Source organism: Ammospiza caudacuta, chromosome 3 (genome assembly GCF_027887145.1).
Source record: "Ammospiza caudacuta isolate bAmmCau1 chromosome 3, bAmmCau1.pri, whole genome shotgun sequence".
Classification (NCBI taxonomy): domain Eukaryota; kingdom Metazoa; phylum Chordata; class Aves; order Passeriformes; family Passerellidae; genus Ammospiza; species Ammospiza caudacuta.
Genome location: NC_080595.1, coordinates 80,709,817 through 80,781,905, shown reverse-complemented (window position 1 = coordinate 80,781,905; position 72,089 = coordinate 80,709,817).

Sequence of the window (72,089 nt, the reverse complement as noted above, 5' to 3'; positions counted from 1 at the left end):
ATAATTAGGATGACATTTGGAGCTGCTGTATTTCAATACAAGAGCAAGAGACACTGTGCAGCTTGACAAGAGATTATGATGTCAAGTCAATTGCTGCAGCAATATCAATATTTATTCCCTCATTCCTTGTCTCTTGTTTTATTTTTGTTCCTCTTTTTCTATTAGGCATAAAATAATATCTGAAACCTATTCTGTTGTGCAGGATTTTTTTTTTTTTGTTGTAGACATCCTTGTTTTTCCCTAGTTAATTTTAATCTTAAATCCTCTGTTTTCTCAGGTATATAGTAGTTAACTCTTTCAGTAGTGCAGTTACTTTCATGGAAAGAATTTGCAATTGATCTAGTACAACATTCCAAATGAATTCTGCATCTTATTTCATCAGAGAGTGATCTCAGAACTGTATCGTGTTTTGAGCTTTAATTGCTTCACTATGGTGAATACATATCAATTGTGTGTATCCATTGTATTCACCAGTAGTGAAGCAATCAAAACTTTTAAAAAGTGTAATTATTTTAAAGGTACTGAATTCATTAGAAATGCTGTACTTGATCCATCTGGTTACATTCTTTAATTAAGAAATATTTGCCTGCACCATGTAGCATTACCTGAGATTCCTGATAGTTTGTTTTTGTGGAAAGCAACAGTGCTCTGGTTAGCAGCGCAATGCCATTGCCCCCATGAAAATACACTCTCCCTCAAACCATGACAGCAGCTCATGCATGTTTTCCTTTTATAGAGTAGTAGAGAAGATTTACCCTGGAGTGGAGTCAGATTAACAGGTATATCCTAATGAGCATTTCAGCATTGTTTGTGTGTAATAATATCATAACAGCAAAGCACAGCAACACAGATGCTAGAGTTCAGAGGCAACAGTAAAGTAATTATGCATAATTGTTATTAGTTTAGACTGATTAATTTTCTTTTATATGCGCCTGCTTTTGTTGTAGAAAAGATAAGTGTATTTATGTTCAGCAATGCTTTTTTTCTGAGAATATTACAGTTGCTTAGAGATATATGTCTGCCTCTGTATAAGCAGATTATCTCCTACTAAAGCACAATGTCATTGATAGGATAATTTTTTTAAAGGATCAGAAAATCAGCCTCCCAATTTAAGGGTCTGTTGAAGTTTAATGCACTAGCCCTTGCTTGAGAGTTCTGTTTACTTCTCTATAAAACTACCAGGAATGCTTTTTGATGTATGATCTGGTTAACTTCGCATGACATCGCTAGAGGGCAGTGTCCCCTCCAGCCTTGATTTGTGTTCCTGCACGTTTCTAAGACATTTAATTGTGATTCATAATCCTTCAGCTTCTATTAAGGAGGCATAATATTAAAATAAAATTAATTTACATTTACTAATAAACATAAGGTAAATATCAAAGGGATAATGTTATTTCCTCTAGTTACTCTATGTTTTTTCCGGGTATTTATTTTTGCCCCATTCTAAAGTAACCTTGATGTCTACGGCACTTTTTATCAATTAGGTCAAGTTTTGAAATATTTGAACTTCCCTGAAATGAATTATTCTAATTGCATGGTTTTTATTTTTTGTTTCACTTTTGTTACAATTTATTAGCTGTTTACATGGGGGTCCAGATAATTGCTGAAAATTGTATTTTTTAATAATAACTTATTTATGCATAAGACAGAGAGAAAGAGAAGGGACAGGGAAAGAGAAGACAGTGGGGCTTTAAAGACTTACACTTCACTGTGATTTATTCCAGAGGAACTGGTGCTAGTAAAAAGACACACTCAAACAAGTGTTTACAAATTTAGTCCAGTGAGGCTGGTCTTTCATTATGCTCATTAGAAAGAAACACATCTGGAATGGTTAAAAATGGTCTTGAATGCAGGCAAATTTGTGCAGTCAGAATATGCTAGCTTTCTCCAATGCCTCTGGCAAATCAGGCACTTCCACAGTCTTATTGTGTACTGGGATTGCAATTCACTCATTCATGACAGACTTGAGGCAAGCCAGCTCACCCATTTTAGATAAATTGCTTAGGATGTGTCCCGTTAACCTGTGAAGACACCTGTCTTTCTCTATCAACAGTTATATTAAATGCACCATGAAATCTTTCACAAATTTAAGAGGTAGTCAGGAAAAAAAGAGTCCAAACCTTTAAATTAAAATCCTCTCCATTCATTAAAATTGAGTACAGAGGCAGTTTAGACTAGGTTTGAGCTAAGATTTATTAGTACTTCCCCTAAATGATCCCATTAGTTTCAAATTAGCCTTTCAGTATGTGGTAGCGAATGTTTATGTGTTTCTTTAGCAGAGGAGTACCTCTGGTGTTCATGATTTGTTCAAGTTCCACCAGAGAATAGACACAACAAAAATAATTCTGAGTTACTGGTCTTTTTACTTTGAACATGGATGTTTCTCTTTTTTCTTGTGCCAAGTAGAATGTCACTACTCCTCTCTGTAAAGTTGTGTGTGCTACCATAACTGCAGTGTCATCACAGCTGTTTGAAGGAGCTCTGACACCATAAGCATTTTGGCAATAGTCTAAATCATTATATTATTTCAATCTAAACAATGAGAGCCACTTCAGGAAACATTCACTTTTAGTATTGTGCCTTTCATTCAGTGTAAATTGAAAACCAAAGTGAAGCTTTCAGTTTGTGAAATAGAATAGCGTTTCCCCCAAAAATTACAGTGAGAACTGCAGTTGTTCATTTGCAGGAGCATCTGCCTCAGCCATTCACAAAACAGAACTGCACAGTCTCTGTTTGAAAGATACCAATTCTTCCAAGAGTGAGCAGTCACAACTGTATTAACATAGTCAATATACCTAAAGAAATTAGAATACACTCTTCTTTGGTAAGGAAGGTAAATTTATGACTTATGAATATTTTGTGAATATATGCGGGTAGTTATCTGTGTTTGAAAGTTTAGGTTTAATATTTCCATAAATCTTTGCAAATAGTAATGATTTATATGCAAACAAAGCATTGCATGTGCCCAAACCTTCAAACTGGATTGCCTAGTGGCAAAAATCCATAAGTTTTATTAAAGTTCCTGAATAAAATATGGGCTCACTTTCAAAGGTTATATGCATCAGTGTTTTTTATGGCATAGTATTTGCTCAATAGTTTTGTAATTTAAATATTATTAAGGTGCACCAGTATAGAAGAAGCCAAGTTAAAAAGTCAAAGATTGTCTTACCTTCTGGACAAGTTAAAAGGATTTTCACTATTTTATTGAAACTCTGATTTGTTGGTTTTTTTTATAAATACAAAGTTGCTTTCATTATTTTTATTTTCTACAGGTTGTTGATATCTCCCTGTTTATATCCAATTTTTAGTTCTTTTTTCATTTCATTCTGAGTTACTTTTGCTCCATGTTGTTTTTCCCTCTGCAATTTTCTAGACACATTTCATTTACATTTTGCAATTTATTTTATGAAATTAAATGCAAACACAACAAACTAAGGCTTGTCTTTTTTATCTCCTTTTTATAATTAATTATAGTTGAATATAACTAGTAGTGAAATGAATGTGTTTCTGTTTATTTTTCTGTATTATAAGAAAAGATATCTAGAGACTGATTTAGAACAAAAACTGTAAAAAAAAAAAACGAAGATTAAAATCCTGGGTCATTATTGCAGTATTTATGTTATCAGTCAATAGAGAAATATCTATGCACTATTAATGATGGAGGATTTAAATATTTTTTACACCCAGTGACAGAATTATTTTGCTTTTTAGGTTCCTTCAACTATATACATTACTGGAAAAAGAGCTTTAGGAGCATAAAACTGTGTTCTGGGAGTGCTGAATAACCCATTAAAACAATCCACATTTCTGCTCTTACCTTTGTTTATGTAGAGTACTCCTACCTCTTGTACACTGAAGATAACAATTATTTTACAGGGACAAATTTCTATTTTCTCTGTTAATGGAAGCAGCAGGCTCAGGCCTACTTGCAGGCTGGAAAGGGCACAGGGGAAAGAATGGATTTTAGTACAATTTTTGTAGCAAGTGAAGTGAAATTATGCACAGGTAGTATTTTAAAACTTCCTTTAACATTAAAGAATCAGTGATTTTTATAAAAAAAATATTCTTAGTTGTTTTAAAGTACTTATTTTTTCCTCTCTTGGTGGTATAGTATTTTAGAATCTCTCTAAACATGTACTGCTGGCTCTTTTGTTCTTTTAGGTTTCTTCCTTATAAACCATTTTCTTGAACATCAACTCCTACCCTTTTGGAGAGATCTGTAAAATGTCAAGAACTTATTTTCTAAGGGCTTTCTCCATGGCATGTCATTATTGCATCCAAAGGGTTTTTTTAGTTGATTAATTTATTTTTTTTCCCATTTACATAACATTGTGTTGACTTGAGAGCAGATAAACAAACACATTGCAGAAGCAATTTGAAAAAGAATTGAGTGGGAAGCGTAGAGCATTTTGCATTACTGAAAATGTGTTGAAGTACCAGGAGGTGGCTTTGGGGGGAAAAAAAAGACTATTTGGAATGTTTGCAGTTTTTTAACTAAAACTTTTATTTTTTCATTTTTTGTTTAGGTTACAATGGGCAACTATCATTGTCTAAAATCTCATGCTACTCAGCCTCTGCACACAGCACAGAGAGACATCTTCTTCTATTGCAAACTATTAAGCCAAATAGTACTAATAGAAAGGTTATCTCTGTCAGAAATATGGAAGGCAAAAGCAAATTAAAAAATGGAATATTAAGGACAATATATTTATCCCTGTTTAACAGAATCATTGTGTGCTTTGAGAGTCTGTTCTGCAGCTTGAAGTTCCCAAATACAGTACAGCATCAATTACATTCCAACTCATGTGAGTACCTGTGACAATTTTAATGAGTAAGACATTGTCAGAATATTTTCATAACTAGAAGTGGGTGTACACAAAATCATGAGCTATTTACCCATATGTAGCTTCCTGTACTTTGTGCTTCTCTTCTAGTCAAGATAAAGCTGTATTGAGCACATATGGGAGTCTGCGATACCTGAGCTACAGGTGCTTCCTCCACACAGACTTTTACTAATTTTCCAAAAGAACAAAAAATCCCTTCTGATTCTTTCTGCTGAAACTTTTCATTTAATTACTTCTTTAGAATCAAGCAGCACAATATGGCAGCATTGAATCACAAAGATGGAGATAAAATTCTATTGTATTTGATCATGAATGTTCAAAAAACAGACCACATTTTCAAATAAAAATATGCAGTCCTTATGTTACATTTATCCCTTAAATTTCAGAAGAAATTGCTATACCTCTGCTTTTTAATTCAGAATATTTAAGTGCCAGGTTAATATACTACTCATGTGATCCATTTTTCTAAGTAAAGGATGATAAATCTGTTGGTGAGGTAATTTTTGCAAGTAATTGGAAAGAATATGGTTTATAAATATATGCTCCTAAGCACATTCTTGTTGAACCAAAGTCACAACACTTTTACTTTGTACAATAAAACTAAGAACTGTGTTATCAGAAAAGTTCAGCTGTAGAGGCAAGTATTTTCTTACACAGTTGTTGAGTCAGAATTGCAGTTTAAAAACCAAAAAAAACCATCAAAGCCTGCTGACTAAAGGCAATATCCTTTTCACTCTTTGGCATAAACCAAGACTTATTTCAAAAAATTACTCCAGGAACAAACTTAGCTTTCTGATTTGAGCTGTATTTAAGAACTAACCTCAACTTTGGGAAAGAATGACAAAGTGAGGTTTGTGTTGATTTTTTGCAGAACATCTTATGTTTCACTGCTTAGCGTGTTTGGGTAAAGTCACAGGACATTTGCTCCACGTTCTGGTTTGTCTTCATGCTCCATAACATAGATTCTATCACTATAGGAAAAAATCTATAATCACATGGTAGAGCATTATAGAGTATTTGATCAGTTATGAAAGCCAACAATTAAATTGCCGTGCTCTTCTTAATATATGCACTGTAATATTTTTTTCTGAAACCAGTTATTCTAATCCAGGTCCAGAGAATTCTCTATTTTGCCTTGAACACAAAAATACCAGGTGTATCTTCAGGTTTACTGTCAAGCAATTAAATGCTTTAATTTTCGTTATAGCTTAAAAGAACCCACTAGATTTTGTAAAGAGATTGAGACTAAATTAGGCAGCACCATTGTATTAGCAAGTGAAGTGGAACCAGAAACATGGTATATCAGGATCTAAGCCATCATTTCTCCTTCTTTTTCAACCCTTGCAAATAAGTTGAGAATATATTTCCTTCTTTAATAAGGGTTTGTTTTTTTTTTCATCTAGAATTCAATGTGGAAAAAAGAATAAAATATTCAGGCATTTATATGGTCTTTTCTAAACTTTAATAAATGAGCAATTCTAAGCATGGGAGGTAGATTGTAAGGACAATTTTTATTAATCTACATTTTCTTATAGTTGTGGTGGTGAAGTATTACTGAAATAATGTGTTGTATTGACTGCAACCTTTCTATAATTTCTACAACTGCAGCTGGATGAGTAGATTCTAGTTGTGCTTCAGTTTCTCTACCTTGAATTTGGTGATTTACTCTGGATCACAAGCTCTGTTCATTATGAAATTAAAGATTAACCTCAGAACTGAATTTAGGGTACTAGAACAGGGTTCCCAGGGAAGTGGCCAGGGCATGAACTCTGTTAGAGTTCAAGAAGTGTTTTGAAAATGCTCTCAGGCACGTGGTTTGATTCTTGGAGCTGTCCAGTGCAGCACCAGGAGCTGGATGTTGATGACCCTTGTGAAACCTTTCCAAAATTTCAAACATTTCTGCATACCGAAAAATCTTTTAGAATATCTTTCCACATTTGGCTTCAAAACTTAAAAATATTTATCTTGATATATGTGCTGTTTAAAGAATTTATTCTGGGAAGTCATAAGTAGCATCATATTCTTGGAATTGGTTTATATAATCTAAAATGTTTGAACAGAATTTTAACCAATAAATTTTTCAGGAATAAGGTACCCCTAAGTTCATTAAGTCCCTGGAGAAGCAAAGGAGACTCATCTCTGACATTTCACATACAGAACATTGCCATCTCCTAGTCTATAGGCAAGTAAGAAATCATGACTGAGTTTGCTCACACCAATTTATATTGCTTGTTTTACTGTAATCCCTTATTTTTCCTACTACTTGAATATCTTTAAATAAGTCTTCACAGTGCATTCAAAAGCAATTAACTTCAAAGGAAGTAAAGAAAGAAGACACTAAGAAAGAAGTTGTAAATTTTAAGCTCCTATATATTCAAGTGTGTTTCCTCATAGAAGTGTACTTAGCTACAACACAATTTTTGATGGACCATCAGCAATAAATGAGAATCCAGAAATTCCAGCCATATGAGGCATGTGACCCTCTGATTAGCTTCACTGGTTAGAGCTGTGAAGTGATTTCTGTGATTGATTTATTTCCAGAATAAATTGAAAAATAAGAAGTGGCATTTCCTGCTCACAACACTGCTGCTCAGGTCTCCTTTTGCAGCAGAATGGAGATTTCTGTAACCACAATGATGGTGCGTGGATTCTTCCTTATGCAGCAGCAGGAAGGAGCACAAGCAAGGTGAAACTCACTTTCATCAGAAGTTTGATCTCAAACTATGGTATTAATCATATCCAAGTGACTAAAAAAAGGCATTGTGGAAGAAATTGGATAAAATTAGGGTTTATTTACTTTTTAACTTATTTGTTGTGGCATCACATTGCATTGTCCTTACCTATACCTATGTTTTATGTTGTCTTGTACAATCCTCCATCCACACAAATTCTTCTTGTAACAAGAATTCAAATTAATTTTCATCTTCTTTCTTCTGTTGAAAAGGGGAGAATGCAAAAGACAAATGCATATACTTCACACAACTTACACACACAATAAAAAGGATTGAATTTTTTGGTTATTTCTTTACAGTTTTAACCAACAACATACAGATTTTTTTAACCCTGTAGACAGCAAAAAAATCTATATTGTTTTGCCCAGTGTCGTCAGATGCAGTGTAGGAGGCAGCATGGGCACAGACCAAGCTCCAGCCCATGAGTGAAGAATCATTTTGTGCAATGGCCACCACGGACCATTCACGTGAGGAGGAAGGCACCAAACCCCCTCTCCAGCTTCCCAAGCTTTCAGTCCTGCCTCCAGGACTTTGTAAGGGATTGAATAGGGGCATCAGCACTGCCTCAGATAAAAGCAGTTGTCAGCACACAAAGGCTTTTTCCAGGGCTATGTGTTCAATGCTCACACACAATTTCACTTTATCTTTGAAATACAACAATGAGTAAGTGACAGCTATGTTTCTGGGAATTTGCAGTAACTTAGAAGTTTCTGAGGATGTGATCACAAACACTGACTATCATGTTCTGGAAAAATCTTTTCTCCTTAGAAGTCAGCATTCTGTCTCATTTCCATTTTAGGTGCAAGTCTGTGGACAAAATGCTCCATGGGGGACCTCTGAGCTACTGCTGAAAGAGCTGGGATGCTTCACAGTAAAGCCTCCTGAAGAAATTCAGAATTACAAATTTTAAACAATAAGATAATATTGTCACAGGACTGCATTCACTAGAACATTTCTGAAAGATCATTTGGGAGCAATATGCCAAGACCTGTTTAAAAAATATAGGATCTAGAGTCCTGAAGGCAACAAAAAACCCTGCAAATTGAGTGAGTTTTATTGTTTTGTGCTGTATCATTGTTGTTCATCACTTTGCCATACTTAAAACTACAGAAGTAGTACAACAGGGTGCTCTGACACTTAGAGAACAATTAAAATGTCCATATGGCATACTTGCAGTTTATTACTGTGCTTTTGCTTAGAATAAATATATTCACTGTCTCTAGGAAACAGTCAAGGAATAAAGCAGAACATTTATTTCAAATCAAATCAGCCTCACCTTGTGTAGAACAGCACAAATACAAACTGCCCTACAACTCTGGTGTGTGGCGATAAAAGACTTGATTCTGGTTCAGAATATGCATATGAGAATTATATTGTTTTAAACTTTCCTCATATATATTTCCCTTCTATACTTTGCTCATATATATTTCCCTTCCATATAAATTTCCTGGACTTTTTTCCATCATATCTGTGCTTCTTTCTCCTCCCCATACTACTGCAATACAGGATACATAATACTCTGATTTATTAACCTACAGCTAAACTGTGGCTCAGTTTACACTGGTCTGTGAAGTAATGCTTGAATTGCCTTTAATAGATAGCTTATTACTTAGTAAATGAAATGCTGAACTTTTCAGAGTCCACAGAAGTAACTAACCTTATTAAAAAGAATTAAGCTTTAATTTGTCATAAAAACTGTTTGTATTAGTGTCATTCGAGAGTTCTTCTATCACACATTCATTCTTAATTTTATTATTATAAAATTATTCTTAATATTCTTAATATTATTTATTTTAATTTTAGTCCTTTGTGAACATTTGAGAAAATAAGACTAAATTTTAGTCTGCAGTATTAGGCAAAAACTCTTATTCTTCATTTTAATAAATTTACTTAACTGCACTATACATCAGTTCAAGGTCAGATTCAGCAGCAGCTGATTTTACTTGTACTGAATCCCTCATATAAATATCTTCGATATTGCCAGAAATCCTTCAGGATGGTGCCATTATAAATACTTAGGAGAAGTATTTATAATTTTTCAGCTTCTTGGGAAATCAGCCCTACTTTTTTTCTTAAAAACACAAGGGTTTTTTTTATTGGTTTAAAAGTATGGTTTATATTAATGGGGAAATGTGAGCTGCAGCTCACCAAGGACAAACTGCCTGTAACAGTAACCAAAGAGGCCAGGGGTGCAGATATGTTACCTCAGTTCTCCTACATTGTCCTGGGAAGACCCAACAGGTATGGATGTTCAGAACCTGTTCATTAATTTAAAAAAAAAGTTCCAAGCTGTTTGCTGTTTGTAAATTTGCTTTACAGTTCATGAAAATACTTCCTAGTGTTTTTTCCAATTTATTAACTCTATTGCCATTGCGCTAAATTTAAGAGATAAGGATTTAAAACCCAGATAAACAAATAGTTTCAATTAATTACATAACATGTTGACTGGAGACTGTTTTCAATAACCCGCAGTATTTCAGAATTACAGGCCTTTTCCTCAGTGATCAACACACAACAGGGCATCCTTTTCTTACAAATTCCCAGGCTTAGACTAATGATGCTGGGGGTTTCTCTGCTGTGACCCATCACCAGAACATAAAGGGAGCAGCACCATGCCATGGCAAAGCTGCAGTTCATCTGAGTGCCGGGGTAATTAAAAACTATGACTAATTGAATGGCCCCTCTATAGTCTTTATGGATGGTAATGAGGTCTTTGCACAGTTTGCTCTCTATCATTAAAACCTGTCCCTTTGTGGGTTGCAAACTTTGGCAATTTTCCCTCTTAGGGATTTGGTGGACTCTGGAGTAACAATGAGGAGGAAGATAAATGTGAGATTTCTTCCACAGAAAACCTCAAACAATCAACATTTGCAATGCATTTGGGAACATTGCATTTTCAAAACTGCAAAGGAGATTGCTTATATATTCTGTGGAAATGCACCTGGAGAATTTAAACTCATTTTTAACTCTACTCTGGAATTCACTATGTCCACATGGTGCAGCTCTACAGAATGATATAAATGCCTTGTATGTAAGATCTCATTCATTGCATGGTTTCTTGAGTTTTGAAAATAGCTTCTATAGACAAAAAGAACAACAGCTCTTTCATTTCTATGGTTGTTTCTAGAACAATTCCTTTTCAACACCCATTCCATTGTTGTGGTCATCTGGACTAGGACAGACACTTACTAACATGGATCATAGCTCCCTCTCAAACTGAGTGGCCGAGTTTATGTGAGATATGTGAGGACACAAGTGCAGGGCAGGGAGGGATAAATGTAGTTGGGATGCATCCCAGGACAAATCCATGGCATGGAAGAAGTTTGTACCAAATACTCCTGGCTGGAAAATGTCCAGGTCCCATTGTAGAGACTTAGCATCATGGGCCACATCACTTCTAGAGAAACCAATCAACACAGGGCCGCTGTCACCTTTTCTGGTTGTCAGGACATATTGGATCAAAATTTCTTCACTTCTATTGCCAGAAAGTAAAGACGTAATTTTACTCTGTGCCCTCAGAGTCCTCATCTTTGTTGGATTTAAAACTGGTTATTACATCTTTTGAGACAACCAATTTTATTTAAACAAAAGAAATTTACTGTCAAAGAAAACAAAATGGGAATGAACCATAGCCAAGAAATTGTGAAGGATCCTAAACAAAATACTTTGCTGAGTTTCAATTATACCTTCTGTTTTGTAGGTACATCTTAAATGGTTATTTGATCTAAAGTCATGGCAAAATTATTTAAAAAGTTGTAAATCTTTTACCCAGATTAGAAAATGCCTTCCTGTGGGAAATTAATCAGACAAAGTAACATTTAAAAAAGAAGAGAAGAAGAAGAAAGGAAGAAAACACTTCAAACTTTTCAGCTTTAATTAATTCTTCATTTTCTCTTCAGAAAAGTATTGTAAAAATTTGCTAAAAACTATCATGGGTTGACACTGGCAGGGTGCCAGGCAGCCATGAAATCTGCTCACTCACTCCCCACGGCAGCTGGAGAAGAAGAAAAATTAACAGAGGATTTCTGAGTTGAAATAAGGACCAGGGAGAGATCACTTGTTAAGTACCATCACAGACAAAACAGGCTCAACTTAGAGATATAAAGTGAATTTTTAACTAAAAAAATCAGAGCAGGATAATGAGAAGTAAAAGAATCCCTTAAAAAGCACATTCCCCTCATCCCTCTCTCCTTCCCAGCAGTGCAAGGAGACAGGGAATGGGAGTTATGGTCAGTTCATCACCCAGGCTTCTCCTGCTGCTTGGGGAGAGGAGTTGTTCCCATGCTGCAGTGAGAGGTGCATCCCACAGGAGACACTTCTCCATGAACTTCTCCAGCATGGATCCACTCTCACAAGCAGCAATCCTACCACACCTGCTGCAGTGTGAGCTCCCCCCACGGGCACGCAGCGCTCCCAAAACTGCTGCAGCGTGGGTCACTCCTCCACGGGCTGCAGTCCCCCAAGGACAGGCTGCTCCAGCCTGGGAGCAGGGACCCCTCTCTGCACCGGGTCTGGATCACAGCCTCCTGCAGGCCTCCACCTGCTCTGGCATGGGAAACTCCCCCAGGGGCTGTGGGGGATCTCTGCATCCCCCTGGATCCCCATGGGCTGTGGGTGGATCTCTGCATCCCCCTGGATCCCCAGGGGCTGTGGGTGGATCTCTGCATCCCCCTGGATCCCCAGGGGCTGTGGGTGAATCTCTGCATCCCCTGTGGACCCCTGTGGGCTGCAGGGGCACAGCTGCTTCACCATGGTCTCACCATGGCCTCCAGAGGAATCTCAGCTCTTGCACCTGGAGCAGCTCTTCCCTCTCCTTCTCCATTGACCTTTGTGTCTGCAGATTTATTAATCTCACATGTTTTCTCTCTTCTCTTCTCTGACTGGAAATAAAACTACAACACAACTTCTGTTTTGATTTTATCTTAAATATGTTATCACAGAGGCATTACCACCATTTCCAGTTGATCCAGCCTTGGCCAGCAGCACATCCATTGATGGATCCACCAGGGATTGGCTGTACCAGATGTGATGGAAGCTTGGAAGCCACCTCTGTGCTCCCCCTGCTACCAAAACTAGGTCATGCAAATAAAAAAAAAAAAAAAAAGACAAGACAAAACAAAACAAAAATGTAACCAGGGCACACAGAGAAAAGAAGGGTAAAGGTTCATGACAAGATGAGATCACACATGGAAAATTAAAGACTGGAAAAAATGATAGTTTTTCAAACTTATATATTGCTTAAAGCTAACATTGAAAAAGACCTTTATGTGGAAGTGATTATACAACCAAATCTCAACACTACTGCTATATATATGAAATGATCTATGACATTAGTATATATATTTAAATTATATGCTTAGAAAATATGCAACAGAATTAATTCAAGATTGCATTAGAAACCATACTTTCTGTAATTCCCTGAATATAGGATTTGCAGTGATGAGATAATCAGGTCAGAAGAGGGTCAACTTGCTGTGTCTATTTAATCCTAAAAGCAAGGTATTTGAAAGCAAAAGTGAACAAAACAAGCCAAGAAGCAACAGAGGGAATAAAGCCTCTATAAATTTTTATTTCAAATAAAAACAGTGATAATTCCAGACCAGTTAGGGTAAGATTGTTATTTCAGTGAAACAATTACTTTTCCTTCAAAGGATTTAGAAAATAAAATCTTCATCTTTGAATATTCACATTAAACTGTGCTTTGTTTTTTTTCAAAATTTTGTTTTGTTCTGATGTTCTTGACTTATTTTAGAATTCTATTGTTAATTTTGCCCTTTAACAGTACAAAATATTCCATTTACTTTTCACAAAGAAAGACCCGTTGTCTCTTACTGATTTCATTTTACCATTAAATTGAATTTATTATTAAAGGTTCACTATTTAAAACATTAATTTTACTTATTATAATTAAAACATCAATATTTTTTATGCTCAAGCCATTGACAACATTTATGTGTCAAAATATGGAATATATCTAATTAGAAACAAGCTGTACTGAACCTACCCTAACATTCCATTCAAGTGGATTTTCTGTTAGCATTGATCCCTCTTGATATACTGGTATAAACATATATTTGTAGCTGTATGTTGTATTATTTACAAAATTTTCTTTTGTCCAAAAAATTACATTTTATGCAAGCATGGACTTGGTAAGACACTTTACGCTCTATAAGCCTAGAGAAATCAGAGGAAAGGTTCCATAACATTGGGTATTTCCTGACGAAAAAGTTGGTTAAGCATCTATTTTAACAACAAAAAAGGAAAACATTCAGTTGGTTTTCTTGCACTTTGATAAAGGAAACATGGTTCTGTTTTCACTGCCACCTGTGGTGATAGTCCTCCATGTCCACAACAAAGCAGGATAATTTGAAGGAGTAGAAAGACTGAGCTTGATCTTGAATGAGGTCCTTACAAAATTATCTCTTTGCCAAATGGGAGTTTGCAGTGAAAAGGTCATCAGAGGTGACCCCTTGTGTATGATAGAGGCAGAAGCAAAATAAAATCACTTCTGCAGCTGTTAAAATCAGAGCATGGATCTACAAGGCAGCTCTGAATTTTAAAAATCTTCCTTGTACACAACCAAAGAACGAGATCTTAGTGGTGCCTTGAAATGTGATCATTATAAAATGAATTTGTAATAATTAATTTCTGTAAGTGAAATCTTAGCCAACTAAATTTTCTGATACAGTAATTGTACAAGCCATAATATAGTTCCACAGTTCTTAGTTCCATTCAAAATTATTTTCTCATTATTTATATTACCACCTCATGTGATGTCATTTGGAGGAAAAAAAGTGAGAATGTGCTTCATTTTGCTACAGATGAATTGAAAAATTAATGCAGGATTCATCTTCGCATAATCACCTAGAAGTTTTATTTCCATGGTCTGTTTAAGATTTCTCTGCAGTCATAGACAGACTTGGGCCCAAGAGGTGAAAGTATGGGTAGATGGCATGATTTCTGCAGAACAGCATTGTTCTCTTTCTTGAAAAGGAAGAGTACCCCTAGCTTAACTATTTTTGGTGAGGCCCTGTCTGATGGATGTCATCTAAGGGAAAAGAAAATTTGTAACTCAAGGACCAGTAATATAAACAACATGTCACTCTTCTTGTCCTCATAAGCAATTAACAGAGTATTCCAGACAGAGTTAAGGGTGTTTAAATATTTTTAGGAAGCCATTCATGGAACACAGTGTTCAGTTAGGAAAAAAGGACTACTTAAGTCTACCCTGAGTGTTATGATTATTGTTATTGCTATCATAAGAAAAAACTGAAATATATACAAAGAGAATTAGAAGAACTGTCCATTAAAATAATCTGACAGAGAAGATAGACAAGAAAACAAAAGGCTCTATAAAAATATCAGGATTATGAGTACATCTGAAGCTGAAAATCTTACACCCAGTGGATACCCCTTACTTGCACAGGTAAGTTTGCCACCACATTCCATCTGACTGGTGTTCTTGTTTGGATAATACATTGCAGTCATTTTTTGCTTGTTGCTTTAGAATAAAATATAGAGAATCAAGGAATTTGATGCCTTTTTTTTAATTATTTGCTCTATAACTTTGAATTTGAGTATTTTCAATAAAATTTCTCTGTCTATATGACGATTATTTAATCATGCATCTGTATTACCCATGAATTTTTAGGGTCCATTGCATAGTGTGCATAAAACATAGATATCCTTAGCTAAATGTCTAACAATTTTTTTGTTATTAATAATCTCTAGCTGGCAAATTCTCTGTTAGGGTTGAAGTCTGGAGCATAAACATTTAGCGGCTGTTTAAGAATCAGTTATCTGCTTGGCACCAGGGGCTGCTTTCCTTTTCAGAAGCACTTTGCAAGTTTTATGACTCCCTTCTGTCAATTTCTGAAACAATATGCTTGCTGACACAGACCACTTTTCATGTACTTAAGTACATTGCAGATTTTCAGGGTATTTACGTCAAGTCTCAAATCTTCGACTTTATGATCCATTCCCTATGAGCTCTGTTCTCTTTCCTGATATGTGCCATTTCCAGTTTGTTTGGTTCATTTCCAATAGTATGTTTTCAGTAATTGGCTGGCATTGTAAAATATGCCTCATGGATGTCAAATTTAACAAAATAGTAGTAGCAGGTCATGGTTAAATAATTACTTTGGATTGCAAGTCCATACACTGTCTAAGAAACCACTCCTGCTGAAGGGTAGAAATTACATCCAGGAGGATGCTTGAGCACCTTTCTTCATACAATATCTCAGGGGAGCTGTAAATTGTCTTCTTAATTAGTCACTGAGTGATGGAAAGAAATTCAGACCTAACATATATATTGAATTCAGTGCAAGTAGACCTGGGAATTAATTTGCCCAGAAAGTATTCTTTGAAGACAAAGTTCTTTGTCTAGGTGGTGTCCATTATGGTGGAGTTTGTGATTGGGTCAGTAATCAGGCAAAAAATGGAACAGGTGTCTAGAGAGTATTAAATTCAGAGGAATTTTCAAAGACTTAGGGATGGCATGGAGACATCTCAGGTTAGGCTTTGATGGCCTTTCCTGACACCTTTGGCTCAGTGGAGCAAAAAGAGAACAATGACTTGAGAGTCTGATTTCAGGGTAAGGAAGAACAGAGCTCCAACTCTCCAGTGGGAGAACATTGTCAGCAGTGACTTCAAGGCAAAGGCTGGTGTTTAAGGCTGAATAAAAAAAGGAAGATAGAGAAATCCTGCAGCACTGACTTGGTAATGTGATGTAGCTGTGAGATAAAAGCAAATGAAATTATGCTATATGCCCCTGCTGTTAGGGTCCTGATTATCTAGGAATTTAGACAGGGCAAGTTCTGCCCAGAGACCTGATATAATTTACAATGCCGTCTGCTGTGGTGGAGGAAAAAAAAAGATGTGTTTTCTCCTGGAACCTCTCCTAGGAGAAGGTTGTGCCTAGGTGTGGTGATGAGGGCTGAAGACAAAACACAGCTGGTGTAGCCAAGGGGGTGGCCCCAGCTGCCAAAATGTGAGGGTGCTGGGGGCTTCAGTCTGGCTGGGTCTGACATGTTTAACAAGCAATCCCAATCAAAGGATCAGCCTTTTTCAGCAGAAAAGTACATGTTGAAAAATAACTGCTCAACCCTGGATGTCTCACTCTCAGAGAGAGCTACAAAAACCTTGAGAAGGGAGCCTGGGAACTCAAACCCATCACTCCTGCGGATGCCAAGGCATGGCCTCGATAAAATTACAGGTTTGTGACATACCTTAATCTTTTTCTCACACCTTCTCATCCTACCTTATGCTCTGTATCTTGCTCTCTGCTATATGCTATAAAACGTCATAGAAAATAACCACCCTTGTCCCTTAATCATAGAAAATAACCACCATATCTCTCCCCTTATTTAAATCCTCCCCACTTCAAGTGTGCAATCTACATTTTTCTCTTGATAATCTAACTGATAGACTTCCTAAAAATATCAAAACCTGGCATTTATGTCTTAGGTTTGTTCCTTTTCTTTCAAATTTAAAGGAATGTTTGCCATGCCAGGAAACACATCTATTTTTGTGCCTCAATAATGTGTTTCCTTCACCTGCAAATGGTAATGTTGTTTATAGTTACAGAAAGACTCAGCTAAGTTTACACTGACATTTCAACAATTTTCTCTTAATAACTTCACATCAGCAGTAGTACAGAACCTTGGATGAGACTCCTGTCTCTCCTTCTCTCCAGGGAGGGAGGCTGACTGCCAGATTGCATGAACTCTATTTTAGAGAAAGTTCTTTTTTTGATGTCTTGTCTTAAAATAAGTCTATGTGCTAAGGTATTTCTGTATACTGCCCTTAACTGTACTTGAATCATGTAGCCTGTCTTTGATGGAGACTTCAACCAACAGATTATCTGCATAGATTACAGTACTCTCTTTTCTGCAGTCCAGAGTTTACTCATGACCTCATTAATTGCTTCTGAGAGACACATAAGGTTAAAAGTTATCAAAGTTAAACTGAGATTTTTCAGAGATAAAAAGGCCATGAAGTTGTATGCTAAGTTGTGGGCAAATTTACAGCACTCCCAGGAGAAAATGACTACTGTACAAAGAACATCAGTGCTGTCAGCAGAAAATCCATCTTACTGAGAGCATCAACAGATTTTGTGCAACTCTGACTGTTCAAACTGTTCATGCTAGTCACACAATGAAACACTATTAGACTTTCACATGCATTTGACACTACTTCTATGAAAAAAGTCTCTGTAACTATCTGACTATTAAAAAGTCATCTAAACAGAACTCAATAAATAGAAAAAAAATCTAAGGAAAAATTAGATACTTACCAAGTTTGAATTTATTCAGACCAAGAAAGACTGTATTTTTGTTTTCTGCTTTTGTCCCAGTTCATTTCTTTCAGAGTGTTAAGGGGAGTGATCATAGAAGTAAATTCTTAGGTTAAAGATAAAATAAGTCAAGAAAAAGATAGGCTGTAAATGGTCATTTATTTTTTAATCCAAATTTAGTGAGATTGTAAATTTGATTTTGAAGCTCAATGAATTTCTTTTTTTCAAGTAGAGAGCTGATAACATTGGAACATATTTTGATGTGACTCAAAAAAAGAGGGCAGTGCACAGGCTCTTGCTGCATCATTGTAAACAGAGCTAACTAAAGTAAAAAGTATTATTTAAAACAATAGGAATACTTACATCTAATGAACTCTTAGATGGTTTGGTCAGGGCATGGCTCAAAAGCAAATGAATTGAGAGAATGTGTGGAAAAAACCATCACAGACATTAGAAAGAAAGGGACTGAAAGCAAAGAAAATGCCCTTTGGTTTTCTGAACACTATAGTGACTGAGTGGAGGAATCTGGTTGAGCAAATGCATAATCAGTTCTGCACTGAGAATGCCTACTTCAGTGAAACCAGGGCTCAGACAAGCCTCTGTATTGAGATGTGATGCCTTAGGCAAGCTCCAAGCAATGATTCTACCCTCATATGATTATTCAGGTAAAAAAGAAAGTTCTAAGCAAGGCACGGTCAGAAATATGATTAGTGAAAGGAAATAAATTTGTATGCAACAATTTAAAGGAGGTCAAGGGTGCAAGAAGAAAATCTACAAGAGCAGGGTGGGGATGTGAGAAATAAAATATTGTCTTCCCTTTGAAGTCAATAATTAAGCAATACTGAAAAAAACAATTAATTAAAATAAAACATTAAGATTCCCCATTTGTAGTAACGCAGATAGTCATTAATCTTTGCAGTAGTAAAACTAGAATGGAGAACACTGGCTCTGTGACAGTAGAATGGCTATCCAAGAGCGATAACTTATTCAGATAACATCCTCTTGTCCTTAGCCAAATTTGAAAATTTTGAACTCATGTTTTACTGTGCATTCATGTTTGCCTTTAATGAAGGGCTTGTATTCTTGTCTATGCACTGGTGTATTTTTTTATAAACTTCCTATTATTCTTGTGATTGGCAGTACATTATAGAGGGAGCCTCCAGTTTCTGCCCTGGAGAAGAAGAGACTGGAATTCACACAACATTTTGTAGATAGCTAAAGTTAGGACATTTGCTCAACATGTGTTACATTGGACAGTCTGCAAAGAGACTGCGTGTTGAATTCTGTGTGCTGAATTCTGACTATTACAATGAGAATGTCTGATTTGTGACCTAATTTTATGGTTTTAGATCCTGAATAATCTCTGTGAAGGTTAGAAGGCCAAGCTGTGTGTTTGTAGAGAAGCAGCTTCTTAAGAATAAGCTTTGGTCGTTTTCTTGAGAAATAATTTCCCTCCAGTCTGTACACACAGACTTCAAAAAAGACTATACAAAACTATCCCAGTTTTGTATAGTTTCTTTATCTTCAATTAATTAGGTTTAGAAAGCTCAAATTCCCATGTCACCATTGTTATTAGGTTTCATTTTGACCTTTGTTGGATTATAAATTGAGGTGCAGAGAAAAACACTGTCACAGCATTGGAATTTGTGGAATTGAAGAACTGGAAAAATTCACTTTATATATATAGCTCTACACATATTTTAATTGTGAGTAATGGAACTGCTAAGGAAAGAGAATTGTCCAGATACTGATATTCAATTAACTTTTTTTTAAAAAAATTAAAATACAGTACTATTTTCTACATTAAACTATTTTATTAGGGTATATAAGAAATTATTTTTCAAAATGTGTCTTAGCAATAAAGATGAAAGCTTAATTTCAAGAAACAGTGAATTAAACTTTTATCAATAGTTTAGAAAATCATTTAAATGAACAATCTAAGGCAAACCATATGACAACGCAAAATCTTATTCTATGAAGTCAGAGAGATTATTTGGAAACAGACAAATAAATGAGAAGCATCTTATATAAAACTTCAATTGTGCTTTTTCTCTCTATTTATCAGCATTATCATATTTTGCCTCTTCAAATATGGAATTTGCATTTATTTTATTGTTTGAAGGAAGAAGCTGTTAAGTTTTTCAAGCTACTGTATCTTTTCAATATGGAAGTACAAGATAACATGGAATGGCTAATATATTTTCTATGCTGTGTTGGAACACAGAAATGACTGAGCTGTGTCTGACCAAGGGCCAGGTATGTCAGCTTTTGAAAGCAGTATCAAATTGTCTTTTTTTTCTGATGTAGCCTCTAGCAGCACAGGCTTCAAGATTTTTTCCATTCATGATGAAGAAGCAATGATGCTTTATTCAGTTCATTGCTTTGCTATTTTATTGTTTTCCTTCATTAAATGAAAACATTTCAAGTAATTAAATTTTCCAGTAGTGGTCATTAGTTATGTTTTAGTTCTAATTTGCTTGCCAAAGAAACAACCTATACCTTCCCAAGCCTAGCTGATTTGAGAATAATATTCTTTCACCAATTCATTGCTTTGGTTAACTAGTCTTTGTACTAATACCTCAGTGCTTCAATACTAATTTTATTTATTGATAAGAAGTAAATCATAATAAATAATAGCTCTTTTCTAGTGACCAAAAGTTATTACTTGGTACCAAAAGGCTGAGGGGTTTTTTCTCTTTCATAGACAATATGGCTGAGATCTTTCTTCCTAGCCAAAATTGACGCATTAAAACTTAGTTGCAAGTAGTTAGGTTCTGATAGCATTTATTTTTACTAAATAGATTGCTTCATTTTTTCAATGTTCTTTTAAATTTAATTTTTAAATAGTTTTAAAATTTGAAAAATCAGGACATAATCTCTTCTGTTATTTTCTATCTTTAAAACTACTTTGGTTTTACTGCATTTGATGATGTAATTACATCATGATTAAGGATGATGAAATATAAATGAAGGAAAACTCCAGGGTGTGTTATTTTGCTATATTGTGATATTGATATAATGATTCTCAGGCTTGTTTTTGAAATATTCTGAAATTGTCATTAGTAAGGCATATAACAGTTATATAAATTTATATAAAGGTTAATTAAAAACAATGTATATTATTTCCAGAAAATAATTAATCACACTATGTGAGAACTAAGCAGCTGTTTTTAATAGTGAGAGAAACAGAACAACAGCTAATAACATTCTGAAAAATTTCTGAGTCCTAAGTATATTGCTTTCAATTTTTAAGACTTTTGAGGATTTATAAAAGACAGGTGGTCTCAATAAAAAGAAAAAAAAAAGGGAGAAGTCAACACCACATTTCAGGCATTTTTAAGCTTTAGAAAGGTGGATGTCTTTCTCCTTGCAAAAGGAAGCAAGTGAACGCAAACTGGTTTTAGAGTGCATTTTTATGATGGTGACAGAACACTTCTGGATTCCTTCTTATTCTGATCCTAATATCTTCACAGCTTTAGAGACAAAACTCCTTCTTAAAATAGATACTTTGGAACATTTTGCATAAGCTGTACTATACTCTTTTACAAAAGACATATTACAAAGTGCAGAGCATTCTCAGTTGTGATAAAAGAATTGTTTTGTGTATTCCTTTTTTTAGTCAGTGCTCTTCAGATTTACTGTCTGACATTTATAGGGCTTACTATTTGCTTTGAAAATCACCCATTCAATGTTTTTTTCAAAGTCTCATTACAATAGTTAACACTTGGGCACAGTCTTCAAAATAAAATGTAGTGAGTAATGATATACAGTTTAAATGTGAATATTTGCTGAGTTTCAGGTTCTCTGTAAATCTGCTCTCTTTGTAGTCAGCAAAAGATACAATTCTTAGAATTCTCACTGTAAATACTTTGTACATATAAAACTTAAAAAAGAAAATTATATTACTATCACTTTAAGCACAATAAAAATAATCCTAAACATCTCCTGAATTCTTAGACAAGCATTGCGGAAGCAGAGAGAGAGCAAGGAGGTTTTTATGAGCCTATTGATTCAGATTTGTATATTGCTTTTTTTTTGTTCTGGTGGCAAATAAGTCTTCCATTTGACTTTGCTTAAAATGGGTAACTCACCCTCTCACCTGAGCGGGTAAAGCCATGAATACATGATGCTCTGAAGCCTGATTCTCTTTAGTGTCTTTGGCTGTTGGAACTGACATTTGTCTACTGTCATAGTCTAAAGGGACAGCATAAAATCAGGAGAACCTTTCACCTTCTGGCCACTGTGGAAGAGCCTAGATGCAGCACCATAACATTGTAGGAATATATATTCTGATAAAAGATTGAACCACTGGTGTCTGTGCCTACTCTCACAGTGACTGTGACCTGTAAAGAATGTCGTGTGTTTCATTTTCTGTAAGTCAAAATGATTTCCTTTCAAGTGAAGATGAATGAGTTGCTCAAGTGGAAGAAGGGAGTCACAGACCGTAAGGACAAGACACATCCTATTTTTAGTCTCTAACTTCAAAGACTATGTGGATGATGACTACAAACCCTTCAGACACAGCAGAGGATTGGCTACCAAGGTAAAAGAGAGACAAAACAGCAGAGTAGGCTGAGGAAATCACGTTTTGCTAGGAATTAGATTAGATGACTTCAAGAGCCGTCATTTATCATAAAAAGGCTCTTCTGATAAAACCAGTATTCTGTCAGCTTCTGAATTGTAGCTCCTTAGCTGTGTGTTTAAACATGCTTGAGTGTCTTCTTCATTAGACCCCTTGATGGTCCTGCAAAGCTGTTTCATTTTAATTAGCACACTTGTTACACTAGTGCACTTGTGCCAATCATGGCCCTGTTTTCTCTCCATTGGTTTCCTGACTGCTCAGTTCCTCTTGATCACCTATTTCTTGTTTGTTTGCAGTCTTTGTTTTCAATACAATAATATCTAAACTACTGATATAACCCCACTAACCAGCACTACTGTCAGAAGTTAAGTGATTTTTCTTCCTCCATCTCCTTATCCCCTTCCTGCTGATGACACAACACTTTTTACAGCCAGCAGTTTAAATTGGTAAAAATACCTCATGTTAAAATCTATGACATGAGTTTTTAAAGGCAGTGAGAACCTGAACATGCAGTTAGATGTGTGGTCATCTTTTAAAAATGTTGGTAGATCCTTATAAGATTAATCATGTTTCACAATACAGACTTTAGTTTCTTAATATTCAAAGTTTAATCTTTGACTTTTGCCTCTTCTGTTTATTCTCCCTACAGCCGGTGAGAGAAAATGTACATGTGTTCTGCAATATAAGTAGTTTTACTGTGGTTAGAATTAATGCTCAGAGATTTTATTTTATTTTATTTTATTTTATTTTATTTTATTTTATTTTATTTTATTTTATTTTATTTTATATTTTATTTTATATTTTATTTTATTTTATTTTATTTTATTTTATTTTATTTTATTTTATTTCTCCAAGATTTTCAAAGAGCTTTATATTTTAGCTGCAGTAGTTTTGTTAAACATAGTTTAAATCAACAGTTGACAGCACATTGCACTGCACTGAAGCCTGTTAAATGTTGGAGTCCATCACAATATATCTCATGTCACATTACATTGAACTGTGTCATCTAGGGACTAAAGTGTAAAGTGAATGTCAACTTGTCATCTATGGTACAACTTCCTAAGGGAAGCAGTGGAAGCCCAATTGTTAGAATAATTTAAAATGAGGCTGGGCAAAACACTAGAAAATTACACTGTGGGGAACTGTCTCACTCTGGTAGGAAGGAAGAAATAATAGAGGGTTTTTTTCCTGTCTTCAGCTCTTGCTAACCTACAAGACATGGCAGGTTTTGTTTTGATTGTATATCATGCACTGCTTTATAGACCTGTTCTGTCCAGTAGTTTTTGCTTCTTATATGGTGTCATGTAGAGACATCACTACCCATGACACAATTTATGGTTTTGCTGTTCTAAAAATCAGTCACAGATGTTTATCTTATTTCTCTTACTACTATCTTGTTGTCTTTACTGTGGGAACTTAACTATAAATAGTAAGCAAATAAAAAGAAGAAAAAGGAATAGAGAAAAGTATCAGGTGTCTTCAAACTTATGCGGAAATATTTTCTTCTGCAATAATCTTTCATTGACATTCAAATTAAACATAGGCATTTAATGCAAATGATAGGACACAAAGTACTTGAGATGAAGGACAAAATGGGCAAATGCAACCCATAGAGTCCTTTCAGCTTGATTTTCATGGGCACTCTGCTTATCTTCTAGAAATGGAGCAGGAAGAATCATTGTGTTACTGCTGGAAATTTTTAAGTATACCATCAAAAAGGCTTTTTCCCCCTTTTTCCTGAGATATAAAAACTTAACTGCACTTAAGCAACAGAGAAGTTCTGCTCCAGTCTCCTTGGATAGCTCTGGTGGACAATCCAACACTGGAATGCCAGGAAATGGAGAATGGAGTAAAATGAAAGAACCAACAAACCTGCATCTATTTCAGTCAGAACCCCAAGCAAAGCAATATTATATATATATATATATATATAGTGTACTACACATTCATACAGCTGAGGTGTCCTATCCCACAAAAAGTGTAACTTCATCCAAAATGTTGAAGAGATTGATTTGGTCATAGCACTTGCTAACGCCTAACATGCATGCTACGCTGGGGATGCAAACTTTGGCGAACTCCCAAGTTAGCATAGTTAAATAGTAAGAACAATGTCAATCTTCATTGTACCTGAGAAGGAAAGACAATGAAAATCAAATACAGACACCTGTTCTTGTTGAAAAATGTTTTGGAAACCAAAGAAAACAAAACAAAACAAAACAAAACAAAAAGCAGGAATCAAACATCTTCCTTTTTCCAGTCCATATACTGTCACACATCTAAGAGAAGTACTAGGATACACAATAGTGTTTGTACTACAAAAAGACCAGTAAGACTTTTGTTACATTCCAATTTTAAATTAGATGCCAGATTTCCTGCCACTGTTCCTCAGTAGTAGGAAGTGAGGTGGGTAGTTCTTGCCATTTCAATTTTTTTTTGTTAATGCTGTGTAATTTGGCTATTTTGATAGGATGCTGTTGGAACTTAAGAGTATTTTATAGAGGAATGACTAAATTTTGTTTGAAATCAAATGGAAGGTTGACTGAAAAATTATTAGGAGTGATATTTGACATAGATAGGAATAAAGACTGGTGCAGGGCAATTGTATAAACAATTTGACATATGTATATGGATAGATTACATGCTGAAGCTAGAAATGAGTGCTGATTTTGCAGGTAGGATTAATTAGAGCTTCCAGAGGGTCTCTTCCTCTTCATTTCCAATTCAATGATTACATGAAAAACTGCTAAAGAAAATTTTCTCTTCTGTTTCTGCATCAGGAAGATGCTAAGTGAACTGAGACAGTTTTAGCTTTTAAGAACTGTGAGGTCGGGAGCTGTGCTGCAGACACAGGAATGAGTGCAGGATGAAAGAAAGTGTTGAAAGTTTATTGACCTTTGCAATTGCCAAGAACAATATTTTGGGAATAGTTGCAATGAGTAAACCCACACCTCATATTGATTCAACCAAGGCTAAGAGATAAAATTCACACTCAGTTCCAGGGGTGCAAAACCTACAATCTCCTGAAACAAATGTAGCTACATTACATAAGAAAATAATAGTCCTATGACTAGAGGACACTGTGTGATGCTGTTTAGTTAATCAAAAAGAAATATTTCTTCTCCTGTCAATAACTATTTCAGAACCTAAGGAAAAGGTTAATATGTCTCATTATATTTTCCTGTTGCACAATATTTTCTGATAAGTGACTGAGTCCTCAGAAGCTTGATGTGATTAGATTAACACTAGTTTTCATTTGGAAGTGTGAAAAAGTGTAGAATGATTTGGCATTATCCAGTTAACCTCTAAGATGAAGGAATGATTATGATTGCTGTTTAGGTACATACACAGCATTCATAATTACTGAGCATGTCTATATGAGAATAATTTAAGATTGTAGCCAAGGCTGTCATCTAAGGAAAAATAAATAAATAAAAATACCTATGAAACACAGCATTTGTTAAGGAAAGGGCATTTTGCATTTGAATTAAAAGGAAAGAGCTGATAGGAAACAAGTTCACAAAAGCATAACCTGCCTGGGGATTCTATGGCAATTGACTAAGCTCAGTAGGGAGTGAAATACATTTTTGACCTGTAAAACAGAATTTCTGCCAGGTTTGAGTAAACAAGTTTCATGCTGAAAAATAAAGCAGTCACAGTCAACTGTTTTTTTAACTTAGCAACTAAAAGTTAGAAAGTTAAATTTATTTCAGTTATTGCCACGTCTTCCAGCAGATTCAGCATGTATATATTTCTACGTTAAAAAAACACAAAACAAAACCAAAAAACAAAAACAAACAAAAAAATACCACCATGAACTGGCAATGATTTTGGCCTGAAATAAAGCAGAAGCAAGAACTGGCCAGTTCCATGTTAGCTGACAACAAGATTCCATTGTCAAAAGGCCAGATAGGTTTTGATGTCAAGTCAAAAAGCAAAAAGGTAAATTAATAAACATTTCATAATGTTTGATTATTACCAGAAAAGCAAATCCTGGTATTCACTTGCAATGACTAATTGCTCAATACTTAAGCCACTGCTAAAGAATTTAATGGAATTTTTCTGGAACTTAATGGAGTGCTTTGATTTGCTGACACCCATATCTTTGTTCTGCCTCAGCTCTTGCCAAAAGCCTCCCTACACATCAAAGCTTATCTGATTCACTTCTTTTCTTGATGTCAAGACCCAAATTTGTCAAATGACTGTAAACAAAGCAATTTGCCTAAAGTTATTTGTAATTCCTGTTAAATGTACTGTTCCTCTTGTTTGTTATGAAAGATGTATCATGCCAAAATTTCAGAGTGCAGTAATAAGAAAATAAAATTTGTTCAAGATCCTAGGCAACTTATTTAGTCTTCTTGAAGAGTTTCTTTGGTTGTTGTTTTCCCCAGAAAAATGCCAAACCTAGTTTCATATGCCTATTCACATCCTCACAGTGCATTAAACCATCTTTATATTGTCTTTTTGTAGGAAAAAACCCCAGTACATTTAGATGTGAAAGGATTTATAATGACATTCCAGATAGGTGAGAATTTAAGCATATTACTTACTTTCAACAAAGGACTCATCCAATTAATTTCAACCTCTCTGGAAGACTCCCAGAAAATGTTAATGTGGTGTCAATTGTAAGGACATAGTTGTCTTTGTTCCTTATATTTTGAAATCATATAAATTGTTTCACCTAAGATACATCTACCTGTTAACGACTTTCAGCTCTTAGTTCTGGTTATTACTGCCAGTGAATACAATTATGCTTTCCATTTTTTATAGCTGTGAATTGTAAAGAGTCGGTATTATTTGTAATTACTATATCCATTATGGGGAATGAGGTCTGTTAAGCTCAATAGAACTGTCATCTGCTGTCTACAGGCAGATAGAAAAATGATTGACTAAAAACTGCATGTAGAGTCCCCAGTCCTACAGCCTGTCCTGTCTCTGACATCACATTCACTGACAGATCTTTGAAGTGATATTCCTAGGAAACCACCACACCCTCTTTTCAGCCTGAAAGATGTCAGCTGGTTCCAAGACACCCACTTACAAAATTATTAGCCATTGAGATTAATTGCTCTTGTGAGCAAAATTTTACTTTCCAAACTGAAGGTTAAGAACATATGCACTATGGTTTAACCCCAGTAGACAGGTCAGCCCCACACAGCTGTACACTTGCTCACTGTGTCTCAGTGGGATGGGGAATGGAATCATCAGGGTAAACCCAAAGATTCATGGGTTCTGATAAAGAAAATAGGTAAAACAAAGGATGTGCATACCGCCAAAACAAGATAAGGAATTAATTTACCACTTCCCACGAACAGGCAAGTGTTCAGCCATCCCCAGGAGAGCAAGATTTCATCATGGATACCAATGACTTGGGGAAACAAACTCAATCACTCTGAATGTGCCCCCTCCTTCTTGTTTCCCCATCTCTATATTGTGAGCATGGCAGCATACAGTGTGGAATATCCCTTGGGTCAATCAAAGTCAGCTGTCCTGGCTGTGCCCCCTCCCAGCCCTTTGTGCAGCCCCAGCCTTCTCGGTGATGGGGTGGGCAGAGAAGCAGAAGAGGCGTTGATGCTGAGTGAGCCCTGCTCAACAGAAATGAAAATATCCTTGTGCTATCAACACATTTTCCTCCACAAGTCCCATACTCAGTGCCATACCAGCTACTGTGAAGAAAATTAACTCCATCCCAGCCAAAGCCACTATGTTTCATCACAGGGAGTAAAGCCAACCAAATAGGTGATAGTAATAGTGTTAAAAGTGCCCTTTTTACCACAGTTGGAAGAAAATGTTTACTGAAAGAGTAAGAGGCATAAAGAACCAGAAAGAAGTAGAACACAATCAACAGAAGTGTCTGTGTATGGTGAGATTTAAATGGATACCTTTATCCATAAAGGTATATAAATAAGTTTTAAATATGTAAATAATACATAAATAAGTTTTAAAAGTAATTAGAAGGGCTATGTTTATTTCCTGCATTAAATTGGATTTTGTTGTCTGACACAATACTATCATATTTTCAGTTGTTTTGTGCTCCCCTTTAAAATATTTTTACAGATACCATTGCACAATATAGCCTGCTGAGGAACTCAAAAACATCTAATTGTAGCATGCATACAAATGTGAAAATTATACAAATTAATGAAGGCCTATATTTTTAATTGCTGTCAAAAAAATCCAGCTTTTCTGTTTTTTTAAGGGGATTTTTTTTTTTTTTTATTTGAACAGTCATAGAATCATAGATTAAAATCAGAGATACCTTGGTTTTACACCACCTGTTTTTTGGTAGTGGAGGGACCACAGAGGTGGCTTCTGTGAGAAGGCGCTGGAAGCTTCCACCACATCCAGCAGAGCCAATCCCTGGTGGCCCTGAAGGTGGACATGCTGCTGGCCAAGGGTGGGACAGTTCGAGAGGTTGGTAATGATAAAATATTTGTGATAAAATATTTACGAACAAAACCAAAACAAAGGCCACACACAGTTTTTCTTCTAGCCAGGGAAGAGGAGAGAGAGAACATGTGAAGGAAACAACATGGAGACACCAAGGTCAGGAGGGAAGGAGGGGGAGAAGCTGCTCCAGGAGCCAGAGCTGAGATTCCTCTGCAGGCTATGGTGAGACCATGGTGAGGCAGCTGTGCCCCTGCAGGCTGTGGGGATCCAGGGGGATGCAGAGATTCACCCACAGCCCCTGGGGATCCAGGGGGATGCAGAGATCCACCCACAGCCCATGGGGATCCAGGGGGATGAAGAGATCCACCCACAGCCCATGGGGATCCAGGGGGATGCAGAGATCCACCCACAGCCCCTGGGGATCCAGGGGGATGCAGAGATCCCCCACAGCCCCTGGGGGAGTTTCCCATGCCAGAGCAGGTGGAGGCCTGCAGGAGGCTGTGATCCAGACCCGGTGCAGAGAGGGGTCCCTGCTCCCAGGCTGGAGCAGCCTGTCCTTGGGGGACTGCAGCCCGTGGAGGAGTGACCCACGCTGCAGCATTTTTGGGAGCGCTGCGTGCCCGTGGGGGGAGCTCACACTGCAGCAGGTGTGGTAGGATTGCTGCTTGTGAGAGTGGATCCATGCTGGAGAAGTTCATGGAGAGCTGTCTCCTGTGGGAGGGACCCCACGGCCCCACAGGGGAAGGATTCCTCTCCTGGAGCAGCAGAAGAAAATCTCTGTGATGCACTGCCCAAACCCCCCTGCCCTGCCTCCCTGCACTGCCGGTGGGAAGGAGAGAGGGGCTGAGGGGAAGCAGTGTTTTTAAGGGCTTATTTTACTTCTCATTATCCTCCTCTGATTCTGTTAGTAATAAACTCACTTTGTACCTTTACTTTGAGCCTGTTTTGCCCTTTGAGTGTTTTCTCCTGGTCCTTAACTCACAAACCCTTTGTTAATTTTTCCTCTCCTCTGCCCAGCTGTGGCAGGGGACGGTCAGTGAGTGACACTCGTGGGTGCCTGGTGTTTGGCCAGTGTCAAACCACAACAGTAGAATGGAACATGACTTGGGTTGGAAGGGACCGTAAAGATCACCTAGTTCCAACTCCATTGCAATGGGCAGGAACACCTCTCACTGGACCACGTGTGGTCCAAAATAAAAGAGTGTTTTTTCTATTTAAAAGTTCCTTTTTCCTGCCCCAGAATGAAAAATTTGTAGAAATCTGCAATTTTGAAGGGTGGAACAGCTATCAAAATGGGACTAAGCATTATTTTCATTATCTCTATTAGGTATAATGTCACTGTCATTTTGAATCAATTGAATGATTTTTCATATGTGGAAGAGATATTAATACAGCTTTGGTATAAGTTTAAAAGTACAGCCAGCCTTCATTTATTTTCTGGAATACAGTCTGATTTTTGGAGAGAAAGACAAAAAAATAAGGCAGGAAAAATACTTGTATATACTTCTATAATGAACTACTATGTTCACCAGTGCTATTGAGTACAATGATAAAACCTTAATTCTGTAGATTTATCATGTTGACTCTTGTCCTTTTTTGTAAGAATGGTCATCTTAAAATCTTGAACGCATTTTAAATTCCATTATCCTTGAGAGATAGAAAAACCCTAATCTATTTATTTTACAGGAGAGTTTTTAGATATATTTAGACAGAATAAGATGCAAAGAGAGTCATGTTGAAATTTTTTGGAAGCATTTTAATTGAATATGTTTAAAATTAGCTATAAAAATGTAAGGATGAATGGCTTCCACATGGCTAATTTTAACAGTAAAATGTACATTTTTTATTCTGAACTAGTCACTTATACAGTAAAACCAGACAAATAGGCATCTGCAGAAGGTAAATCATTTAAGCTTCCTTTCATTTGCATTTTTTGAGAAATTCTTTTGTGATATTTCATTATTAATGAAAGTAGTCCTCAGGACTAGATCAGATTCAGAGATAGTGGATACCTAAGAATCAGTCTGAATGTTCTTCTAAATAATAACTTCCATTCCTCTTCCGACAATGACAGCAACAGAATTCTACAAATGACAATTACTCCCGGATAACTGTTTTAAAAGAAGCTTCTGTCACTCTTTGGCCTCTTTATAGAAAGGCTGGATAATTAGCTTAGGCTAAACACTAATTTTTTAATGTCTAAAATTAGGGTATATGAAGTCTACCTAGAGCTGCTTATCTATATAACATTTTCAGGGTCAGGGATTAATTATCTCAGTACTGAAACAGCAAAACTCACACTTCTGAACTGTCAAAAGCTCTATAATTAAGATGTGTTCCTTTGAAATTCTTTCCTACTAATAATATCACATGGGCTCCACCTTTTCTACCTGACAAAATTCCACTCTATTTCTTGATGAAAAGCTGCTGAAGAGAACCAGGATTCTTCCCACCAATATGCTTGAAATGACATTGTTAAGTTAATGATGAAGTTTTAAAATAAATTAATCAAATAAAAAACAAAATAAAAAAAAACATCTCTCAGGGATATCAGTGAGAATCCCTGGTCTTCCTTTGAAGATAAAACTACTTGGCTGGCTCATAAATAATGTATGGCCTCTGCAGAGAAAACTGAAAAAGTTACCAGTTCCTTCAGGAATGCAGTGCAATAGCTAGTGTGATTTAATGTATTAGATCATGTTTTCAATCTTGGAAACAGAAATATTTCTCCCTATTTGTGGGTAAAACACTGAATATGAGCATCTCATTTGGATTTTAGAATGGTGCCTCTAAGGAGTAGTATCCCTCCTGAGGTGACAGGATTTAGAGTTTTACACTTGACTCTTGAGAATGTGGCACCAAAATGTACAAAATCTTTAAGAATAGACATAACTAGACTTTCAGTACTGCACCTTTTTCCTCTTCAGATCTTTTCAAAGGCTCATATTAAAAGCCTTGTATTCAGGAATCCTATAGAACAAGTTTGAACCAGTTGTTGAATTTGTTTCCTGCATTTCACCTGTCAAGGAAAAATTACTATTCGACTCTTTTTCAAACTGTCATATTTGTATTCATAAAGGAGCTCTTTAAAATAAAGACAAAATTAATTTTGGTATTTACACATCACCTTTTTTCTTCTTCTGTGAATTTGTCCAAACTCTTTGTCTAATATCTAGTGTCTCTCATGTATCTTTCTTTTTTTATTCCTCTAAACTCCGCAGTGTTATTTTCATGTGAAATTGCATAGGTTTTATATCATGAGAAGTAAATAATCATGTCTGCTCACCTTCTCTGTGCTACTCATTTTAAAGTCTGTTACAGAATCTCAGTTTTGTCTTTTCAAGGTTATGGAGTTTCAGTCTATTGACTCATTCATCACTCCAAAGATATTCCATTATTTTGACCATTCTTGTTGCCCTTCTCTGTCTTTCTGATTCTATTGAATCTTTTAGGTAGAAGATCCAGATTGATTTTGAAATCAAGCAAGAAGCAGGCAGACAAAAGATTTATACCAAACAACCCCAATTTTCTTTATATTTCCAAGTCAATGATGATATTTAGTTTGCTTTTTTATTCATTATGTAACACTAACACAATGTTTTGATACATTTTTTGCAAACATGCCTCTATCACCTGTAAATCAAACAAAACTCACTATGGTGTTTTCTCTAAATTTCAGGCTACCATCTGTGTGAAATGAGTAAAACTCAACAACAGTGTACCTATATATGCACTTATATGTGTGCATATATATGTGAGTGTGTGTTTATATATATATCTATATATATGTGTATATATATAATATGTATATGTGTATATATAGGTATATATATACGTGTGTGTGTGTATGTATATATATTTGATATCATTATCCCTGATTGTTTTTGCAGCTAATTAACAAAACAGACATTCATGGACATGATTGATCTCACCTACTTTGTGGTAGGTAGCAAGAAGAACCCTTCTCAGGCCATACCCATTTTTCCCTGTGTAACAGAGTGTGTCTGGACAGTGTGCCTGGAGAGTCAACTCTGGAGTAAAAATCTCCTGCACTTAAACACATCTGACCACAAGTCGCACTGCAAAGTTCAGCACCAGATATGTATTCTGAATTTTTGCTTTGGTGTTGCTTTTATCTTGAAGTGTCTGGTTTGCTTCTTCTGGGCCTCAAACCCACACTTTATTGAATTTCAGCAAAGGTAGACAAAAATGTTGATTTCTGTTATTAATAATACAGCAAAATTTCATATTATTTTCTTGAGAAAGTAAAATAGTATATAGCTATGTTTGCTTGTTTATCTATAATTTTGGAGAAAAAGCAGAAAGGTGGTAGAATACTGGAAGTGACTCAATAAAAGATATTTAAAATTTCCTTTGTCATTTATAACACAATATGGTCACGTAAAGTGGAAAAAGCATTTTAAAGAAAATTCTCAGAGGCAGAAAAAATAAAAGCTAAAAAAGTTTCAAATTATAAAGTCCATTTTTTTTCCATGATAAGGGAATCTTGTGCTCTGGATGACAATCAGTTATATCTGTCCCTAAATGTGATACAGCTTACAGTTTACAATGCTCACTTGCAATAAGACACAGCAAAGTGTTAACCTTGGTCCTAAAATGCTATTAAGGCAGCATCATATGAATTAGAGAAAAATGTCAATTTTAATTAAAATGTATTGGAAAACCTGTCTCTATAGAACATAAACATATTTGACAACTTTGATTAAGGCTTTTCTGTGTGAAAATGCCAGCTTTCAGTTTCCTTTACTCTTCATGTGTGCTGCCTTTGGAGGTCAAACAAGAGAATTTAGCACTTGAGTGAAAGCACCACTGTTGCACTGTCATCTGGAAGGATGTGACAAAGTGCTATGACATTTACACACCTTTTGATTGCCAGGGATGATTAGATGCTCTGATCAGGCAGAGGAATGTGTATTGTTTCTTTGTAGGAACTGTAAAAGAGTCAGCCATCATATCCTATGTGCTTAGTAGAAAAGGTATAATAAAAGAGAAATATCAGAAACAAGGTCCAAGGCACTAACTTACTTTGCCTGCTTTTTCAATACTTAGAACCATAGGCAGAGCATGGAATAATAAGTTGATTATGAAACTGTAAAATATGTATTAAGTTTCTATAAATTTATTTAATGAAATGCCACTCAAGGAGATCAAACCTCATGGATATGTGGTAAAACTTTGTTTCAAGTTTAGCTATTTGTATGAGATTTATCTGTTGACAACTTCTCCACTTAAGGCAGCAACTCAACACCTCCTGGGTGCTCCTTTCCATGTTCACTGTAGATTACCTATTTACCTGTCCTTGTCACTAGTCAAACATAAATTATTAAAGTTATTAGACGAACAGGAATGTGGTACAAACTTCCTCTGAATCATGTTCAAGTTACCAGTGTATATCCTCAAACCATTTGGCATTTTTGTGGAAAAGTTATTTTTAAAAGCATTTGTGCCTTTGGAATAAAGGCCATGCCTAACTGGGCTGGCACCTTGGAATTTTCTGCTTCTTTATCTATAAGGAATACATTTTCTCATGGTTGACCTGAGAATTTCCAAGTGTATAAGGCTCATCTCAAAATAGAGAAGACATATTACTCCTACCTCACCCCCTCAAATGTGAAGTTAATTTATCTAACACATGACAGAAGAAATAGTATTTGCATTAATATATATGGGTGTGTTACTTCAAATGTAACAAATGTACAAGAAACTTGTATGCGTTTCTCCATCTGATGAAAGAATTACAAGTGTCAATAATATTTCTAAATACATAAATAGAACCTAGTACCTAAGAATGAATGCACTACAACTATTTTTTAGCTTTCCTTCGAATTTAGATTTTTTTTCCCAAAGACTACAAGCTGCTTTATGTGGTGGGCCTGGGTGGTACCATATGCCTCCTAAAAGAAGTTTTTGTTATTTTGCACTCATAGATATCTTACAGCAGCAGCTCTGCAATTATGTGGTGATTAGTGAGTTGTCCAGTTTTAAAAGAACTAGGTTTGCAGAAAGCAATGCACCAGTTGCACCTCTGTCAAGATGTTTTGTGCAGATGGTATAGTGTTTGCAAGAAAGTATAGGTAAATAGGAGACTGGTTATAATTAACAAAAAATTGACTAAAATCCTTAGGATTTTAAAAGAGAATGTGATGCAGCTTTTTTTTAGAAAGACAAAAGAAGAAAAGAAAGTTCTACAGCAACTGATTATAGATGAAACCTCTGAAAGAAATGTAAGTTTCAGTCTTTCTACATTTTTCCAGTTGGATCTTTTCTTTTGTAATATCTGCAATGTTAATCATTGTAGAGGTTCAAAGCTATTTCATTACAATTTGAGTGCAAAAGGTGAGATAATCTGATGTAATTTTACCAATTTCTTTGAAAGAGATATCTCTCAAGAGACATTATCTGCACCAATATAAAAAAAAATTACAACACTGATAACAGAAGCATTTTTTCCCCTTTTTATTTTGTCACAGAGTGACAGAATCATAGAATGGATTATTTTACCATAGACAATCTCTCCAACTCGATCACTCATTCACGTTATTTCCTTGTTTTTCAGATTCCAGGCCCTCATACCTGTTTATAAGGGCACCTGGGGAGGTGAGGTAGCTCAGGGGGAGTTTCAGCAGCCACCCTGAGCAGAAATCCATTTCCACTCCCCTCCATGTCAGAGGTCCCCTCCTTCTGCCTGGTGGTGGATGGATTGTGGGGCCATTGGTCTAAGGCAGAGCAGAGTGTGGCTTCACAAGCTTGAGAGAAAGAATGCAGATGGGGCAGTAGAACAGGAAATTTCAAGTATGTTGGGTTAAGATTGATAGCTCAGTGATGTATATTAGAAATAGAACTCTCTGAATGGTCAACATATAATTTAGAGGCTTGACTGAGTTTTATTTTGTTCTAATTATTAAATTTTTAAAAGTACATAGGCATTAAGACAGATGACATTCCATTGCTTCATTTCTCTACTTGAAAAAATATTTTTTTCAGTGACCATTTGGAACCTCCTTAGCTTTTTTGAGCTTTCCCACTTAAGGAAATGTTCTTTCTAATGCCTAACCATCATCACTTCATGTCAATCTTTATGGTCGGCTTGGACAAATTAGATGCTGTTAGTGTCTGAGCAATAAAAGTTCATGTCATATAAAGCCAGAATTGCTTACCTTAAGTTTGTATTCAGACAGTTTAAACACCAGCTGCTCACTGCTATGGGTGATATATAGTTTATTTCTCTTTCAATCGCAATCCCTAGTACTTCTTGGGAAGGCAGTCTAAGGAATGATGGCCATTAATATAAATAAATTCAAGCAAAGATTAGCACAGAGAATTTCTGTGCTTGTGCCAGAAAACATTGGCAAAACCCTGTGATTTAAAATACCTCCTTGACAGCTTTGATTATAATTAAATCATAGGCATATGGGAGCCGAATAACTGAATGTCATTTAAGCAAAGAGAGATTTTAGAACCAAAGAAACAGGGAAGTTCTTTCTTAATTGAAGGTCACTTTTCTTCTTTCTTTGCTGTTCTTTGCATTTTCTGTAACTGATCCAGCAATGTAATCAGTAAATTATTGCTGCTATTTTTTTATGATGTGAAAAATAAAGATTCCAATTGCTTAAAAAAGGATTTTTGTTTTCTTCATTCTCTGGAATTATAGTAAATTATATTTATTGGGAATATAGTCAGGATATCCAAGAAAATAGGACCTGCTAACCAGATTGGAATACCTTCTGGATTTATTGCTTGATCAGCAGTTTCTTCAAAGCAATCCACCTGTTACAGGTATATAGAACACAAGGATATGGTCTGATTGCCTTTGTGTATAAACTATCATTATTGATTCAGTTCTGAGGAGATTTAAAGTGTGTAGCAATGAGTAGGACAGCTGTGTTGATGACTATAAAGATTAAAAGAATCAATATCTGCTTTTAAAACATTGAAGTGTCTAAATAATGTTATTTTATTTTCTAGATTACCTTTTATCATGCTGTACAAGAAGTAAAAGTGAGCTTCAGGTGGATAATTTTGCCCCCAGTGAGATTTTCCAGTATTTTGAAATATGCTGTTTAACTAAATCCTGTTTATCAACAGCTTAAATAGCTAATTCAGCTAGACTGCAGCTTAAAAATGTTCAAATCTTTTTTTTACAAGTATTTAACACTAAAAACTCAATCCTTGATCTTGCCAAACACAGAAAACTAAGAGTAAATTTATGCCATAGATATACTTTAAATACATCATGCTTTTAATTTCCTTGAAAAATATTTGAAATAGTGGATTTTTGATCCCTAAGGACTAACCAGTGTGTTTTCTTAAATATCCACATCTGCAGAACTGCTTGGTAATTTATATGAGAAATTTTACACAATAATAGTAGAATAAACCAGAAGAGTCAGGTGAAACTTAGAATATGAGGGGAGAAAAAGTAAGTTTATCTTCAAACTAAAGGTAGGGATAAGATTAGTGGTGAGCATGGAGTGAGATGAACTGTTTAGGGAGAGTAAGGAGAACAGTGGAGCTTTGTTAGTGGTAAGTAATTTGGATACAAGAACAAATGTTTAGGGTTAGAGGGCATGCCCAAGGAAAAGAAGTTTCATTCTGGTTAGGAAGGTAATTTTGGTAGTTCTTACTTTACTACCATTATAGTTTAAAAGTTGATATTTTGATTTTTAAATCACTTTCATTTTACATGTCATACTTAAAGTATGCTTATAAATTTTTCCTCATGCCCATTCATTGATGTGAATGAAGCTAAGAACCAAATCTTCTATGCTTTGTGTGGGAGGTGAAATTGATGGATTAGGGAGTGTTTAGATGAGACAAATCTCTTACCATGATTTAGCTTTGCAATAACTACTGCAGACTTTTACCCCTATGGTAAAAAATGGATCAATAACCTTGAAGTGAGAGCAGAGCCAGAGCCAGACACTTTGGCAGTGTGAGCACCTGACAAGTCTAAAACCATTCTCTCAGTACAAAACACTTCCACATATATCCATACTGCTATAATATTATCACCAGTCCAGTGTTCACCATTCTTTCATGCTGTCCTTCAGTGTGTGACCAAACTTAAAGGATCTCACAGAACCACAGCTAATTATTTAATTTATATGAAAAAATATTTAACATCTGCTCTTTAATTGTCTTTATTCTTATTGTTGTTTGAAATAGTTGAGGCTTTTATAAACTCATTGTATTAGATTAATCTTCTTTTCATACAGGAGACACACTACTTCCCCTTGTATTGTGCTGTGCTTGACATTTACTTTCTCTGTACCACCAACTTAATTTCTGTCATTGTGCATGTCCAGATACATCATCCAAAAATCTGATATTGACCTAATAATTACTGAAGTAACACATATTGCTGTGTACATTTTTACTGAGGGTTTTTTTTTTTTGTCTGGTTTTTTTTTCATATTTAATCTTGTACTGCAAGAAGTCAAAATTAGAGCATGACAAAAAAAAGTTGTTATATGAAATGTAAACATAGATAACTGAATAAGGGTAAACTTTTAATTTATTTTTGGTGCAACCATTCTATTGGTAGGAACAAACCATAAGCATTTCTCTTTGTTTACTATTTTGAAGTCTGGCATAATGATGTTAAGGCTGGACATAAACCATACAGTGCAAATCAGGAAAAAGCATGCTTTTTTGACTCATTTATGCTTAGAGGTTGGCTCCCTTGTTTCCCTTCTGAGAAAAGCTAGTAACTGGGACACAGACCTTTATTATCAGGGATCTGCTTCATTTAATGTTTTTTGGTCATTAGATTGACCTCAGAAAATTATTTCATTGACTGTTCCTCTGAGGGTCTGCCACACTGACTCTTCAATCAAATATATGCTCCAAAGGGAACATATGAAGAGGAAAAACTAAAGACATAGTAACCCATTATATTTGAGAATAACCTTTCATGAAGCATCATTAAATCAGTAAAAGATGATAATTTTCAGTATATAAATAATTAATCCATGCCACAAGTTGTTGAAGTTTAAACTGCCTAGATTATTTTCTACTTTTTCTAGACCAAATCAATATTTCTACAAATAAGCATTTCTGAAGATGCTACATTTTTTCTTTTTATTGCAAACAAGAAATAATTATGTGAGTTTCTAATACTTGAATTGGTTCTGATGAATTTTTAAGATTTAATACATACGTGGACTCTTAATATATAATTAAACTATCTAAATATTAATATTAATGGACTATTCATTTATCCAGAGATAAAGATGATTATAGGTCAGAAGTTATCATTTGACCCAATGGTTATCCAGCTTGACATTATGATTAATGGGATTTACACACAGGGGTGGTTAATTGCTGCTTCTGATAAATCCTATTATGTTCACTTGTCACTAGGCAAGTATTGAAATAAATGGGAGACGATGTACAATTCAGATAAGGAATCTGTGATCAAAGAAACCTAGCTGAAGAAGGAAAAGCAAATACCTCTTGAGTGCCTATACCATGACCCATTTGTTATGAGAAAGGTTATAAGGTCTATATATATGTTATGACCAAATAAAATGATAAGATTTATAGAGGATGAAAGAAAAAAATAATAAAAAGGTTTTTTAAAAAATACACTCCTTTAGTTTTCCATGTTCTGGGGTAAAGATACAGGCTACTGAAGAGGAAGAGATGAATATCATTCATACAAATAAGGTTCTTGCTGAGGATTTCCTTGATTACTTTCAGGGAATAAATTATTCTTTGTGTTGATTGCTATCCAAAGGAGAGAAGAAATTACCTACCCTTTAGTAGCTATTCCTTCTCTTCAGCCTAGTAATTTTAGTAATCTAATCTGTGGGATTTAGCAACTTCTAATTAATCAGATGAATCAAATGGAATAAAATACAAAAATAACAGTAATTAAAGACAAACTTGTTTGTGAGAACATTCAGATTAGTTAGCAAAAAATTTAAAAGTGTGTTCCTAATACAGTTTTCAAACTAGAGGGTTGGTGGACTCTCCTTCTAAAGGCTAGCAGGTGTTAGTACCTGTTGAAATAGGGTTTACTCTTGGTCCCTCAAAACCTTTTCCTCCCTGACCTATAGATTATTCTCATTTTCTCTTCTGCCTTTTGATAGTTATGGCATATTTTATACAGGCAATATTTAGCACTAGCCAATCCTTGTGTTCTCTAAAAAAACTATACAATGTTATACATAGGTGCCTCAAAGCCTGATTCAAGACACGGGTGATGAGTATGAGCATATTGCTTTTCTTAATAGTCTGAGTTTAATCTGCCCAAATAATCTTATTTTACTAGTAGGTAACATCTAAAAACATATCAAAAAGAAATATTGTTACTTATATAATTCAAAAATAAATTTGGGTCAACAGGGCTTATTAAAGATCCTGATAGATTAATGTGTTATCCCTATTTTGTATGCATGGCATAAATCATAAAATTACTAGGATATGTGTAAAGCATTTGCTGTGCAGTTATAAGGAGGTTATTACTCAGACCAAAGGAGACTGCATTTTTTACATGCTTTCCTTTCCTGCTGTGTGCTGATAAGCCATGGCAGGAAATTACTGCAGGAAGGAAAGGTCTATGTAGGACAGTCAAATTCAGGATCAATTTCGCATTGGTATTAACATTTTGTGAAAAGGAAAACTCAATGGTTCTAGAGATACATTTTCAGTAAAGATATCATAAACACCACTGCAGAAGGTCCTGACAGTATAGAATACTTTGTGTAATTCTGAATTTGCATTTTCACATTACTAACTACATATTAATACATTCCACGACAGGCAAAACCTACAGGTGATAAGTCAGTTTGGACCTAGTTATGACAATCACATTTGGGATGGAGAGTACTGGCACTAAAAGAGCAAACAACAGCCACAAGGCTGCTTCACCTGTTTCATGTGGAGCCAACATCAAGTCCTCAGATGAATTTCACAGAAAACTGAAGCCTGGCAGGATGCTTCCTAATGGAAGTAGAAGGAGTGTCCCACTTCCACAAAACAGAAACAGGTAAATGTTCCTTGGTGGCGGGGGGGAAGCTTTTAGTCTGTGATCACAGAATCATAGACTGATAGAGTGCTTCGGGTTGGAAGGCACCTTAAATGTCATCAAGTTCAAACCCCTCCTGCTGTGGGCAGGGACACCTTGCCCTAGACCATGGACTCACAGCCCCATCCAGCCTGGCCTGGAACACGTCCAGAGACAGAGTATCCATGAGGGAAATCATGTCCTGGGGGTGCACTGGACCCATCATTGCCACATTGCCACTTGCTCAAGATTGTCCTGTTCCGCCCAGGCATGATGACTTCAGGCTACCAGTGAAATTATTTATGTCTTTCTTAAGAGGCCCTGTCTCCTGTGCATTTTACTAGGTTTTGAAAAGGTATGAATTTATGTACTTAAAAAAAAAATGTTTCTAAAAGAAATCACTCAGTCTGTCATAGTAGAAACAAAATTCTAGAGTTTACACTGTATACTTCTCCAGTAAAACATCATTCCTTTCTCAAATTTAGACTGCTTATATCTGTATTATATATACATCATATATATTTTATATCTATATCTATACTTTGGTTACTAATTCAGTAATTTTGCTATTAATACAATTATATGTGCCCTTGCTTTGCTTCTTGACTCTCCTAGCAGGTTTTCATCTCTACTTTGTATGCAGTTATTACATGAATAATGCAGAAGCAATTTTTTTAGCGTGATATCTTGACAAAAATGAGTTTGTTCAACTGTAGTAACAACACAGTGCTGGCAGCCAGTAATTTCATGAGAGACTTTTATTGCTACCAGGGGAAAGAGAAGTGGATAATCAGTACCCTAAGGGAAATATATTAGTACTATAATTCAATTCCTAAGTGACCTGGCAATTAATAACCAATACTGATGAGGGCCAAAGAGCAAAAGAATAAGATATGCTGTAAATTATTTCATGAACAGTCTGTTTGAGAAAGGGCACAGTTCTCAGACACCTTGTAGGCCAACAGAGAATTCTTTAATACTCCTATGTCTGTAGGTGAACCCTGCTACATGAAAAAAAAATGTAGTCTTCATCCTCTAATGATTATAAAATGATTACATAAATAATGTTAAATCATTTTTCATGGTTGAAATGTGCAAAGCTCAGCAGTTTAAGCAAAGTAGGGTTCACTAACACCTACATTTGCAAAAAGTACAGTATGCCATAGGGATAAAAATATGAAACAAGATAGATAATAATGCAATTTAATACACAATAAAGGAAAAAGACAAGAAGTAATCTCTGTCAACATAAGTACAGAATAATCTAGTGTAACAGCAAATTATTGAGAAGAGAAAAAAACTGGGTGAATTTTGGGAAAACAGATTTTCCTACAAACTTGTGCTTTATTGTTAATCTGGATTTTCCTTTTTTTCCTTTTGCTTTTTAAGCTTACTCTTAAATATCTACTCATAAGATGTAAGATTGTCTCATGACTGGGCTCATCCTGACACTTAAATATTCATATAAAATCAAGTATCAATACAGTCAAGCTGCTTATCCATTGGAAAACAGAAAAAAACAAATATAGAAAAATATTTTAAAAAACCACAGCCACAAACATCTACACAGAATCATTTAGGTTGGACAAGACCTGTAATATCAAGTTGTAGACCTAACAGTGTTGCAGGGTGAGGACTCATAAGAATGTATAAAAATGTAATTAAATAAATTATATATAAAATAGTAGAGTATAAAATAAACCTCAATGTTACAACGTCAAAACAAAAAAAAAGTTATCTTAAAAATATGAATTGATTAAGTAATGCAGATATGAAGAAAGCAAGAAGGTTAAACATTCTGAAAAAAATTTCCACATAGTTGAAATCAAGGAATTTTTAAATCATGATTATACAGAACCACAGAATTTAATGGGAAAATTATGGATTTATGCAGACACTTAGAATAAATTCCAAGCAACATAAATATCAAGAAACAGAGTTCACCTATTCCAAAGAAACGTGTCTGTACTGGGCAACATTCTGAGACAGTGGAGTTCAATTTCTCTGAAGAGCTAAGCCTCTGGCATAACTTTGGTTTAAATCACTTCCTACTCTTCAGAGCACTTCCTTGGCATGTATTGAAATTCAGTGTAGGGCAAAGACAGTTCCAATACTCAGTCTGGAAGTAACCCTTGTAGTCTGCTTTCAAAGACAGCTGAGGACTCATGCTTGTTAGTACAGATTCAGCCAAGAAGTTTATTCTGAGGGCTTACATAAAAATGAAGATGAAATTTCCCACCTTTTCCCAAAAGAATTATTTCATTTCAAAAACTTTTTTTTTGCTTGAAAATGTATGTGGTTTATATAAGTATATAGGGGTGTCTTATTGCTTCCTCCCTGTTAATTAATTAAGCAGTTTTATGAATATTTGAAGGGTTTTTACTTTAAGTGTCTCATTGTTATTATGATGACCAAATGTTTATGTGGCATTTTTGAGCTTTGACCTGAATAGGTCCCATGATTTTAATGAAAATTGGGTGCGTTTCTTCCTTACTCCCTGTTGTGGTTTAACCCCAGCCAGCGACTGAGTGAGCTGCTCTCTCCCACTAGCAGGATCACTAGCAGGAACAGGGAGAGAATCAGAAGAGTAAAAGCTAGAAAACCCATTGGTTGAGATACAGACAGTTTAATAGCGAAAGAAAAAGCTGTGCACACAAGCAAAGCAAAACAAAGAATTAATTTACTGCTTTTTAAGGCCTGGCAGCTGTTCAGCCACCTCCAGGAGAGCAGGATCCCATCACACATAACAGTGACCTGGGAATAAAATTACCAACACTCCAAACATCATCCCCCTCCCTCCATCTTCCCCCCATTCTATATCCTGAGCATGTTGTCACAAGGTCTGGAATATCCCTTTGGTTAATTGGAGTCACCTGTCCCAGCTGTCTCCTCCCAGCTTCCCATTCACTCCCAGCCCCCTTGCTAAAGTGGCAGTAAAAAAAAGTAGAAAAGCAATATTGCTCAGCAACAAAAATATCTCTATATTATCAACATTGTTTTCTGGACAAATCCAAAACATAGCCCTATACCAGCCACTGTGAAGAAAAATAACCCTACCCAAGCCTAAGATCTCATTCCTCATCTCTAAGGACCACAATTTGGAACTTTGTCAATGCGAACAATGTTTCTGAATATGAGCAAGACTTGAGTTATAAGTGGTTTTACTGTTTAGAAAAGTAGTGGCTATTCTCAATTAGCATTTTAGTTTTGCCTTCTACTTTAATCATGTACCTCTACATTTCTGCAGTGACAAGTATATGGAAGAAAACTAATATACCTGGAATGGCCTAATCTTCTTTTACATTCACAATAATAAAATTAAATTGTTCATGCTGCTTTTCAGACATTGGATGTTACAAGGTGTTTTACAAAGTAATGAATTAAAATGTCAGTAGTGCTGTGCCCTGTAGGCAAATAGAGCTTCTATTATATTATAACAATTGTTCACACACACATGTAGAATTCCAACCTGATTTTATATTGAGAGCATGAATGAAGAGGTCACTGAGGTTATTCTCTACTCATTTTATGCAGTTCCAAAAGCTCTAAAAACTTCTACCTAAATAGACAAAGACATACAAGGCAAAAAGAACAGCTATAGATGAAGAAACTAGCAATGGCTACATTTTGCTGATTTATACCACCAGAATTAGTTAATCTAAAGCCTTTGTTGGCATTGTGATTTTTCAATATGGAAAAATTGTGTAATCACAGAAAAAACTGTTCAACAGTATTCACATTTTGTTTGCAAATTACCATATTCAAATTTATCAGAAATATGCAACAACTATTGTAAGTATATGAATTAAGTATTAATGTAGAGCTGAAAAAAATAATTTATTCAGTGTCCCTTTGGCCAGACTTAGCATGCTAATTCCATCTGATCCTTTTTTGGCTATTTCTCAGTTTGATTTTCTTTTTCTATCTCCTGTGAATTGAAATATTGCTCCTGCTATGTAATCTCATAGAGAAGTGATTTATATAAGAAACTAAACATATTCTTTTTTGTTGAACAGATTAAAGTCCAGATTTAAAGGGAAGGCCCTGCAGTAAGGGGAAGTAGTGTTTAATTGAAGATGTCCTCAACCAGTCTGCTATTGAAAGGCCTTTTAAATTATGTTTATCTACCTGATTCTTTCTTCTTCCTAATGTTGTGATTTTGAACTAGTCAGCCACTCACAGGCTAGCTTTACAGCCTTAGTTTTACAGCTTTTGCAAAATCATTTTGCCTCATTCCTGTTCGAAGCAGGGTCAGCTCAAGCTGGTTTTTCAAGAGAATTTCCTTTTGAGTTTTGAAAATCTCCATGGAAGAAGACACCAAAACTTCACCAGCAGAATGTTTCAGTGTTAAATCACCCACACAGTAAAACATTTTTCTTAATTTGGGGTAATTAAGGTTACTGAAGAAGACAGGAGATAATGGAGAACCTAGAGAAAGCCTATTACACATAAAAATTAGTATATGGGATAATCAAAAGGTGAAATAGAGATGGGGATACCTAGCAGCTGTGAGATGAAGGTGGCAACACTACAGTAAGGTGTTATTTAGTATGATACTAAAATACTAAATAATGATACTAAAATACTAAACAAGAAAAAATTACCCTTTAATTCTTAATGCTCCTGACCAACACAAAAAGGAATTTTCTTCCTCAGAATTGATTGAAATAAAAAATTATGCTTGGGAAATTTTCAAGACATTGTTATGAAATGGAAGAGTTTGGATTTTTTTTGGTCTGTTTTATTATAGCCCCAGATAGAGTCAGTATCAAAGTTGCCTTTTCTGGTGTGATAGGGTTAACATTATGACTTCTGCAGATATCCATCTGCACCCTTATGGACCATCATGGGCTGCAGGAGCAGAGCTGCCTCACCGTGGTGTGAGACATGGCTGCAGGGGAATATCTGCTCTGGCACGTAGAGCGTATCTTCACCTTCCTTCTGCACTGACCTTGAGGTCTGCAGGGCTGTTGCTTTCACATATTTTCACTCCTCACTCCAATTTTCCTTCTGCAGCACTTTTCCTCCCTAGCTCTGTAATCTCAGAGGTGCTACCACTGTTGGTGATGGGCTAGTCCTTGGCCAGTGGTGGGCCTGTCCTGGAGCTGCCTGACATTGGCTGTGCCTGAGATCGGAAAAGCTTCAGGCAGCTTCTAACAGAAGCCACCCCTGAGGTCTCCAGAGTTTTGCCATGCAAACACAAAAAATTCATTTTGTAAATGTAAAAAATGCCTTTTGCCAAAATCTTATATGATTAACATGGGAAGCAATGGAAAGAAAGGTAATGATGGAAAAGGACATCCAAAGGATACAGAATCTGCTGCTGATTAGAGAAGAACCTCACATTTCTGTAGTCATGACCTATCATTGCCAGATTTTAGAAATAGTTTGAAATTAATAAATTTGTTATTAAATACATTGATCCAATTGTAGTTTCAATAATTGCATAATAATAACAACCTAAATGTTAAGCAGTTATTCTGAAAAATGTAGAGGAAAATAAAACAATAAAACATCAGAACAATTATTCCTGTAAGGTCCAGCAGTGATCTGTACCTATACGGTAATGTGATATATTTGTTAATAATTACTTTGCAGCTTTTGATCACCACACAGTATGGTTAGCAACCACAGGGATTGCACTTGAATTGAGAAAATTGAAACCCCATGCACTGAATGAGTATAATAGACTGCTCTATGTGTAAATTATATTTATTTGGCTGCAGCCAGCAAGATAAAATGCTTAATCTAAAAAACTAATAATCACAAACCAGAAATTCATCACTATAACTCATTTCTGTGGTACATGTTACAAATTAAAAAATAAACACTAGGGGAAACTATATATAAAGGATCCCAGAGGCTCTTACAGCATTCTAAATGGATCATAATTTAAAAGTTGACTATGGTAATATTACTTTATTGATGGATTGTGCTCATAAGTTGTGACTGTGCAGATAAATTATTTTTTTTAAATAAGAAGCAAATAATAGAAATTTAATAATGGTGGTATTGAAATTCAGATCTTAAGTTTCATCATTTTGCTTGCCTTCCTTATGAAAAGGTTTCTCAACACAATTAAAAAATCATTAGTCATCTTTAATTGATGAAGGTGTTTATCCTGCTTTCACTAAAATTAGAAAACAAATTATATACTTAATAGGGAAACTAAAAGTAAAAAAGTATTGCTTCCATTGGGTGGAAACATGCTGGATTTAAAATAAGATACAGACTTCAGAATGCAAACATTGTACCTTTTAAAATCAAACAATAGAATCATCAAATCTTTTAGGTTGGAGAGGATCTCTGAGCCCAACCACTAACCCAGAAAAGCCAGGGCCACCACTTGACCACGTCCCTGAGTGGCACATTGATATCTTTTGAATATCTCCCCAGATAGTGGGTAAACCACTTTCCTGAGCCACCTGTTCGAATATTTGCGCAACTCTGTGAATAAATTTTTCCTAATATCCAGTCAAATGTTCCCCTGGCACAGCTTAAGACCATGTCCCTTTGCTGTGTCACTTTTCACCTGGGAGAAGAGACCAAAAACCCACCTGGCTACAGCCTCCTTTCAGGGAGTTGTAAAGAGTGATGAGGTCTCCCCTGAGCCTCCTTTTCCAGGCTTGGGCTCCAGATCCTTCACCAGCTCCATTGCCCTGCTCTGGACAAGCACCTCAATGTCCTTCTTGTAATGGGAGGCCCAAAACTGAGCTCAGGATTGAGGTGCAGCCTCACTAGTGCTGGGTACAAGAGGACAATCACTGTCCTTGCTCTGCTGGCCACACTATTTCTCATACAAACCTGGGTTCCATTGGCCTTCTTGTCTGTTTGACCACATGCTGGGTCATGTTCAGCTGGTATATCTTTTATTGAGTAAAAAAAACCCCAAACATTGCATGTCTATAAAAAGAGTTATGAGGAAAATGAGTGCTCAATTTAAATTGTTTAATTAGTCACTTATGCAGACTCTCATACTAATGAATAAAATAATCTTTATTTTTTGAGTTAAACTAGAGTGGGCAAAGACTACATTAAATTTGAAGAGTACTTTCCCAAATCAAATTTATCTGTCTTGGGCATGCTCCTGCAGACAAACTGCAAGACAGTCTGTGCAGGGCATATACAATTATATACAATTATATTATTGTCTGGTTGTAATCAATAGAAAATATACTATCAAATTCCTTTCAGATGAAAGTTAGGATTTATATTGATCTATTGATTTATTCGTTAAGCTAATTTGCAAATTTTTCCACTCTGACAAACATTGGCACCTATATAACTGGTCCAAAAATAATAAATTACAATATATCACTTTTAAATTTGGGTTTTCTTTAGGAAATCTTATCCACTGAAAATGATGTGAACTTATTCAATGCACGTCTTGGCCCTCAAAATTAGCATATCCACAAAATAGAATGGTATAAGCATAATCTTCGAAGGTACTTTGAACTTTCCTTTTTCGTTTGAAATAAGTGAGAAAAAAAAATTCATTTTGCATTAAGTCAGTCTTTTCCTACCTATTTTAGCTATGAAAATAAATGGTAGTAGGGGACAGAATGAGACCATGAAAAGAACAAAGATAGCTACAATTTTAATAGCTATACTTGTTAGTGTCAGGCCAAATTTTACAAACATTTTCACTCTTGATATTACAAAGGAATAGTCACATTAAATTTGTTTCTATAAATCATGAGTCAGGAATCTTAAAGTCTTAAATAATCACAGTCTGCAATTCCTAAGTTATAGCGCCTCTAAACTCAAAAAGAAGTTGATTGATAACATCAACAAAACATGTTGATGTTAATTAGCAGAAGAGTACCACAGCAATGGCAAATGAAATATAATTTACAGGTGGCTGGGAAGACACAATTAATTGATGATCAAGATGAAATTCAAAACATTTAAAAGCTGTGTTATGTCTATTACATCTGACGTATTCTGATATGGATGAAAAAAAACCCTGTAAATTTTACCTTTGACTGCATTTATAAAATTTAGATAGCCAATTAAAACATCCATAAGCATTTATCAGTTTTCAGATATATATGAACTCAGTAAAACATAAACCAAAATTCTTTCACATGATGGGAGACAATATAATTTTAAGTGATTATGGACTCAGATTTTTTTATGCCAGTAATAAAGTAAATCAGTCTTCAGAAAATCTGCTTCCAGTTGTCATGCTGGAAGTAGCTTAAAAATTATCATATCTATAAAGTGTGGAAATGAATCTCTCAATGCTACTCATGTTTTTTACATTAAGCAATTTTTGGATAAAAACACCCAGATTCAATCGAGGAAAGGAATATATCTCACTCTTGATGCATGTCCTTAAAGTTCTTCCTCATTAAAATAATTTTTTAAAAAGCAATTTTCCTCTTTTCTGTAAAACAGATGAAACTGAATCAGCTTTTTTTCATTCATTCATTAATCTACCTATCTATAGTTAGAACATGTGTTAGATTTTTGAAGACTTCATACTTGGACAGAAATTACTTAACTTTTGTTGAATTAAAAATAATAAAAGTAAAAATCTGAGCCTTTCAGCTTTACTGGAAACATTTTTCATGTTTCCAGTCCATCTTGAGAAACATATCCATCACATGTGATTATAAATGTGAGGAATCTGTATGTGTTTAAACATCATTTGAAGCTAACAAAAATTCATGCCTTTTTTTTTTTTGGGCTCCATGGAGATTTAAGCCAACTCAAAAACAACACTGAGAACTATTTCAAGACAATAAATCTGGGTGCATCCAAGAAGTAATGAGCAGTATGTTGGTTGTAAACACTTCTATTTTTAATATACTTATAATATATTAAAAATATGTATATTCAGAATATATTCTGCATGAATTTAATCTTACTAGAAAAATATGCTGCACTTCCTTCAAGTGATGACAAGAGTACTGTAGATCATTACCCAGGACATTTGAGTTTCTTATGCTCAATCATGTATATATATGAATTCTATTTAATGAGTAGGAAATGCCAGTAGGTAATTTGTTTGGTTATTACTTAGAGAAATGGTGGATTTCTCTATTGAAAGAGCCCAGCTATAACCACCTGATCATATTCACCACCTGCTCCCAAGCAAGTTGATGAGCTAAGAAGGCTTATACTTAAAATGCTCCAGAATAGAAGATTTTTATATCAGAATAGAAGATTTTTATTTGAGGATTGTGATAGTCCCTATTTAGAACAAAGTCTGTATTTTGTGATCAGAGGAGATACTTGGACTGCCCTTGGCATGTAATGCAAGTCATGTAAAACGAGCAATAGGAAAATGGACTTTAAATCATTTGTCAAAAAATAATCATAATACAGTTAATAATAGTTGTGTCACTAAATTTTGATTCAAATTTGGCATCTATGGAAATTCGGTGTAAAAAATAGTGCTTTGTAAATTTGTGCTTTTGTGTTTTATGCATAATTTGAAAAGACAGTATAAAATAGGTGGTTTTTCTCATCACTAGATGCAACCAATTATGAACTACAAATGTGTTTTAGATCAGAAAATTAATTTTCAGATTTTTTTCCAGTTCTCTTAAATAAAAATCATCAAAATTACTCTATATGAAAGTTACCTTTCTGCTTCTGTGTACACTTATATATTTGTAATTGAATAGAGTCACTTTTTTTCAAGAAATATATATATACTATCATTTGCAAATCACGATACAAGAAAGTAAAAATAAAAGGGCTTTTTATATCTGCAAAGGGCTGTTTATTTCTTAATCCTGCTATTGGTGTTTTGTCTATCAGAATGCATGTACATGAGGCCAACTTCAACATGGCTGAAGTATTCTGCTGGACATGCTTAGGCCAGATGAAAATTCTTGCTGGCCTATATATTTTGAGTCAAAATGTGGGGCGAAAGAGGTTTTGGAAAACTGCAGTGAGATTTGTAGCAGGAAGTTAGTTTACTACATGAAAATATCCATTCTACTACATGAACCCTTCAATGTATAGATTTCATAGTTTCAGGAATAAACCAAGCAGAATTTATATTATTTCTAAATATATTGAAATTAAAAAATATACATATATAGATAAAATAGTTTATTATAGCTTTACACCAACGTCATGATCATTTTTGAATGGACAAGAATGATGCTCTCAGGATTTGAAACTTATTTCAGATAGTGGTCATGGAGGAATATTGTATAACTTGACAACAGAGGAATGTATGTCTCATAAGTGATTTTATTAAAAAACACAATTAAAAATTCAAACTGCTAAGAGCAGTAATTTCTTTACTAAAATGGGAGTGACTATGCCAAGGAAATTAAGCAATGTCCATAAGGAAGTAATTACCGAAGAACTGTGATAAACTTACTGAGATCTAGGCAGCGTTCCTGAAAATCTTTTCAGACTGAATGACTGAGTTGACTGATTCTGTAGTTTATATTTTTGCTTTATTTAAACTGTATGATGAATATTTTAATTTTTGACGATTTTAATTCCCTTCTTATTTTCTTGTTGTTACTTCTTCGTACTGAAATTACTCAAGTGAAGCCATTTGAAACACTTTTTTTTCAAAATAAAGTTTACCCAAAGGATCAGATTTTTAGTCAGTCTTCACTCAAAATACCTTTTAAAAACCCCTAAAATTTCATGTATTAGCAATAGAAACTCCTGAAGTATTTCACTTTTGACATCATTGTTAAAAATAAATTTAAGAAAACTTTATTATGTATCCAATACTTTCATTTTTTTTCTTGGCAGAATGGTCCTTGATTATTTTCCAGGGTGATAAATGAAACAAAAAGGAAATCATTGCTCAAGATGGAAGATTCTGAACAGAGAGATTAATATGCTTAAGCAATTGTTTTATATTTTTCTAACAGGAATCATAAAGAATTTCAATACATTTCTAATGAAAAAATTTGCATTTACTCAAAATTTAATGTTTCACCATATAGTATCACCTACAAAGCTTTGCCAGGCCTTACCTAGCTGAGAGTTTACCTGCTGCATCACTAACTTCTGTTGATCCACAAACCAATTGCAAGGACTCTTGCTGTTACTGTCTCAAAAAGGGATTCATGCTCCTAGATACATTAACTCTTTCAAGCAGACAGTGTCCCAAAACTGAGGTATCCTTATCTAACCACTCACTTCAACATTTTTTCCTACTTATTGTTTTTGATTCCACTTAGAGAACAAATACCTTTATAACATCTTCAGAAATGCCAGGTGTATTATAGTATTGCTACATGTATTATAGTTTTAAGAAAAGGATATTTTTGTGTCTTGATGGAGAGAGACTATTGACCTCTTCTATTTCCCATTTATTAAAAAAAAAAAAAAATTAAGCTAGAGAGCTTTCCAGCTCAGCTGAGAACACAGAAATCATATCACAGTCAAAAATAGGCAGAGGGAGGAGAGGTGGCTGCAGAAATAAAAAGGATCTTGGCTGTTCTTGACATGGATTCACAATGGGAAAGCAGTTATTAAGACACATCAGAATAGCTCCTTTTTTTCCATAGCCACGCAACGTCTCCCCTCTTTGTTGAGCTCATAAGGCTGTTGCAGATTCAAAGGGTTAATATAATTATTTTATAAAAGACTCTACAACATAATGCCAATGTAACTGCAGACTCAGTTCCATTTTTGCTTCCTAATTACTTTTGCCACCCCATCCTTTCACAGCCCACGCATCACTACTTCTATAAGCGAGGTCACTCCATGTCCAGCAGCTCCCAAATTACCTCTCCTGCTAGGAGAGTGGAAGCCTGAGAGTCCTGCTGTCGGGACTCTGGTGTCAGTTCATTGATTCAGCGCCTGCTGTTTGCAAATGCAAGAGTAGCTGGTAACTAACCAGCATTTCTTCATCCTCTACACTTTAAACCATAACTTGTTTCAAATTATTTTGTTCAAATTTTCTATCAGTTTTTCACTGTGCATTTTGTTTTAATAGAGCCTTACATGCTTCATTGCTCACTGTGGAAGTGTAATCATATTTTTTGGCCCTTCAGTGTAAGATAGTATCAATGACAAAAAGACCAGAGCTGGAATAAACCTCCAGAGCTGCCAGATGAAGGTTTTGGATCCCAAAGGCTGTAGGGCTGGGATTTAAAATACAGCTGAATCTGGATTCCCAGCTTCAGGCCAGTGCCTGCCAGAGGCTATGCTGTGACAGTTCAGTGACATCAGGGGAAAGAAGGAAATGGAGAAAAGAAAATTGGTACTGATTTTAATGACTTACATCTGCTATCTATGAAATTTCCTGGTGCAGGAAGAGAGCTGTCAAAAATTTACATAAAATTTTCAGCCAAAATATCCCTTATGATTTTTCACTTCTGGATAACATAGATAGTGAACTAGACTCAGCTGGCACAGGTACTAGCCATGGCTTTACTTGACCTTCTGCTCCTGTTCCTTTCATATGTGCCCTTTTGCTTTTGCAAATACCAAAGATTGAGACTAAGTAAAGAAGAGTGATTTAAGTCCATTTCTCCTTTAAAAACTTATTCCCTGGCCATCTGGCAACTCCTCAGGTAGATGTAATTGTGATAGATGAGGTTGCATTTATGAACTTTATGAGCCATGGTAATAAGAATCTCTAAGTGTTCTTCCAAGTAACAATGGCACAAAGGCTCCATTAATCTTGTCTACACCAGCACCACAATTAAACATGGTGTTTCCCTGTCGTACTTTGGGAAGGTGATGTGAGCATGGCCACCATGTATTTTGCTAGGCCATCTCACAGTGGTGGTAGCTATCCACAGACACAAAAAATAGAATGGTGGAATACCATCTCTTTTGGTTGCAGAAGCATAACTGTTGCGGATTCTGGATAGGTTATGTCTGTGTCATCAGTATTGCCAATACAGCTGAGAGCTTCATTTGGGCAAAGCCTGATAGGATTGCACACACCATTTCCATGATACCATCGATCGGGAGCAGAGGAGGTTACTCTCCAAATGGTTTTTCAGTCCTTGAACTGACTATTGGCACAGCAATGGTAGTCAAGGTTGTAAGCTTCCAAATGAACCAATTAAGCTGTCTTCTTGACAGTGACTCTTATTGCTATACCAGTCCTTTTCCATTTTCGTATGCACAGAACACAATTTTTCCTATCCTACAGTTTTTCTTCTGCTTAGAGTTTCATTTTCATTGTGCATCGTGACCCAGTGCAAAGAGGCATCATTGCTCTAACAAACCAGACTCTGGTGGAAAATGGTAGCTGTTGAATTTAATTTTCACTTTCTCCCTTATTTTTAACAAGTACAGACCTGGCAGTTTGGAGTAGTGTAAATTAATCTGCATCTGTACCTCGGCTCTAAACAGGTAAGTTCAGGTATAATGCAGTGTTTCTTAGACCAGTGCCATTGTTGCATGCTGCTTGTTGCTATTGCTGCTGATTTGATTGCATGAGGCAAAAGATAAAAAGGGTGCTCCAACTTTGCCCCAGTGCACAGTAACTGCACTGGTAGATTTATCCCACTTTGGAGTACAACAAGTCATTTTTACAGGGGTTGATCTGATAGCCAGAGCAAACAAAGGACACCCTTGAAATGGTGATATAAAATGTCTGTCATAGCAAACCCCACATTAAAGCAGGAACACAGTGCAATTAATACATTGAATGCTATGCAATGTGAGAAGCAAGGCAGCATATCTGTAATGCCCACTCACAGAATGGACTTCTTTCTTGCAAGCCCATTGATTCCTTCTTGGAACAGTCATGTACCCATGCTGTTTAGTCTCAGTTTTCCAATTTGATGATCATTTATCCAGTACAAATTCTAATCAAACCAAAGCTTTATTTTTATCACACATTTTGTAGCTTTGTCTAGTACCTAACATAACTCCTGCCATTCTTCCGCTGTTTTCTTTTATGTATCTTAATGGGTTGCTCCTGGTTTCAATTTCAGTTCTTGGATGTCTAATTGTTTTAATGAATATTCAGTATATTTATGACTGTGTTCTTGAGAACAGAACTTCTTTCATGGCTTCGTTCTTAAGGTAAAACAGAACTTTAAATTAGACTGTTTTCTGGTATTTCAATGAGTCTATTTTCTGTGATAGGTTTTCATTTCCATGCAGATTTAATAGGATTCAAAAAAAGTCAAAAGAGTAATAGTTTATATGTATGTGTTTTTAAGGTCTCAAAACACTCATTTAAACTTTGAGTTGTTCTGAATTTATTAAAGCTAATTTTAAAACTTAATTGATCATTAACAAAGCTATTATTTTTTTCTTCCCAGCAACCTTATGAGAGGTTGCTGGGACGAAAATTTTTCTGAATTTTTTGAGTAGGTCAGATATTGCCAGATTACTAATTCCTCAATGGATATGAATTCTCTCTTTTCAGTTTATGTATTAGTTATTATTCTTGTAATATTAAGAGACTTTATTATATTGCATAATCATTCTTAATATTCCTAGAATTACAGAGTGGATTCTGTTGAAAGACACTATAAATATCATCTAGTTCCCTACCACAGGCAGGCATGCCACCCACTAGATGAGGTTGCTCAGGGCCCCCTCCAACCTGGCCTGGAACACTTATGGGGATGGGGCATCCACAACTTCCCTGAGCAACCTGTTTTAGACCCTCATCACCTTCACAGTAAAGAACTTCTTCCCTATGTACAATCTAAACCTGACCTCTTTCCACTCAAAGGCATTCCACCCTATCCCATCACTATCTGCCTGGGTAAAACTTGCTTTCTTCTTTTTGTCTTTTCTAGACTGAATAGGCACAGGTGTCTCAGCCTGCTTTCATAAGAGGTGGTCCATTCTGATAATCTTTGTGTACTTCTATCAGAAGCAAGGCAATCTCTGTGTCAGGGAGACATGATGAGGAGGCTATCAGAAGGCTAATTAATTACTTTATTATTCTATATTATTCCATATTATATTACACTATATTACATTACATCTAAACTCAATCTGCTAAGCACTCAACTGCACTCCACTGCTTGGCAGCTCGTGACTGTCAGCCAACAGCCCTGACACACACACACACACACACATGGATTCAATTGATCAATGAATCAAAACACTCACACCAGGATGCAATCACCAATTCCCTTCAGGTAAACAATCTTCCACAATGCATTCCACTTTGGCACAACATAGATGCAGCAAATGAGATAAGAATTGTTTTGATCGTTCTTTTCTCTGCTTCTCTCACTGCTTCTCTCAGGTTCAGAGAATGAGAATCCCACATCTTTCCTCTGGACTTTCTCCAAAAGGTCCTTTCCTTCCTGCCTTGGGGACCCCAGAGCTGGATGGAGCACTGCAGGTGGGGTCTCACCAGTGGGAACTAGAGGGGCAGAATCCCCTCCCTCGCCCCACTGCCCACTGGGCTTTGGATGCAGCCATGGAGGTGTCTGGCATTCTGGGCTGTGAGTGAGCACTGTTGGCTCATGTCCAGCTTTTCATCCATGAGAGGCCCCAATCCTGCTATGCAGGGCTGTTTCTCAATCCCTGTACCCAACTGCATGAGTTCATCCAGGCCCATTTTTTGAGCTTTTACAAGTTCCTCTGGATGGCCCCATCCTTTTTGATCCTCACCACTTGGCTTCATGTCATCTGCAAACCTGTCATGGGTGCACTGGATCCCTCTGGCTGTGTCATTGAAGTTACTAAACAGTACTGGTCCCTATACAGATCCCCAAGGGACACCACTCACCACTGACCTCCATCTGGTCAAAAGCATTGATTTCTCTTCAGTTTTCCCTCTGTATGGCTGGCTGCATGACTCTTCTGGAACTGGGACTACCCCAAATCAGTATATGGTGATATAGAGGTGCAGGTAACCTAGGTCTAAATTATTCAAAATTTTCCCAGAATAAATTTTAGAGATGCCTGCACATCTCACACACGTGTGGGTAAATCTTAGCTGAATGTGGGATACATCATTGCTTTAGGGATTTTCAAGAAAATTCTAGTAAGTATGGATAATATTTTTTTTCTGCTGAGGAAGTATTTAATATTCAAAAGCCTTGGCTACGTAGCAGCATGGATTATCAGGGAGAAAATTTTCAAGACTTACCTTCATTAAGTTTTAAGTACATGCAACTGGTCATAAACCTGTTTATGATACTATTATTTTCTACATCAGTGAAATTATGTACAATGTTTACAAAAAACCACCAAAAGAAAAAATGAGGCAAACAAAATGTTTTCTTCTTATTTCAGGCCACTGGACTGTATTTTTGAGTTGTAATTTTTTCCACCCAAAATGATGCAGATCAAAAAAGACCCAGAATTATCTCTAGCTTAAAATATTTTACTGCATTAATCATTATACTAGGTGAGTAAAATATGAAATGTTTCTCTTATTCTCCTTTACCCTGTAGCCTCAATAGGCACATGGGCACACAATATTTTGGATATCTTCTAGAGAAGTAGTATTGAAGTGTATACTAACCAAGAACAGATTTGGCTTACTTATTTTTAAATCCGTAGTACACATTGCTCTGTACACTTTAAACCTGTTTGGGAGCCTTTTTCAGTCGGTAAAAGATCCAGTTGTAGTTGTGCTGTGCCTCATTGGGGAGGATACTCATATGCACAGTTTACCCATATCTAACAGCATCTGTCCATGGAGTAGTGCAAGGATGTGTGAAAACTCCAGTCTTCTTACTGATTCCTAGCAAACCCAGCAGGATGATTTTATGTATGTTCATTGTCTTTGAGGGCAGTACTGAGCTGATAATTGCTGTATTTATATTTTCCCTAAATAGCAAATTCTGACTTAAGGGCATATTATTAAGTCTGAGGAAATTTAAATGAGGATGTTAAAAATTTGGTATGAGTGAGCTATGAGACCCTCAGGACCTTCACAGAATGCTCTCAGAAAACTAATCCTGTACAGCATTAAATTGCTCTGCCATCCTTGAGGACTTGTATGCTTTTTATTTCAAATAAGCTAATTCCCCACCATTGTTTGAACATATATACTTATGAGAGCACTGCAATTTACCATACCTCTCATTAACAAAATTGAGCAGAGTTTTTTCTTCATTCTCCATAAAAGCATCAGCATTTGTGTTAAAATATTAAAATGGATTTTTATAACATTTGTTAATCTAAAATAAATTTGAGACATATGAATGACTGTCTCTTTTTATTACGTTTAGAATATGGCATCCCTCCAAACTTTCTTTGCTGTATATAATATTTGCAAGGATTTTTTTTAAATAAAGAGCATTGATCTGAGAGCAGCACTTGAAAATTTAGTTAATTTACTTTTTATTTCCATTATTAATTGAATTTTTCAAAGTCAGAATTATTTTAAAAATTATTTTGATATTTACATATTAATATGATGAAAACCATTTTTAAATATTAATGTGATAAACAAGTTATTGTAATGATAATTTCAATACTAAAAAGAAGTAAGCATGTACATTCCAACCACAATTTGTAACCCATTTCAAGGTGTAAATAATTTTTCAAAAATTTTCCATATGTGAGCTGAAAAAGTATTGCACATGACACAAGCCATCTTCAGGAGTTAGGATACTGAAGCTCAAACAGGGATACATGCAATATATATTACCCCTGTCTTTTACATGGAAGTGTTTTTGCTTTGGATCTTCACTGTGAGTAAAACTTAAAAAATCTGAGCCCCCTCTGTGATTTCAGATAATTTAGAATATTTCTAGCCAAAGTGTACTGATGTTAAAGCTCTATCAAGCAGAAATTGTGGTTCATTCACAGGAAGGCTGGATTTCAGTCATCTCTCTCTCTCTCCCTGTATTTTAAGTACATTGAATGCCCCAAATATGTATCACTTCAAATTTTGCCCTCCCACTATTCATGATGAGCATGAAAATCAACATGTTTCTGTTGAAATGTGTTGATTTTCTCAAGAACTCTGAGAACCCTTTCTCTTCAGTAGAATTAGGACACAATAATCACATTTGTATAAATAAAACAGCATAATTAAATGTTCATTAACATAGTTATTTAATTTGTGTTTATTTTTAAAGTACAATCATTCTAATGGAATATAATAATTTATATCACACAGGTTATCTGCATTGAACTATTTACTGATATCAATTGCAATGACTGAAATAAATGTAGAGTTTTTGTGACCTGCAGTTAGTAAGAAATTTCTATTTATTTTAATATCGTTGTCTTGGGATTGACATCTCTTTTATGATCTTTTTCTTCCTCCAGCCTTGTGAAAAATTACTACCAGTGTCCCATCTTCCCCTTGTTTAGGGACACAGAGTGGTGATCTATGCATCCCTTTCTATTCAGTGCACAGAGTCTCTCTGACATTATGAAGCTGTTTCAGAGTAAATCTTTTTAACAGAGGTGTCTGCACATCCAGCTTTATTGACATGGACTCTAAGAACCCTCATCCATTATTATGGGTGTGATGGAGAAGTGTGAAGTTTGAAAGAGCACTTTGACCAAGCAGTTTCTATTCTGAAGAGGGCTGTCAACATGAGAAATAGCTCTTCTGCCTATCTGCAGTGAAGAGGTTTGGAGACTAGAAATTCCCCACATGAGACCAAGAAAGGAAAAAGAGATTCTCATCAGAACCTCAAAAAAAGATATTGATCACAGCCAGCATGGCTTCATGAGAGCAAAGTCCTGCTTATCAAAGCTGTTTTCCTTTAATGACAAGGTAACCCATTCATTTGATCTAGGGAAGACAGTCAGTGTAATCTAACTGTAATTTTGGGATTTCAATAAAGTTTTTGGTACTGTCTCTCCAGCAGGACAGATCTCTACAGCGTCCCTCTGGACAAAATGTCCAGCATTCAGCTGGATAAACTCATCATAAGATGGGTAAGCAACAGGGTTGGGTTGGGCACAACCATGATTCCATTCCATATGGGTTATAGGGAATGGGGGAACTTCAGATGGGTGACCTGTCACTAGTGGCGTTCACAGGGCTTCATACTTGGCCCTGTGCTTTTCAAAATCTTCATAAATTACCTGGATGAAGGACTAGAAGAGATACTGAGCAAGTTCACAGATGATCCAAAACTGGGAAGAGCTGTTGACTCCCTTGATGGCAGAGGAGATGTGCAGAGAGACCTTGACAAATTAAGGATCTGGGCAATTACCCATAACAAGAAGTTCAATGAGGGAAAGTGCTGGATTCTGCTTCTGGAGTGGGGCAGCCCTGGGTCTGTTGACAGACAGGGGAATGAGATGCTGGAAAGCAGCACCATGGAAAGGTATTTGGGTGTCTTGGGTGATGACAAGTTAAACACAAGCCAGCAGTGCCCTGGCAGCCAGGAGGGCCATCCCTGTCCTGGGGCCATCAGGGACAGCTGGGCAAGGGAGGGGATTGTCCTGCTCTGCTCTGAGCTGGGGCAGCCTCACCTCCTGTGCTGGGGCAGCTCTGGGTGCCACAAGGTAAGAAAAGACATTAAATTATTGCAGAGAGACAAAAGGAGGGCAACAAACATGGTGAAGGATCTTGAGGGGAAGCCTGTGAGGAGTGACTGAGGTCACTTGGTCTGTTCAGCCTGGAGGAGGCTGAGGGCAGAGCTCACTGCAGTTACAGCTTCTTGTGAGAGGAAAAGGAGGGGCAGACACTGATCTTTGTGGTCACCAGGGACAGGACACATGGAAATGGCTTGAAGTTGTGCCAGGGCAGGTTTAGGTTTGATATTAGAAAAAGGTTCCTCAGCCCTCAGAGGGTTGTTGGGCATTGGAACAGTGGAACAGGCTCCCCATGAAGTGGTCACAGCACCAAGCATGACAGAGCTCAAGAATTCTTTGAACACTCTCACACAGGTGGTGTAATTACAGAGGGTGGAGCTGTGCAGGGCCAGGAGCTGGGCTCAATGATCCTTGTGGATGTGGGAAATGCATTTGTAGAAAGTTCTGAGTTTAACAGAAAGCTTACACAGTATATATTTGTACATAAACTTTGAGACAAGAAATGATGACCTAAAAATGCCATAGAATAAGACAGATATTGTTGAGAGAGAAATAAAGCTAGAAAAATATTTCAAAAGATGACCTTACAAATAAAACTAAATACTTTAGAGAAATAAAACTATAAAAGATACATTGTAGTAAGACCCACGAAAAGTAGTTTTAGATAATTAGCTTTAAGACATCTACAACATAGTGTAACAAAAAACAGATAAGCCAAGAAACGCTTATACTATATTATAATTAAAAAATAGGTAGCTTCTGTTTGTGACAGTGTGAATTATAACATCTGTATTGTCTCATCCTTCTCATAAGACTGAAAATAAAAGTTTTTAAAACGCTTCTCAGTTACCCCATCTGTAAATCAAAAAAAAGAGTATTGTCCAACAGTGAGTCCCTTCCAACTCAACATATTCTGTAATTCTTTGATTTTGTGATTTGTTTTTATTTCTAAAGAATGACACCCTTTTTACTATTTATTTATCAAGTACTTTTCTGAAACTGTCATAGCCTTACAAATGATGTTGACTTTAGAAAGATATCTATCCTTGGAACTACTTGGATGATATTTAGTTCTAGTTAGTTTTATAAAAATAAGGTATTATAGAAACTAATCAGGAAGTCTTAGGTAAGAGACAGTTTGACAGTCTTTTTTTAGTTTTTTGCATTTTACAAAAAGAGAATAATACATGCAGAAGAAAAAGTAAGGCTCTAGTCTGCTCCTTTTGGATAAGTTGTAACTCCTTTATCCCATCATGTAAGATCCAGTTTTGAGATAGCTTTGAGCTTGAGAATTTAATTAATGGCAGAGTTTCTTAGTGTGGGAAGGTGGTTTTTACCCAGAGAGCTCTGCTTTTCAGAGTATCTTCCTTCACCAAACTAGTGTGACCTATCAACAGGGCATTTCATTATCCAAGCCATCATTAAAGTGATAAACCTTTTTCATTCCAGTCTCAACTCCTGAGGAACAGCACTAGCCATCAACTCAGACCTGCCAGTTAGACTTCTGTCCTAGGGTGACTTTATGATGTGTGTAATCCCAGTTGTCTGTTCTGTTTATGCTGGATATTAAGTTCTGCACATTTAAGACTGGTTCTGAGATTGAAGGGGAAGAGAAGAAGCACGGAATTTGTTTGCAGGAACTGCACTCACTCCCCAGCTTTCCTTCTCACCCACTGCATTTTCTGCAGTATGGACAGCAAGAGAAGCTCAGGGAGTTTTTCTTTGCTTTTTTGCTGGTTTTCTTTGTTAGTTATGGCAAAGAAAGTTTTCCCAAAACTGTGGATTTTTTTCTGGAACTTTTCAAACCTGCTCTAGACCAGAAACCCAAAAAACCACCAGGAGCTCCTGCCTGTGGCCCACTGGGGTGGCATTTTCCAGCACAGGAGGGACTAAGAGACTGAGTAAGCCGAGATACAGCCCACAAAAAGGACTATCTGAATTTGCCATCTCTTCAGAACAAGAGGTTCCACTGTTTAATATTATTAATTTTCTCATGTTTGTGAATACTCTTCTTGTTAAATAAACAGGTTTTTTCCACTTTTCTCAAAGGAGATTTGTGTCCTCCAAACTGGTTGGGTCAGGAGCAGCTTGAATTTGCTTTATAGAGGATACCATGTCAAAAGTTTCCTCCACATTTGCCCTAAATCAGTACAACTTCATATAACTGATCACAACCATGTGAACCCCGAGATCCTGTTTCCCAGCCAACTGGAATAGTCTACCTATCCATCTGATATCAGACTTTACAGTAGGCAGACTATATCTGCAATAGGATAACTTGTTTGTATGTACATGATAACAACACTCTGCTTGCAAGATCTACACATTCTTAACTATGAAATGGACTTGCCTTTGGAGACATGAGAAAGCATGGTGACAGCATATCAAGCACACACACTTGTTCAGAAATCTGAATATTTTACATTGGGTTTTGGGAAAAATAAATTCTAGATTGTTCCTGGCAAGTTCTTGCTATGTCATATTGATTATGGAAAGATTTGTTTGGTCCAAGTTACCTAAGACTAATCACAAGTACTTCAGCCTTTTAAATGAGTTTATCCTCTATTTTAAATCTTATTTTAAATATTTACGGAATTGTGACTTGAGCAACTATTCAGGACTTCAAGCCTTTCATCAGACAAACTTCAACCTTAGCAGTGCTAAGAACTGTATCAATGTAACCAATTAATTATGAACCAGCAATGCATCATCATGTCAATTAAGACCAACAGTGTTCTGAGCTGCATCAGAAGGAGCATTTCCAGAAGTTCAAGAGAAATTATCATCTCTCTCTCCCCTCAGTCACATCTGGACTGCTAGATCCAGTTCTGATCTTCCCAATGTAAGAAAAATAGGGAATTTACTGCAGCAGGTCCAGGGAGGGGCTGCAAAAATGGTTACAGGACTGAAGCATTTAGCTTGGAACATTGAGAAAGCTTAATCATATTCCAAATGACATTTAGAGTAACATTAAGAATCCCCTCAAACATGTCATGAAGTCATAAGACAGGACAAGCATTTGTTGTGTATTATTAATGGGGTTCTCCAGGTTAAACTAATCATATTCATGTACTGTATTATACCATCCAAAGTTCTCAAATTACCCACAAGTAATTTAATATACTTGAATTGTATGTCTGCAAGCACTGCCAAAATCCATTTGCATTCTTTTCATTGAATAGGAGGTTATAGAGGGCAGTATGGTAGAAATATACTTTAAAATAAAATCTTCCTTTGGAATGTCAAGTGGATGAACACAACAAACAACATATTGGCTCTGTGCTTTAAAAGATGGATTGAAGAATATGGTGCTGCAGTAGGGCAAAAATCCTTAGATCACTGATGAAAGACTTCCTGTCAAAAGGCTTGTACAAACCTTATGGGCACTGACCCACAGTGACAGCACCTATCATCAGCTTTTGCTGCATCTTGCAGGATGGAACAGAAGAGACTTTTCCTCTAAGAACAACTCTCTCACCACTTTGCAGCATATCAAGGGAATATATTAGTCATTGTCAGCACTCAGGCTTTGAGACTGTGTGTTTGGCACTATTTCATTATGTATCTAATTAGGGACAAAGTTCATGTTAAAAATTTCATTTAGATGCAAAATATTTTAATAACTGTACAGTTGTACATATATATATATATTCTAAAGCTTTGTTTCCATTAGACCTATCATGAAAAAAATGAAGGGAATATAGAAACTGAGACTTGTTCAGGTTGGAAAGCACCACTTGAGATCATCTGGCCCAGTTCCACAGGTCAAGGCATGTGTTATTGTGACAACCACAGTAATCTTCTCCTCTTTCTCCTTTGTTCTACACAAATACAATTCTCTGACACAAATTTCATCTCTTTTTTTACTGTATCTGTATAGTCCACCAGTATTATCAGCTCATAATCCTCATTATTCTGTCTCAGGACATTAAATATAATCACAGAATCACAGAAATTCTAGGTTGGAAGAGACCTTTAAGATCATCAAGTCCAACCCATGTTCTAACACCTCAACTAGATCATGGCACCAAGCGCCACATCCAGTCTTTTTTTAAACTCTTCGAGGGATGGTGACTCTACCACCTCCCTGGGTAGATGATTCCAGTATTTGACCACTCTTTCTGTAAAATACTTCCTCCTTAATTCTAGCCTGTATCTCCCTTGGCGCAGCTTGAGACTGTGTCCTCTTGTTCTGTCTGTTGTTGCCCGGAGAAAGAGACCGACCCCCACGTCACCACAGCCACCCTTCAGGAAGTTGAAGAGAGTGATAAGGTCACTCCTGAGTCTCCTTTTCTCCAGGCTGAACAACCCCAGCTCCCTCAGTCGCTCTTCATATGGCTTGTATTCCAAGCCCCTCACCAGCCTCATTGCTCTCCTTTGGACACGCTCAAGCATCTCAACGTCCCTCCTGAAGTGAGGGGCCCAGAACTGGATGCAATACTCCAGGTGAGGCCTCACCAGTGCTGAGTACAGGGGAAGAATGACCTCCCTGCTCCTGCTGGCCACACTGTTCCTGATACTGGCCAGGATGGCATTGGCCTTCCTGGCCACCTGGGTACACTGCTGGCTCATGCTCAGCCGACTGTCAGCCAGCACCCCCAGGTCCCTTTCCACCTGAGCACTGTCCAGCCACACCGTCCCCAGCTTATATCGTTGCAGGGGGTTATTGTGGCCAAAGTGCAGGACTCGGCACTTGGACTTACTGAACTTCATCCCATTAGATTCTGCCCATCCATCCAACTGTTCCAAGTCCCTCTGCAAAGCCCTACGTCCCTCTAACAGATCAACACATGTTCCCAGCTTATTGTCATCTGCAAATTTGCTAATAAAGGACTCTAAATCCTCATCCATGTCATCAATAAAAATAATAAACAGAACTGGCCCCAGCACAGATCCCTGAGGGACACCACTGGTGACTGGTCGCCAGCTGGATGCAGCACCATTCACCACCACTCTCTGGGCCCGGCCATGCAGCCAGTTCTGAACCCAGCAAAGAGTGCTCCTGTCCAAGCCACGGCCTGCGAGTTTGTCTAGGAGTATGCTATGGGAGACAGTGTCAAAGGCCTTGCTGAAATCCAAGTAAACAACATCTACAGCCTTCCCTGCATCCACTAGGCGGGTTACCTGGTCATAAAAGGTGACCAGGTTGGTCAAACATGACCTACCCCTCCTAAATCCATGCTGGCTGGGTCTGATACCCTGGACATCTTGTAAATTTTGCATGATGGCGCTTAATATAAACTGTTCCATTATTTTGCCAGGTACTGAGGTCAGGCTGACTGGTCTATAATTACCAGGATCTTCCTTTGCACCTTTTTTGTGAATGGGTATCACATTGGCCAGCTTCCAGTCATCTGGAACCTCACCAGTGAGCCATGACAGTTGGTAAATGATGGAGAGTGGCTTTGTGAGCTCGTTTGCCAGCTCTCTCATTACCCTGGGGTGGATCCCGTCTGGTCCCATAGATTTATGAATATCCAAGCATTTCAGTAGTTCTATGACTGCCTCCTCTTGGATAATGGGGGGACCATTCTGCTCCCTGTCACCATCAACCAGCCCAGGCAGGCAGGTGTCTTGAGGGCAAGTCATCTTCCCACTAAAAACTGAGGCAAAATAGGCATTAGGCACTTCTGCCTTTTCCTCATCTTCAGATACTAAGTTCCCTCCTTTGTCCAATAAAGAACAAAGGCTGGTCTTACCTTTGCTTCTACCATTAATGTATTTGTAAAAACATTTTCCTCATCTTCAGATACTAAGTTCCCTCCTTTGTCCAATAAAGAACAAAAGCTGGTATTACCTTTCCTTCTACCATTAATGTATTTGTAAAAACATTTTTTATTATCCTTTACACAAGTTGCCATTCTAAGTTCAAACTGAGCTTTGGCCTCCCTAATTCTTTTTCTGCATGCTCTAGCAGCCTTCTTGAATACCTCCTTAGAGACCTGACCCTTCTTCCAATGCTGATACATCCTCTTTTTATTCTTAAGTTCCTCCAAAATCTCCTTGCCCAGCCAGGCTGGACGTTTACCATGTTGACTGATTTTTCGGCACACATGGATGGTCTGTTTCTGTGCCCTCAAGATCTCTGTTTTGAGGTATGCCCACCCTTCCTGAACTCCTTTGTTTTTTAGGACTGCTTCCCAAGGGACGCTCTGAATAAGTCTCCTAAACAGGCCAAAGTCTGCCCTCCGGAAGTCCAATGCAAGAGTTTTAGTGGTGCTCTTCCTGACTTCACCAAATATTGAGAACTCTATTATTTCGTGATCACTCTGCCCCAAGCGACCTCCAACCACCACATCTCCCACCAGCCCATCTCTGTTTGCAAAGAGCAGATCTAACATAGTCTCTCCCCTGGTGGGTTCACCCACCAGCTGCAACAAAAAGTTGTCCTCCATACATTCTAAGAATTTCCTGGACTGCCTCTTTATTGCTGTATTAAGTTCCCAGCAGATGTCTGGTAGGTTGAAGTCACCCACAAGAACAAGGGCTGATGATCTTGAAACATTACCTAGCTGCTTATAGAATAAGTGATCTACCTCTTCTTCCTGGTCGGGTGGACGATAACAGACTCCCAGTATGGTGTCAGCCTTGTTGGCCTTCCCCTTTATTCTTACCCATAGACATTCAACTCCATCTTCCTTAGTTTCAATTTTGATGGCATCAAAAGTTTGCTTAATATAAAGGGCCACCCCTCCACCTCTTCTTCCTTTCCTGTCTCTCCTGAAGAGCTTGTATCCATCCAGTGCATTACTCCAGTTATGTGAGTAGTCCCACCATGTTTCCGTGATGGCAACTACATCACAGCTCTGCAGTTGCACCATGCCCTCCAGCTCTTCTTGTTTGTTGCCCAAGCTGCGTGCACTGGTATACATGCACCTCATCTGGGCTACTGACTTCACCCCTAACTCAGCCTTGCAATTATTGGGCCTGTTTAGATAGCTCAGCTGGTTCCCCTTCCCGCTTCAAACCTAGTTTAAAGCTCTCTCAATGAGGTCTGCCTGTTCATGAGCTAAAAACCTTTTGCCCTTAACAGAGAGGTGTACCCCATCTGGTTCCAGCAGAGAAGATGCTGTAAAAGTTTCCCCATGATCAAAGAATCCAAAATTTTGCCGATGACACCAACCCTTAAGCTACTTGTTGATGATGCGGATTCTTCTGTTTCTTTCATCATTTTCCTCCGCCACCAAAGGGACTGAGCAGAACACTACCTGTGCTCCTGCCCTATCAACTACCTGACCCAGTACCCTGAAGTCCTTTCTAATTGCCTTGGCACTCCTCTTCTCAATCTCATCACTGCCACCCTGGAGTATCAGCAGTGGGTAATAATCAGAGGGCTGAATCAGCCCAGAAAGTCTCTCAGAGATATTTTGTACCCGGGCCCCAGGGAGGCAACAGACTTCCCTGTGGGATGGGTCTGGTCGACATATGGGGCCCTCAGTTCCCTTCAGGAGGGAATCACCTACTACGATTACCCTTCTTTTCTTCTTGATGCTAGAGGTAGTGATCTGTCTTGCAGATGAATCATAACTGGGGGGTTCACTGGGCAGACAATTCTCTCCTAAATCATCGAGTTGGGTCTGTCTATCCAGGATCTCATACCTATTCTGAAGTGGTACTTGACTGGATGATGGGGAGGGGGAGGACTTTTTGCTATTACCTCCCCGAATGGGGACTCGTTTCCATTCCTCTTTATCTACCAGGTGCCCTTCTGTTGCCTGAGAGCGGGAGGCATATAAGTCCTCAGTCTCTTGGTCAGAAGCCTTCCTTAAAGATGGTAGGGCTGAACTCTGCCAGTCTATTTCCCTTTCACTTTCCCTGATACTCCTCAACCTTTCGACTTCCTCCCTAAGCTCAGCTGCCAGTGAAAGGAGGTCATTCACTTGTTCACAGCGCAGGCAGGACTCCTCCACAACACTCCCTGAAGCCACCGATAAGCTTAAACACTGTGGTCACGGATGGGTCTGTACAGACACATCCTTTTTTGGAGGGCCCGACTTGGTCACTTATACCAGCCACAGCTTTTGACCGTGTAGAAACCATTACTGACAAACACGTCAAAAATAGCCAGGCAGCAGAAAGACCTCAAACAACACAGAGCACTCCTGACTAGCAAGAAAGCTGGCAACCCTGCCTGCTTGGCCTGCCTGCGTGAACTGCCTTGTATACTGCCCAGAGATTCACCACACCCCTGTGTGCCCGCTCCGGGTCGCCGCGCTCCCCAGACACCTCTTATAATCAGCCACTCAGCAGCAACTGAGGGAGCTCCACCCTCTGCTCCTCTCTGAGTCACAATGCAATCCTCTGCTTACATCATGCATTTTCATTAAAGGAAATTTTTTTCCTCCAAACATTAATAAAAAGGTCTTATACAAGGAACACAGAAGAGCAGCAGCATTTTCTATTATCTGCAGTGTAGCTTCTCTTGAAGTGGGACTCATTCTGGAGGAAAATACATCAAATCAGGTGACTTTCAGTGGAATTCTAAATCAAAAACTAAATCAAAACAAAAACTAAACCAAAATCCAAATGTCTACATTTTAGATAGCCATCCAAGGTCTAAATTATTTTAACATATGCCAACACTTCCCTGGACAGAAACCACACAGTAGTAGTTGGGAATTGTTCCCAATAAGTATTTTGGACATGTCAGCAGTTGGTATAATGAAAAAGCACATGTAGGCATGTAAACATGACAGAGCTGTTTCAGTTAGACACAGAGACAAGGACAAATTCTTACTCTGATTTACTTGCTGGTGCACACACTCAGCTTGTTTAAAATTGTTCATGTAGTGCCTCTAATATGGAAATACAACAACTTCAGGGAAGACTTTCCTTGGCTCTTATTCATTAAGTACATAAGTAATTGCTATCTTTATGTTTCTGATTATAAGAAAAAAAAAATCTTAAAGAAGATATGTTTGAAAGTATTAAGGAAAAGGGGACAGATCTTGTCTTTATTAGAAACTGTTTATACTATATCATCTCTCAAGTAATTTTCACAACATGAGAAAAAGCCCAAGGGACTCCAATGCTCTTTCTAAATATTCACAAAGGATGATTATATACAATTTGCATGATATTTAAAAAACCCAGAATAGCAAGCATATGACTTAAATCTGCTAAGCTGGGTGAAGTTCTGACATCTCTAAGACTGGTTAGGATTTTATGGATATTTACAAATCCCTTACACTGAAAACTAAAGTACAACTGCACGACAGTAAGTGCTTAAAATCTACTGTTCTAGAAAATAAGAGGTTTCAAAAGGGCTAGATTTTAATTTTTAGTTCTGAGTTCAATGAATAACACCCTTTTGCTGCTTACCCTTGACCCTTTGACCAGTCAGTAAAGGTTAAGGTTTGTTCTGATTGGGTCACATTACCACAATAAGTCAAGAACTGTTTCCACACTGAAGTCTGAATAAGGCTTTCTAACATTTGCTAAGGATTCACACAGTACTGCACCATTGTAAAGCAGAACTGGAGCTTAGAGAGGGCAGCAGGGACCATAAAAAGGTTCTGAAAGAGAGGAGATGCCACATGATATACTTGGAAGTATCAGAGGGATTTTAAAATATTAATATGGATGTGGCATTAATATTTAAGTGCTAAAGATTCAATTGTAAGCAATTCTGAATAAGACCTGAATGAACTGTAAACACTTAGCATTGAAAAGAGCCTTGATAATACTAGTCATAACTAGAATCAATGAATAAAGCAAAATATTAAAAACTTTTTTCAGAATTAACTGAAATGTCAAATGTAAATATACTGTGGATTTGAAGGCTTTTTTTTTTTGTTTGTTTCTTTCTTTCCTTTTAAGTGTGTGAATTCTTCTCAGAATAAATCCTCCAACAGAAAGATATGCCTAATTAGCCAACCACAAACAGCTTGGCAGAGCCAAAAATGCTGCAGGATTCTGGTAAACGTGCTGATGATAAATGCCATTAGTGAAATTCTTGCTAGCCTGACAGTTAAATCTTGAAGAATGAGAGGGTGTTTAAGCCTTTGAATGCAATGCTCAGAAGGAAAAATTAAGCTGTTATTGGAAATTTGGGGTTGAGACATTAAGTTTGGAACTCATGCTCAGATGCTGGTATTTCCAAAGTATGTAGAACTGACAGGTTTTTTAACACACATGGGTTTGAACTTAATGATTGCATGAAGTTTGTTTACTCTCTTGTACTATAAATAATTTTTTTCCCAGCAACCAATAATCACAAACTAATTGCAATTGCAATAAATAATAATGGGGTGTATTTTAAATGACTATGTAAATTAGTGTCTCAAACAAACTAGTTGCAGAAAATTTTAAAAAAAGGAAAATGACACATGACACAGTCTCATTCATATACATATATGTACGCATGTCTCATATCCATATATATATATATATATATATATATATATATATAAAACATATTCACAAGCATATTTAATTAAATAAGAATGACAAAAGGCCTATTAATAACTTCCTGAGGTCTATTTCCAAGATGAGTTAACATAGTATTTAGTAAAGTCTTTTGGGTTGGCCTTTTGGTTTGGGTTTTACAAAGCAAGAATAACAATTCTCCTATCACGTTTATTAATGAATTAATGAAGTAGACTCAAGACCACTAAAGAACAAGTAGCAGACAGCAAGGAAAATACTGTATCATAGACACATGTGATAAACAAAGTTGTCAAGGAAAAAATAAAGATAAAAAGTGCTATGAGATTTATTCATATGGAATTAGAGGATTAAAGAATAGTTAATGTCAATTATTGAAAATAAGTCTTATTAAACAAACCAGATTTTCTTCTTTCAAATTAGAAATGTAGTTTATTACACTGATGGAAACAACTCCCTGTAAGGTATTTGTGAGAAAGTTCTGTATGTTATTTGGAATAAAGATTAGCAGCACTTGAAAATAATAATGCAAACATGAAGTGGAATATAAAGCAGATGACATACCATGATAGAGGGAACACAATTTCTCATGTGAATTTCTACTGACATTGCATAGGCATGGTAACTTCCAACATTGTTCAATGTTTAAGCAATGAACCATAAGTAAACACAAAATCACTGCTGGTAAAATGTGCAGATGAAAAGACTGAATGAATGATAAATGATGAGGAGATATGAGAATTGGAGCAGTGAGCCAGTTCCAACAAAAAGAAGTTCTGGATCAGAACTGTGCAAAAGGAGAGAATTGGCTGCCTGAACTGTAGAGTGGTGTACAAGATATAGGATTTTTCTTTTCTTTTTCCCTGGATATGCCATCAGAGTCCTGAAACACTGTCTATACTGTTCTTGTAACATTTTTGAGAAAATATTAAAGTTTTTGAAATGTTGAAAGGAATTCATTAAATGCCAGAAAAGCTCACAAGGCTTGTAGGAAATGCTGCAAAGAATTCAGAACACTCTGTTTATCTTAGTGGAGGTAAGACTGGAAGATGACTGGGTTAGAGTGACTCAATGTCTTCACAGAGGGAGTATACAAGTATTGATGGAGTCCTGAATTGGAGAAAGGGGTATCTTAAATCAGTAGGTGGATATTAAAGAAGGCTTTATTTAAACTAGAAATTGCATACCACACTCTATAAAGTGAGGGAAATCTTTTAAAACATAGTCATGAGTTTCTCACTGTCTTTATGCATATTTTCAGTCACAGGTGACAAAAGAAGTCAATCTGGAGAATACAGCAGCCTGGAACAGGCAAAATATTAGACAAAATAAAATGCCATCCTGCCTGAAATTTACCTCTTGCAAAAATGCACACCAATAGCTTCAGATTCTGATGAAACTGTATTTTTGCATGTAACTTAGAGGCATTTTTTTTACATGTATGTGGTGG